We start from the raw sequence: 72,089 nt of genomic DNA on the forward strand, positions 1-72,089 counted from the left end.
CTCAGGATTGAACCCAGGTCTCTGGCATTGCAAGTGGATTCTTCACCAGCTGAGCCACCAGGGAAGCCCACTCATGGATAATTTTCCATAACTGAAGTGAGATGCTAGCCCACAAACTAAAGACTCATGCTGAGTCACAAGCAAGCTAAGTAAATAAATCCCAGCCTAGTCACTTAAGAAGGAAACAGCAAAATGCTGAAGACAGAGAAAAATCTCAATGCAAATGAGATTTTAAAAAATAATTACCACAATGGGACAGAGAATGACAGAACTTCACAGCAACATTAGAGGCCAAAAGATAATGTAATAGTATCTTCAAAATGCTGAGGGACAAGCTGTCAGAGTGAGACATAACACCCAATACCCACCCCTACTAACAACAGAAGAATATTAAAGGTATTTTAATATACGTTTTTTAAATATCTGAAGTGCTTTACAAAGAAGACAAATTTTCTCAAAAAGAAATGGGGCCCAAGTAATGAGTAGTACTATTAATAAGACTGGTAAATAAGTATATATGAGTACAAACTAAAACAACACAACGATTCATCTGGATGCGAGGGAGGTTAAACCAAGGTGGACAATTATCTTAGATTTGTAACAACCTAGAAGATATGAGATGGCTGGATGGCGTCACCAACTCAATGGACAGGAGTTTGAGCAAACTTGAGGAGATGGTGAAGGACACAGCAGGCTGATGTGATGAAGTCCATGGGTTCACAAAGAGTCGGACACAACTTAGCAACTGAACAAACAAACAGAAGACAAGAGCGGCTTTTCAGGTGGTTCAGCACTGAAGAATCTGCCTGCCTATGCAGGAGGTGTGGGTTCCATTCCAGGTCAGTAAGATCCCCTGGAGAAGGCAACAGCAATCCACTCTAGTACTCTTGCCTGGAAAATCCCATGGACGGAGCAGCTGGGTGGGCTACAATCCATGGGGTCACAGAGAGTCGGACATGACTTAGAAACTAAACAACAAGATGAGAAAGGTGACGAGTTAAAACACCCCAAGGTCCTTAACAGTACACATAGCTCAGGACTCATGCTGGACTAGTTTTCTAGGACTGCCATAACAACTTACCACAAATGTAATGAAAACAACAGTAATATATTCTCTCACAGCTGTGGAAGCCAAAGTGCTAAATCAAAGTGTCGAGAGGGCTGGCTCCTTCTGGGGTCTCTGAGAACCTGGCCCCAGCCTGCGAGGGCTGCCAACAACCCTTTGTGTTCCTTAACCTGGTGCCGCACCACACCCTTCCCTGCCCCAGCCTCACACAGCCTTCCATTCTGTGCCCCTCTGACACTGCCTTCTCCACTCTTCCCTGGATTTAGAGCCCAGTCTAATCCAGGATGATCTCATCTCAAGATCCTTAGTTGTATCTGCAACCCTTAAGCCAAATAAGGTCACATTCTCAGGTACTGGGCGGACATATCTTTAGAGACCACAATTTAACCCAGTGCACATGTTAAAAACAAAAAGGTAGCCACTAGAAATCTGTTTTTTCTAATGGGATGCAAAACTTCCAAACAGATAGTGGGAAAAATAAACATAGGAAATAAGAAATAAAAGCTAAAAAAAATCATGGTAAAATAAGATGCTAGAAATTAAGTCCGAAGGAATTAGAAATTAAGTGTAAATAAGTTAAATAAAAGACAACTTCAGATTAAATTAAAAATGAAATAAAACCCACATGTACTATTGTTGATCAGAATATTCACACTTGGGTCCCATCCTCTTTAATATCTTCCTCAGCAACTTAGTTTACCAAGGCAGACATTCTGATTTGATTAATATCCTGAAATCATTTTCACCTGCGATAACACTAAGACCAGACTATAAACAAAGGTTACAAATAGAAAAAAGGAAAAAAATTGTTTTCAAACCAAATTTCCCCCATTCTAATGGTAGTTAAGGAGTTAAATTTTCTGGATCAGTTTTAAAATTAAAACACAGTTTTAGATGGCTTAAAAGATTAAAACTGTGAGATTTATTTTTGACCCCTCACTAAGCTTTTTTCTTCTGCCAATTCCTTGTCTTAATAAAATAAAATTTCTTTGAAATTCCAGACTTCAGAGAACAGATCTTGTTAATGAACCTGCTAGGCTCTGACTGATTTTCAATCCTGGTGAGCACAAATTCTGAATGCACAGCACGGGCCAGATTTAACAAGTTCAGAATACAAAAGACGTTGCTTGGAAACATACACACACACATTCTCTCACTCACTCAAAGGACAGCTCCTATAATGTTATGTAAGGAAAAGGACAAACTGCAAAATAAAATACAAAGTACAAATTTTAACACAACAGTGATGTCAAAATGATGAGGAACATTCAGTCAGTGGACTATGCGCTTTTCCTCTAAACCTCATTTTGATAAAAAGATGAAATAGCCAGTCTTAAAAATATAAACGACGTTTTTTTTAAGTGTACAAGGTAACGTATAAGCAATTTTAATTCAAGATCTTTCTCTTTTCTCACCTAAAGTCAGAAAAACCCTCCGCCCTTCAGAATACAGCTGAAAGAGCTTCATTTGCTTCCTTAAAAATATTGCTCTTTTAAATGGCAGACTTGTATCATTTGTCTTTATACCCTCACTCACTGCATGGCCAACACATTTACTGAATGTGTGAATTTACATGATAAATTCCTCCCAAATTTATTTCCCTTCGGTCATAAGGACTCTTTTTGCTAAACTTTCAGTACATTGGTAGGCTGCTGCTGCTGCTGCTAAGTCACTTCAGTCGTGTTCGACTCTGTGCGACCCCCTAGACGGCAGCCCACCAGGCTCCCCCGTCCCTGGGATTCTCCAGGCAAGAACACTGGAGTGGGGTGCCATTGCCTTCTGCGACATTGGTAAGCTAGGGAAGTTTAAACTTGACGTCATGTTGCTGCATGCAGATGAGGTAGATGGGGTCTAAAGAAAAGCCCGTGCCTTCACCACAGATCTATAAACTGTTATGGTGGTTACCAGCAACTCCCTTATTTTGGCTTTTAGCACAAATAATTAAAGTGTTTCAGTATTTAAACACAGAGAATAATTTCCTTTAATCTTGCTTAAAAAGATAAACGACTTTTCTCTAACCTTGCTCCCATCTACTTCTAACAATGCTCAAACATCACCTCATTTTTTAAGGCCTACTCAAAATATCAGACAATGAATTTCACCAACTGACATTTTGATTCTATTTCAGTAATCACAATTTCTAAATTTAACATTAAAAAAAAAACTAGTGAAATCAGAAAAAGTAGTGAAAAGATACTGTAGTGAGCTTGGTTGAACAATCAGCTGAGACAGGAAAAAGGGGGCAATTTTAGTTAGAGGTTGAATGTATATATTTTTACTTTAACATTTTATACATTATGTCTTTTATACACTTCTTTGTTTTAGAGAGGTATAACTTCTAGTTAGAACATTAAAGTTACTCTCTTTGATGTCTGTTACTAAATAGGCATTAAAAAGTTGTGGGGATAAAAGGTGCTGCCTTAAGGTACCTTGGGATATGGAGTTTTGACTAAATACTATAAAGCTAACAAAAGTAGAAAACAAAATGTGAATGAGCACTGTACTCTAACAGGTAAATTTCTCACAAGGATACTGCGTTAGCCACTTTAAAAGTAATTCATGTGCGTACTGGAGCTGAAAAAATAAGTAAACAAACTGTAGATAATGGGACTTAGGTTTGTCATTGAGAGAAAGAAGTTCAAAGAAGCAAAGGGAGGAAGCTGTAACAAATTCTGTGCTGTCACAGATGTACAGAACAGTCTTTTGGACTCTGTGGGAGAGGGAGAGGGTGGGATGATTTGGGAGAATGGCATTGAAACATGTATAACATCATATAAGAAACAAATTGCCAGTCCAGGTTCGATGCATGATGTAGGATGCTCAGGGCTGGTGCACTGGGATGACCCGGAGGGATGGTACAGGGAGGGAGGTGGGAGGGGGGTTCAGGATGGGGAACACGTGTACACCCGTGGCGGATTCATGTTGATGTATGGCAAAACCAATACAATATTGTAAAGTAATTAGCCTCCAATTAAAATAAATAAATTTAAGTTTAAAAAAAAATTCTGTGTGGTCAGACTGGGTGTAGGAGATGTCAGTCTGAACTCAGGTTTATTTTAAATACAAACAGATACAGAAATAATTAAAGATATGTGTGTTTACATGTGTAAATATACATTCAACAAGGGGGGAGGCGGGAGGGGGGTTCAGGATGGGGAACACGTGTACACCCGTGGCAGATTCATGTTGATGTATGGCAAAACCAATACAATATTGTAAAGTAATTAGCTTCCAATTAAAATAAATAAATTTAAATTAAAAAAAAAATTCTGTGCTGTCAGACCGGGTGTAGGAGATGTCAGTCTGAACTCATGTTTATTTTAAATACATACAGATACAGAAATAATTAAAGATATGTGTGTTTACATGTGTAAATATACATTCAACAAGTACACCCAACAATCAAATCTTGGATTGTAAATTCCATTCTCCAATTAAGACAACAGGGCTCTAGAGAAATGGATTCTAGGGCTGGGGCAGAAAAAATACAACATGAGTCTGGGGCATGCTTACAGAAAGGAAGGGAGGCTAAGGAGGAAAAAGGGGGTCATGTCCAAATGGCATGGCTCCCAGTGGCCAAAGCTGAAACAATCTGAGCAACAAAATAATCACAGCATTTAATTATAACACAAAAAAATAAAATATAGACCCATGACCTAGAACTGAAAAATGACTGAATGAGGGAAAAGAGACAAACTTCCTTTCCATTAGAAATAATATACATAGACACCTCTGTCAAGAAAGAGGAGCTTAATTCCTCTCCTCCTCAAACAAGGGATGGATTTAGCAACTCAGTTTTAAAGAATAGCCTGTGGAATAGAAACATAACTCTCACATAAAGGCACCCACCAGACCCGATCCTAACCAAGTGACAGGGTTAGTACCATCAGTGCTGTCCTGTTGGCGCCACGCACTCCTGCTGTGATATAAGGGTGAGGGCAGCTCATCTCTGGCCGTACTCCTCCCCAGAAAATCACAGTCCCACTAACATCATGAGAAAACGTCAGGCAGATCCAATTCAAGGGACATTCTACAACATATCTGACCAGCAGTCCTCAAAAACGTCAAGGTCTAAACTGTTAACAGGCTAAGGAAACACAATGACTAAATCCAATTGTGGTGGCTCAAATCTCATCCAGAACAGAAAAAGGCCACTAGTGGAAAGCTGTGAACTCAAAGTAAAGTCTATAGTTCGGGATAACATCTAGTATACCACTATACCAATGTTAATTTCCTGGTTTTCACAAACAAAATCTTGACAAATAGGTACCATGTATGTAATGTGTTAATATTAGGCAAAGCTGCTGCTGCTGCTGCTAAGTCAAAAAGGGTATATAGGAACTCTCTGTACTATCTTTGCAACTTTTCTGTAAATCTAAAATTACTCCAAAACTTTTAAGTTTTGGTATATTGATAGAAATAAAAATATTCTACAACTCTTACTAATTCATCTGTAAAAAATCGGAAAGAATTAAATGTATTTTATAAGCTGTTTATGTAACTAAAGTTTCCATATTTTCTTTAATAAGTTATATTTAGGTGACTAGAAGCTGTCCTAACATCAGTTATTTCAGAGATAAACAGGAATGAATTGTTACCGACTGACAAAGAACGTGGACTCATTTTGCTAACTGATTTTTTTGTGAAGATTAGCCTGAAAGGGCATGGAGAATACGCCTACTTTTCCCTTAACACTCCAGTATAAACAGGTCACACTCATCTAAATTCATTGTGACCCAACTCTATTTTCAGAATTGTCCGAGTTTTAGAAACAATCTATTACTTTAAGAATGTGTCTTGAAAGAACTTAAGATTGAAAACAGAAAAATAAAAAATACTTAAGCATTAACTGTGTATAACTGGGAGGTATGGGATAATTGGTTTCTTTTTGATCATCTTTGAAAATCTTCCAGTGAGTAAAACAATCGTTTGACAATGTCTGTTACTGCAGGAATTCAATATTATTGACTGAATACTGAACTGGTATTACTTTTGCCATTAAAGAATCAAGGTGACCGATTGGATCCAAGACCCCGCAGCCACTCCTTTAAAGGAATGGGACGTCCCCCAGCGGAGGGGCCGACAGCCCGTGGACAAGACGCTCCAGTAGGAGCTGGTGACCCCCGGGAAGTCTGGAGACAAGGAAATTCTTGCCTACCCTGCATCAGAGCTTTCCAAATGAGTGGGGGATCATCCACGGTGCAGCGGGAACGGTCCGTGAAGACCCCAGGTCCGTCCCCGGGGTTCCCGGGCAGCTTCCATCGCAGCGCGTGCGCAGTGAAGCTCCTCAGCCCTGCACCGGCACCACGGGGACGCCAGGCTCACGTCGGGCTGGACTGCTTGGAGGGCAAGTGGGTCCACCTGCGTGACGTCAGGACCACCTGCTCTCCACGTAGAGCCTGGTAGAACCCAACATCGAACCCAACATCGACAGGCCTCAGAACACACACGCTTCTAAATTCTAGAAACACCCACAACCTTTAAGTGCCTGCCGAGAAATTGCGGTTACAGCAGGTCTTCCTCCACCCAAGAACCCGGGTTCCAGCTGTCCAGCCTCTTTCACTGTGTTGCCTTGGTTATTCCTTAGATGGTCTGTCCTTTCTTTGATTTCTGTTAAGCTGTGTGTCATTTTAGTTTTTTCAGTTGTCTTCAGCTGAATCCTTGTAATGAGCATGTTAAATATTGTGTTTTTTAAAAGAAATATAGAAAAGAGGTATCTTCTAACTTTTAGAACCAAGTATCAGAAGTATCCTTATAAAGCTTTATAATCTACAAACCCATTCATTTATATGGATAAAAGTATTTTAGAAGTATCAATCCTAGGATCAATTAATATGGCTATTATGTAAACAAAAAGGGAGACTGCTATTAACAAAATCTTCTTCTGGAAAAGGAAAAAAATAAATAATAAGGCTCAAATGTCTAAAATAAATCAAGTAAACCTCACTTTAGAAAAGACATTACTGGTAAGTTTTGTTAAGTAATTTTTCAGTGATAGACCATAATACCTTTTATTCATATTTTTGGCAATTCAAATATCTCAAACCATTCTATTCATTGACTTACAAAATATATTCTAATTGTTTTACTGGGGCTTTAAGTCCCTCAGTCATATCTGACTCTTTGCAACCCTGTGGACTGTAGCCCACCAGGCTACTCTGTCCATAGGATTCTCCAGGCAAGAAGACTGGAGTGAGTCATTCCATTCTCCAGAGGATCTTCCTGACCCAGGGATTGAACCCAGGTCTGCATTGCAGGCAGATTCTTTACCATCTGAGCCGCCAAAAAAATTATCTTATTCCTATTTTTGGCGATGTCAAGTACTTTATACCACTCCACTCCTTGACTTACACCAAAATATAATGATTGATAAGCACCCAAATTGTTTTAGTGGGACTAAATTAAATCCTTTAATATGAACATATGTCTGAAGTGTATTTCTTTTTAAAGTTTAAATTTTCAATTTTTTAAAGGCATGGAACCGTATTTTTATTTTTTAAATCAGACATATTAAGAAACTAAATTGAGATAATTATTTAAAAACTGAATTAATTTTAGGAAAAAATATTAAGAGCCTTATAATAGAATGTAAGATAACACGCACACAAAAACCAGCAACTTTACAGTTCTCCCACAATCCCAATATTACTCAACAAAGAATTTTCTGACAAAGTACAGAGACGGAGGGGAAAAAGGATATAACAACTTTTTTTGGTTCAAATCCTTAAAAATATGCTTATCCTTATAAGTTTGCTAAGATTTCCTTTTAAGTATCTCTAGTTGTAGTTGAGAACGACCATAGGACCAAGGGTAAAGAATACTAACACTGAAGAGAGTCCTGTCAAAATGATGACAAAGACATACCCATATCTGTTGTGGATAATAAATTCAAATTTTCAATAATATATTCAAAATATAACAAATTCAAAATTTCAAAAGAGGAAAGTCCATATAACTGAAGATTATAATTTATGCCTGGAGTTGAGAAAGTATGCATTTTCTGGATCTATGAAAACTTCTTATATGAGGGAACTTACACATATGGAAAAGATAATGACTACTTAAGATTTTTATAGAAGTAATGGAAGTTTATAAAACTTAACTTTATAGTAATATATTTATGACATACTTCTGATACTTAATCTTAAACTCAGTTAAAAAACGGAGTTGAGGTAAAAGCAGTCCCTCTCCCATTCATCTCACAACAAAAATCTTACTGTATCTTTAGTTTCTGTGGTTACAACTTGAAAAAAAAAATTAGAATGAACTACATAAATCAACCCTGGTTTTCACACAAGTATAATAATAAATGCTATCTCCTGAGTTCTAACTACACATTACCAGTGGCTGTTTTGAGACAGGAGTTCACTAAGATAATATCAATCAAGTATTGAGTTAATAATAATACACTAGTATTTGGTGCAAATTTAATTTTATTAAACCTTACAATGAATATCATTTTCCATTGTGTGACAATTTATTGGCTGGCACCAGAATACAGTACTTCTTGGAAAAACACACAATGGGCATTGACAAAAGGGTAGGGGAACTAGTTGTTTAGTGATATGGGGGCGGGGGAGACCCTGACAACCAATTGTTTTTACTTCCCTAAGAATCTAACTCAAATGGTTAAAGGTCCAAGCAGTAAAACTGCTGTTACAATGCACAAGAATATGGTTATTATTTTATCCAGCCCCCACAATTCTGGGAAAATTACAAGGATTATTATACCTGTAAAATTCAACCTAGGGTTTCTGCTGGGCTTATATGATTTTAAAAAGCTACCTTTTCAAATATAACCTAAACAGTTTTCCCAAGTCACAGTAGATAGGGGTCTTTAAAACTTAAGCTAGTCACTTTACAAATGAGCAATCACTTAACTGCAAAATGATCCTGGGCACCAAATTACCTTTTGCTGATGTAGGCTTATGTCCCTGTCCAATTAACAGGAAGAAAAGGACTATTTTTAAAATCTATAATCCATTTGTCTTTATAAACTAGACTGGTATTTAATCTGAGTAAAATTACCATTTCTTTTCTTTTACAGAAACGATCAAGAGTGGAACATCTAAATTCATCAGGCCCTAACTGAGAACTTTAATGGAAATATAATCATATACATTAGCTCCAGTCAACATTACCATGCTACAGTGTACAGCAGAAAGTACAATTAGTCATTAAGTATTAAATTACTCATCTGTTGGTTTAAAAAACAACACAAATATAAGTTTTTAAAAAATTCAGCCTCGTAATTTTGAGAATACTTTCTGACAAAGGCCTTAAACAGTGCCTGAGGTCACATTTATGAAACAACTTCCTTTAAAATAAAATGGATAATTTTGAGCTTTTAAACTAACTGATTTTTCAAGAGGTCCTAAGAGCATTTGGGGAGATGGCAAACAAAACTGTATCCTAATTGAAATAATGCATTTCCATTATCAAGACTGAGGAACAGTTCTAAGTTACCTATAGTCAGAGGTGGGAAAATGCAATGTAAAGAAATCCTTGTTTTATACTCAAGTTGCACAATTCAAATTCACCTATAAAGTAGTGTGAGATGTGCCTTACTATAAGAGCATGTAAAGTCCTCCTACCCCATCTGCAAAAAAGAACTACTAAGTCACTTAAAATCCAATTGCTCACCTTTCATCTGTAAATTATTGAGATTAACTAATGCAAATTTACTATACTTACAAAGTTTTCATTTTTTTAAAAAAAGTTTATGCATATATAATTCTTATACCACAGAGTTAGAGGCAAATGACTTCAAAAACTGATGTCTGATATTTCCAGAATATTTCTCTAAATCACAAATGGTGGCAGTTCAAATATTTCATCAAATTTGCCCACAGTAAACAAGATATGCAAATCTCTTCATCAAAAGTTTGGAGAGTAACCATTTATACCCAAACCACTTTTTTCAATGGTGAAATTAAATGTACAACCTAGTAAAATGAGTAAGGGTATCTTTTAAAAAATTAAACTTCAATTTTTTAACCAGAAAGTGAGTCTAAAGCTTTTTTATTTATTTACAATTCTTCATTACAAGTTTTTTACTGAGTAAAGATGAAATAAACCTAACATGACTGTCTGCAATGACAACTCTTAATACCACTACATCCACCCTCAGAATAAAATGCCAACACAAAAATCCAAGTGATCCAGCTCATTAAACTCACAGGTAAACTGAGTTTTTCTCAAACCAATAAGGAGCTTTTTATTCAGAACAACTTTATTAAGACATTGGCAAGGCAAATATGCCATCATAAATTTTATTCTGAGTAACAATAAAGTGCTGAATGATAATTACCTGAACTTTTTTTTAGTACTTTTCACTTATTTTTTCTTAAAAGAGCCCTTTCTGTGGCATTAGCAAAGCTGTTAAAAAAAAGAAAGAAAGAAAGAAGGGAGGAAGCAAGGGGAAGGAAGGAAGAAATAAAAAAAGAGAAAAAAGTTAATTTTCAGTGAAGGAACAGGAAGCACTGCAACCTTTTGTGTTTAATTCTGGTGACAAATAATTGAGACCAAAGTAATCCATGCAAGTTATCTTCAAAGGTATACTTAAGCTTGAAGAAAGAAAGAACACTGTTACTGACCTTTGATACTATGGCAGTAAATTGCATACTAAAATACCTTAATTATCCTAGATGCCTAGGTCTGGCTTGGCAAGCATCATGCCACTGACATGCTTCAGCTCTTTTAGTAACTAAAAGTGATTTGCAGTTCAATTATTGAATATTTCAATGAGACCCATTAAGCTGTGTGATAAACTCTGAGGTTAAATTTAAGCAAATTCTCTACATTTAATCACATCATCGGCACAAGCAGGACAATGCTGGCGTAGCATGAAAGGTGTGTTTCTTTGTGAAGAGTCTTCCTTTTACTGCATGATATATTAAGATGACAGACCTAAATCTCAACTGGGCTAATGAGTTAGAATAGATTTTCTTCCCAAATTTAGTACACAATAATTTCAGTGGATTAGAAAAAGAAATCTCAGATGTAAAGAATAAAACAACAAAAAAGCTCAAGCTCTGGTAGCTAACCTGTAGCTCTACAAATTGTCATGCTACAAGAGTACTTTCATACAATGAACTTTGTAACATACTTAACAGTGTTTCAGAGTTGAAGCTGACCAACTGCTGCATAGAAATATGCTCACATACAACAGTCAAGTTGAAGCCCGTGCATAGAGAAGATAAAGCACTTATGGTAAACTGCAAATGCTAACAAGTCCATAAAGTTGTACAACTTAACACGTGCCCTTGAGGGGAGAAAAACTGCTAAGTAGAAATGGTTAAGTTAAAAATAAAGTGGAAACAGGAGAGAAGTTTGGAGAAAAGAGGGAAGAAGCAGAAAAAAGGACCTTCAATTGTATAAAATTCACAAATCAGAAAAGTATAAAGACACCACTGAAAAATGGTTCTGTCCCAAACACCAAACACAAACAAAACCAGAATGGATAAGCCTTTGGCAGACAATTTTAGAAACTGAATATGACATTTCATTTCTCAGTAATTCACAAACAATATATTATATGGTATATTTATATTAAATACTGGGAAACCAATCCTGTAAATTTGATGCTTACAATGCTTTAGCCAATGAGAGCACAATGGAATCAAGCTAAATGAATGCTGGTGTTATCACAACAGTGCTCATTTATGAAACAACTGTTACCAATTCGTGCTTTAACAGTCAAAATATCATCTGTGAAGAGAAACAAAGGTCTCTAGCTTTTCTGGGATGTGCCCTTTATAGTATATTCTATGATTCACTATGACACGGGCAGCAAGACACTGCAACGTGGTATGGTTTATAGGCTGGATCAAGTTCTTAGCTATTTCCTTCTCATCCAGCAGATCACTAGCAGTTTGTTTGTGCAAGTTTGTGGCATCAAAATGTGCACCTGATTTAATAAGGAGATTCATGATGTCTGGATGGTTGTTCAGAGCAGCGATATGGAGGGGACTGTTGTCATCAGAGTCTCTGACGTTCACATCAGCACCACATTCTATCAGTATTGCAGTAACTTGCAGAGATGGAAATTTACAAACAGGGTACCGCCCTACACAGGTAGTATTCTTGTCCACAGCCAGATGAAGAGGGCTGAAGTTATTCTTTCCCCTTGGATGCAGCTTAAGAAACCTGTATATAGTCTGCTTTTTGAAATGGTCCTGTTCTAGAGTACAAGGAACTTTTTCTAATAAGCAAATCAAGTGCAAAATGATGGAAAGAGCCTTATTTAACTGTAATGGGTCAGCTGGACACTGAGTTTGTTTGATAGCTCGCTCTATTTCAAGGACACTTTTGCACAGGATGCCCATAAGATCATCAAAGGTAACAGTGGTGCCCAGCAGGCCTTTAGCCCTATCCTGCAGCATGAAAGAGAACAGTTCTGCAAAAGATAATAGGCTGCTGGCGGTCATTGGGCTGAGAGGGTCCAAATTGTTCTGCTGCATATCCAAAGCATACTTCCATAGGTTGATGCATCGTTTGAAATTTCCAGAGTCTGCATACACAGCACCTCTATATCTAATATAGTAAGAGGTGTCAGGATGAGAAGGACCGAGAATGCGTTCTCTAATTAACAGTGCCTGCATTCTCATCTCATCAGGATCAGCAATAAGACCTTCTAGCTCTTCTGCACTGTTTACCTCTTTGGCGTAATCATAAGCCATTATTAGTGTCTGCGGTACTGGTTTGCTAATGATATTAGTCCTATCACTGTACCTCATGTTCATTGCCTTTTTCCAGTATTTCAAAGCCCCAAGGAGGTCTCTTTTTTTGTCTACAAATGTAGCTCCCAGGAGCTCTAGTGCATTGATCCTTTCTGTCTTGCTGGTCTGTGCATGGTGAGTCAGAAAATCCACAATATTTGTGTGACCAGTCACACTTGCAGAGAGAAGGGGAGTCATTCCATAACCATCCTTTTCCATCTTGGCACAATACATAAGAAGCATCTTCATAATGTCCAAACTTCCAGACTCTGCACAATCATGCAATGCAGTATTACCTTAGAGAAGGAAAAAAGAAATAACATATTTTGAGGAACCAGGATACAATGTAATACATAAGTGTACTTTAAAATCTAAAGAAAAGTAGGCAACTCCAAGCCACCCTCAATGAGACATACTTTAATTTGATTCCAAATAAGAAAAAAAGATCCCCAGCACCTAAAATTAATGTCTGACACACAGCAAGGGAAAAACAATATTGGTTAAGTTCTCTGAATAAATGAAATGACCAAATTAGGCATGAAAAGATATTCAAAGTTACTAAATGAATTCAAAATTAGTCCATGGACCTTTTGGTATTTTTTGATGTTTTCAAGTGTATATTCTACAACTAAAAACTGATGAAATTAACCAGCTGTGCAGTTTTGCTGACAGTCACGTAACTTTGAGTCAGATTCCACATTTATAAACAAGAAATCTAGTCTATAAGTATCTAGGATTCTTCAATTTGATTCCAAGAGTGAGAAGTTATTTTTTCAGTATTTCCAGATTGCCAAGTGAACTTCAGCTTTAGTAAAAAATACTGGTAACAAAGAACTTTCTTCAAAAAACTCCCATAAGAAAAACAAATCCAGTGAAATCAAAAACATATGGGTGGTTGAATATGATCTTTAAAAGGAGACATCTGAAGTATCCTTTCATAATGCATTACTTCCCACTGTAATTTAAGTTTCTTAAACATTCTTTTTAGATGTACTAAATGTTCTAATACTGTCCGCTTCTTCCCACACATGGATTAAAACTGACAACAGGCACTGGCACATTAATAAAAAGCCCTGTATGGATGGAACATACTAAGACATAATAACCACTCAAGTTACTTTAGCTACCTAAATTTAATGATAAACATTCTACTTATGATCAAAACAGAAATTATCATGGAGACCTTTGGTATTCACATAGTGTTTACAGAAAATTTCAATAGTGAGTCACTTTAGGCATTTGTGTGGAAAAGGCTAACCTAGCTGGCTGAGACAGCTATTCTTAGAAAGACCTGCTTGCAAGGATGGTTCTTGGCTGGCATCTGGAATGCTGCTTGGTAAACAGTTCCAAGATCTAAGTTTCCCTAAATGATAAGGGTAAATTCATGCAGACTACCTGCTTTCCTTCCGGGAGGCTGGAATTCTGAATATGTGCTCAGCAGAGGATGCCTACGTAACCAGCACCCAATCAAAACTCAGGCATGGAGCCTCTAATCAACCCAATGGGATTCCCTGGGCAGGAACATCACACACATACATTTACGTTGCTAGGAGAAGACTGTGCTCTCAGTGACCTCTCACAAGAAGGACAGAGCATAAACAAGCCTGCCAAGAGTCCCCTGGACCCACCTGTACCCTTCCTCTCATGATCCAGATTTATGTCCTTACTACATCACTGGAAGAAATCTCAGCCATGAGTACGACTGTATGTTAACTCCAAACGTGGGGGTGGCCATGGGAACCCCAGGGGCAGGATGTGTTCTAGAAAGAGGTTTAAATCTGAATCCTTCACATTACAAATCTACAACTAAAATTCAAAAAAGCACAAGTTATAATAGAACTTTAATCTCTTCACAAATGCATCCTGCTTATTTGTCTTCTGTATCTACAGGGATTACATTGACATCTGTATATTTATTCTGACTCCGCATTTCACAGCGTCTGATAGAAGGTTTCAGCAATGTGTACAGTAACCAAGCACTCAAGAGCCCAGAACTTCTGACTACTCCTGTTTATTTGCTCAAAATAGTTTCAATTAAACATGACTACTACTAAGTATATTTTTAAAACGCTCTTGAATTAAGGATCCACAATACTTCCTTCTTCTCTAAGAAATAGACAGTGTAATAAAGAGAAGGCTTAGATGGCATTCTTCTCCATTCACAGTAATAAAATCAAGAATAAAAATGCAGCAAAAGCCAGTCTTTTAATTAACTGAATTGCTGTATTGGAAAAATGCAGAATATGCATATATTTTGAATACACCATATGCTGAAAAAAATGGTTTTTGTTTTATTTTTTTAAAGGACTAAGAGACTCACATCTAGTAAGGGCAGCAGTAATAGGATCCCCTCCCGCTAAGAACTAGAAAAGCTGAGAAGTGCATTTAAAAAAATGACAGTATGACAGTAGGTAAGAGCTCACATGGAGACAACATCCAGGAGAATAAAAAAAATAGTTAAGTCCAGAATTTGGGGAAATTTCCCCCAATGACCTACTGATTGTGGAAGAGGCAGCTGAAAAACTGAGCAGAGCCTCTGATCTTGGAGGGTTAGAGGAGAATGCTGAAGTCCAGAGCCCATTAAGAAATCCCTCTACACTTCAGGGTACAGCTCTGTGGGGCTGCTCTCTAGGAGTTAAGATGAAGCACAAAGAAACCCGTCATCACAGGAACGGAAATGGAAATTAAAATCATCTTGATATGGAATTAAAGTAATCCAGGACTGCTGGCATATGTAATCAAAAGCCAGAAGCAAATACAAATACTATTTAGATGAAACAATTACCACATTAAGGTTCAAATTATTTATATACATATTCTTCATCTATAATGTCTGGTATCTAATCAAACATAATGAACAGAAGAGAAAATCAGGAGCCACAACACAAAAACCAAGAGAAATAAGAGCTAAGAGAAAAGCCCAACAGAGGACCTAGATAATACAAACACAAGACTTTGATGTAATAATTATGCTTAGAATATTCAGAAGGATTTAAAGTTTTCAGAATTAGAAAACTGGAAACTAAAAAAAAAGAACCAAATGAACATTCTAGAACTGAAAAACTTAATGGGTGGCTTTAAAAGCAGACTACACACAGTTGAATAGAGAATCAGTGAACTAGAGAATAAGTCAGATGAAAATCCACAGAAAAATGCATGAATGTAAAAGGATGAGAAAGCAGGAGACTACAGCAGACAGAGGAAAGGATGTCAGAAGGATTAGTATACTTAAAACCAGAATTCCAGAGCAAGAAAATGGGCCCAAGGCAAGGCAAGATTTATAGAGATAAAGTCTTGAGAATTTCCTGAAGCTGATTAACAATTAAGCCACAAATTTAAAAAGTTTTACAAACAAGAAGGCTAGATAAAAAACAAACTTAACACCGAGGCACACTACAGCAAAACTGCTGAATACTAAGGACAAAGAGAAAAATCTTAAAAGAATAGGTAGAAATGACCAGCAAAGTTCTCATCAGAAACAAAAGCCTTAAAGCAGTAAAGAAAAGAAATGCCAACTTATTTGTGAGATATCTAAATAAATATTGACTTTAAACATTATAGCAGGGTTTGAGATGTGTATACAAGAAAAATGCTTGATAGTAATAGCATACAAGTAATAAAGGCAATGCCAAAGAACGCTCAAACTACCGCACAATTGCACTCATCTCACACGCTAGTAAAGTAATGCTCAAAATTCTCCAAGCCAGGCTTCAGCAATACGTGAACCGTGAACTTCCTGATGTTCAAGCTGCTTTTAGAAAAGGCAGAGGAACCAGAGACCAAATTGCCAACATCCGCTGGATCATGGAAAAAGCAAGAGAGTTCCAGAAAAACATCTATTTCTGCTTTATTGCCTATGCCAAAGCCTTTGACTGTGTGGATCACAATAAACTGTGGAAAATTCTGAAAGAGATGGGAATACCAGACTCCCTGACCTGCCTCTTGAGAAATCTGTATGCAGGTCAGGAAGCAAGAGTTAGAACTGGACATGGAACAACAGACTGGTTCCAAATAGGAAAAGGAGTACGTCAAGGCTGTATATTGTCACCCTGCTTATTTAACTTATATGCAGAGTACATCATGAGAAATGCTGGACTGGAAGAAACACAAGCTGGAATCAAGATTGCCAGGAGAAATATCAATAACCTCAGATATGCAGATGACACCACCCTTATGGCAGAAAGTGAAGAGGAACTAAAAAGCCTCTTGATGAAGGTGAAAGTGGAGAGTGAAAAAGTTGGCTTAAAGCTCAACATTCAGAAAATGAAAAGATCATGGCATCCGGTCCCATCACTTCATGGGAAATAGATGGGGAGACAGTGGAAACAGTGTCAGACTTTATTTTTTTGGGCTCCAAAATCACTGCAGATGGTGACTGCAGCCATGAAATTAAAAGACGCTTATTCCTTGGCAGAAAAGTTATGACCAACCTAGATAGCATATTCAAAAGCAGAGACATTACTTTGCCAACAAAGGTCCGTCTAGTCAAGGCTATGGTTTTTCCTGTGGTCTCGTATGGATGTGAGAGTTGGACTGTGAAAAAAGCTGAGTGCCGAAGAATTGATGCTTTTGAACTGTGGTGTTGGAGAAGACTCTTGAGAGTCCCTTGGACTACGAGGACATCCAACCAGTCCATTCTGAAGGAGATCAGCCCTGGGATTTCTTTGGAGGGAATGATGCTGAAGCTGAAACTCCAGTACTTTGGCCACCTCATGCGAAGAGTTGACTCACCGGAAAAGACTCTGATGCTGGGAGGGATTGGGGGCAGGAGGAGAAGGGGACGACAGAGGATGAGATGGCTGGATGGCATCACTGACTCCATGGATGTGAGTCTGAGTGAACTCTGGGAGTTGGTGATGGACAGGGAGGCCTGGCGTGCTGCGATTCATGGGGTTGCAAAGAGTCGGACACGACTGAGCAACTGAACTGAACTGAACTGAATGATGGTAATGAGTTAAAGTATTCTAAGATTTCTGCATTGCTTAAAAAAAAAAAAAAAGGTAAAATTAGTAATTTATGTTAGCCTTTAATAAGTCAAAGTAGTACTATCTAGAAGAACCACTAAAATAATAGAGGGTATACATGCAGATAATTACTACATATCCTATAATACAGAAAAAAATTGAAAAAATGAAAACTAATCCAAATGATGACAGAAACAAAGACTACAAAATAGCTGGAAAAATAAAAATTATTAAGTAGCTAGGAGATTAAAACCCAAATACATTAAGTAGTTATAGTAAATACAACAAATTAAATGTGCCATTAAAATACAAAAACTATCAGATTAAAAATACAAACATATAAAACTCAACTACATGCTGCTTACATGAGAAATACCTTAAATGTAAGAACAGAAAAAGGCTGATGTAAAATGATGAAAAAATATATCTTATGCAAAAACTAACCATAACAAAGCTATCTGATAGTAAAATATCACATTAAGTAGACTTTAAAACAAAATGTATGTTTAGAGATAAAGAAACATTTTATAATAATATAAAATTCAAAACAACATAAAGATGTAATTCTAAGTTTAATGATGAAAAAATATATATATCTTATGCAAAAACTAACCATAACAAAGCTATCTGATAGTAAAATATCAGATTAAGTAGACTTTAAAACAAAATGCATGTTTAGAGATAAAGAAACATTTTATAATAATATAAAATTCAAAACAACATAAAGATGTAATTCTAAGTTTGTTTTCAAATAAAAACACAACAAAATAAAGCAAAAATCAACAGAACTACAAAGAAAATCAGATAAATCCACTCATAATACATTTCAACACACCTTTCTCAATATAGAAGACCAAAATCAGTAACAATACAGAAAATTAAATGAACACAATCAGTTCAGTTCAGTCACTCAGTCGTGTCCAACTCTTTAAGACCCCATGAACTGCAGCACGCCAGGCCTCCCTTGTCCATCACCAATTCCCGGAGTTTACTCAGGCTCGTGTCCATTGTGATGCCATCTGTCATCCCCTTCTCCTCCTGCCTTCAATCTTTCTGAGCATCAGGGTCTTTTCAAATAAGTCAGTTCTTTGCATCAGGTGGCCAAAGTATTGGAGTTTCAGCTTCAGCATCAGTCCTTCCAATGAATATTCAGAACCGATTTCCTTTAGGATGGACTGGTTGGATCTCCTTACAGTCCAAGGGACTCTCAGGACTCTTCTCCAACACCACAGTTCAAAAGCATCAATTCTTCGGCATTCAGCTTTCTTTATATAGTCCAACTCTCACATCCATACATGACTACTGGAAAAACTATAGCTATGCCTAGGTGGGCTTTTGTTGGCCAAGTAATGTCTCTGCTTTTTAATATGCTGTCTAGGTTGGTCATAACTTTTCTTCCAAGGAGCAAGCATCTTTTAATTTCATGGCTGCAGTCACCATCTGCAGAATTTCATGGCTGCAGTCACCATCTGCAGTGATTTCGGAGCCCAGAAAAATAAAGTCTGACACTGTTTCCATTGTTTCTCCATCTATTTGCCATGAAATGATGGGGCTGGATGCCATGATCTTAAGTTTTCTGAATGTTGAGCTTTAAGCCAACTTTTTCACTCTCCACTTTCACTTTCATCAAGAGGTTCTTTAGTTCTTCTTCACCTTCTGCCATAAGGGTGGTGTCATCTGCATATCTGAGGTTATTGATATTTCTCCCAGCAATCTTGGTGCCAGCTTGTGCTTCATCCAGTCCAGCACTTCTCATGAGGTATCTTCATATAAGTTAAATAAGCAGGGTGACAATATACAGCTGTTATGTACTCCTTTCCTGATTTGAAACCAGTCTGTTGTTCCATTTCCAATTCTAACTGTTGCTTCCTGACCTGCATACAGATTTCTCAGGAGACAGGTATTCCCATCTCTTTAAGAATTTTCCACAATTTGTTGTGATCCACACAGTCAAAGGCTTTGGCATAGTCAATAAAGCAGAAGTACATGTTTTTCTGGAACTCTCTTGCTTTTTCGATGATTCAGCAGATGTTGGCAATTTGATCTCTGCTTCCTCTGCCTTTTCTAAATCCAGCTTGAACATCAGGAAGTTCATAGTTCACATACTGTTGAAGCCTGGCTTGGAGAATTTTGAGCATTACTTTGCTACTGTGTGAGATGAGTGCAATTGTGCGGTAGTTTGAGCATTCTTTGGCATTGCCTTTCTTTGGGACTGGAACGAAAACTGACCTTTTCCAGTCCTGTGGCCACTGCTGAGTTTTCCACATTTGCTGGCATATTGAGGGCAGCACTTTCACAGCATCATCTTTTAGGATTTGAAATAGCTCAACTGGAATTCCATCACCTCCACTAGCTTTGTTTGTAGTGATACTTCCTAAGGCACATTTGACTTTGCATAATGAACACTATAGAGTTTCATTTTTTTTGCAAAGGATGCTTGGAGCATATATAAATACTGACAGCATTCTAGGCCCTAAAATGAGACTCACATAAATGTCCAGGGACTGAAACCACTGAACATGTTCTAAGTTCACAATACAAGTTAGATTAAAAACAAACGGGAGTTCCCTGGTGGTCCAGTGGTTAAGAATCCACCTGCCGAATGCAGGGGGACACAGGTTCAACCCCTGGTCCAGGCAGATCCCACATGCCACAAGGCAACTAAGCCTGTGCACCGCAGCTACTGAGCCTTCGCTTTAGAGCCTGGGAGCCGCAACAGAAGAAAGTGATGCAGTGAGAAGCCCCTGCCCTAGACTGCCTCAACTAGAGAAAGCCTGTATGCAGCAACTAAGACCCAGCACAGCCGAAAAAAAAAAAAACACCCTAGAAAAATCTCCACATACTTGAAATTTAAAAATATACTTCTAAATAGCACATGGGTCAAAGGAGGAATCCCAAAGGATAGCAGAAAATATTTTTAGCTGGATGATATAAAAACATTAAATAAAAAATCTTATGGGATATGTCTAAAAGTATGCTTAAATGTACATTAGAAAAGAAAGGCTGTTTGAAAAAACAGCTAAGTTTCCATCTCATGAAGTTATATGGAAAAAAGTAAAGTAAGCCTAGAGAAACTAGAAGTGAATAATAGAAAGCAGATATAAATGAAGAAAAAAGGTACCAGTAATTGTATTAACTACTGCCCTCTTGTACAGAGAAGGTGATGGCACCCCACTCCAGTACTCTTGCCTGGAAAATCCCATGGACGGAGGAGCCTGGTGGGCTGCAGTCCATGGGGTCGCGAAGAGTTGGACACAACCGAGTGACTTCACTTTCACTTTTCACTTTCATGCATTGGAGAAGGAAATGGCAACCCACTCCAGTGTTCTTGCCTGGAGAATCTCAGGAACAGGGGAGCCTGGTGGGCTGCCATCTATGGGGTCGCACAGAGTTGGACACGAATGAAGTGACTTAGCAGCAGCAGCAGCCCTCTTGTAATCTTATATTAGTAACTATGCAAAGTAGAGAAGATAAACTTGTTCTACAAATAGAAACCAGAGGAATTAGTATGAAAATCAAAATCCATGCCTCCCATTTGCCATTTCAATGTACTGCACATATCTAAGGTGGTATTTTAAATGCTAGTCATACTATACTCCTGTGAATAAGTTATTTCTAATAAAAACAAACCTCATAACAAAACTTCTACCAATCACGTTACTTTCCAACTCAAAAGCTTTTATGCTTCCTCTGAGGAAACAGCTGAAAATCTTTAAGATTTCAAAATTCTACAGCATTGATTCTCAAATCATTATCTGTGAGAGGGTGAGAAAGCACTAAAGCAGAAATCTACAGTTTCAGAAGGCATGTTACGTGAAGTAAAGTTTAATCTTGGTAGTCGAAACACACATAAGAAGAAACACTACAGGAAACAGATTTTTGAAAAGAGAAATATTTCCCTACCCTACTTCTCCAGCTTCACTTCTCGTCACCTCCAGTATGAATGCTGCTCTGCGTATCTAGCCCAGGAGCCACAGACTTGATCTGTAAAGGCCTAGATAGTATTCAAGGTTTTGCAGGCCATACGGTCTTTGTTGTAATCACTCCACTCTACCAAATAACGAGAAGTATCCACAGGCAATTGGTTAAATTAACAGAATGGCTGTTATCCAACAAAACTTTATTTATGGACGGTAAAATACGGCTTTGTGTCCTGAAATATTCATTTTTTTCAACCACTAAAAAATACAAAAACCATATCTTAGCTTTCAGGCAATACAAAAGCAGGGGGTGGGCAGAATTTAACCTCTGGGGCACAGTTTGCCAACACCCACTCTGACCCAAAAGACATTATCAATACCTGCTATACCCAAGGCAGAGAAGCTGCTTAGCCTTCCTATCACACTCTATCCTATGTTACCTCTTCCAGCCCCACAAACAGCCCTGCTTACTTCCACCTCCATGCCTCTTAATTTTCCTGTAATATACTCCTCCTCCTTTACTTTTTTAACTTTCCTGCCATGTTTCAACAGATTTTAGCTGCTCAAAGAGGTTTTCTTGGTTATACTAATTTATCATTTTGAGAATGTCTGGTGAATGAAGGTTTCACTCATCCTGATAAGTACTCATGTAATACCTTGTGTAATACATTACATAGTATGCTGCTGTTGTTGTTTAGGCGCTAAGTTGTGTTCAACTCTTTGTGACCCCATGGACTGTAGCCCCCCAGGCTCCTCTGTCCATGGGATTTCCCAGGCCAAGAATACTGGTGTGGGCTGACATTTCCTTCTCCCGAGGACCTTCCCAATCCAAGGATCAAACCCACATCTCCTGCGTTGGCAGGTAGATTCTTTACCACTGAGCCACTGGAGAAGCCCGTATAATATGTTGTTGTTGTATTAGTTGTTCAGTTGCGTTTGACTTTGCAACGATATAGGTTTGTAGCCTGCCAGGCTCCTCTGTCCATTGAATTCTCCAGGCAAGAATATTGGAATGGGTAGGCATTCCCTTCTCCAGGGGATCTTCCTGACCCGGGGATGGAACCCAAGTCTCCCATATTGAAAGCAGATTGTTTATTTTCTGGGCCACAAGGGAAGTAACATAATATGTTCTGGCCTCACAGACAGGTTTTCTGACCTAAATGGCCTATTCCTAAAATACACAGAGCCCATATTTCCTTTACATCCCAGATAGCAGTTAGCACAGTATCAAAGCTAAGGTAGATTCTTAAATTTTTAACACTAGATATCACAAAACATTATTTCAAATAAGGACAAAATAACTTTAAAAAGTAAAATCTTAGCAGAAGGATATAGTCTTTATTCTAACAAGTATATAACCACCATACTTTCATGCCCCTGCCCTAGGAGCCCTAAAAAAATCTTCAAATTATAGCCTAGTTCATTACTTAAAAGTTTAGACAACAGGTAAAAAAAAAAAATCCCACCAAAATCCAAAACAAAAGCCTAGTTTTATTTATTCATTTCTGGCTTCACTGGGTCTTCGTTGCTTTGCATGGGCTTTTGCTAGTTGCCACAAACAGGGGCCGCTGTTCGCTGCTGCGTGCGGGCTTCCCCCCCGCCGCTGCTTCTCATTGCGGAGGACCGGCTCTGGCTATGTGGACTTCGGGAGCTGCAGAACGCAGGCGGGGCAGCTGCAGCGCGCGGGCTCTGGAGCAGATTCAGAAGTTGTGGTCCACAGGGTTAACTGCTCTGCCTGTGAAACCTTCCTGGACCAGGGACTGAACCCATGTCCCCTGCACTGGCAGGCAGATTCTTATCCAACGTGCCACCAGTGAAGTCCGAAAAGCATAATGTTAAAGCAACTATGTCATGTCTCCAAGTCTTTTTACATAGTATATTTTTATAAAGTTGTAATCAGAAAATATACAACTGTTTCCTGCTTTTCACCTACATCTGAGTCATTCTGTCATGTTCCATGTACATGGTCTACATGAACTACACAGATACTATCAATTTACATAAACACTTTGCTGATGGACATTTGCACTGCTTCAGAATTTTCACTATAAGACTAATGCCTAAAAAAATGTAACGACAGATAACGGACCAGTGATTGCCAGAGGGTGGGCGCTGAGAGAATGCAAAGGGGCAATACAGGAGTTTTTCATTCCATCTATATTGCAGTGGTGGTTAAATTACTGCTTATGTTCATCGAAACTTAGAGAACTATATACTAAAAAGGATGGATTTTATTGTACATGAAGTGTACTTCAATAAACAAATGACATAAAAATTAATCCCTACCTTAGAACCAGAAATATGTGACAGATTAACAGACATCTTTAATTCACTTCCAAAGGCGTCATAAAATCTTTCAAAAGATTCTTTTGAATCTTTATAATTCAAAAGAATTATAAATTCCTTTAAAAGAATGCTTCTATGGTATTCCTTCTAGCACTGGAATTAACTGTAATTATATTACCTCTAAACCTGGGTATCATGGCATCTGGTCTCATCACTTCATGGGAAATATATGGGGAAACAGTGGAAACAGTGTCAGACTTTATTTTGGGGGGCTCCAAAATCACTGCAGATGGTGACTGAAGCCATGAAATTAAAAGACGCTTACTCCTTGGAAGGAAAGTTATGACCAACCTAGACAGCATATTAAAAAGCAGAGACATTACTTTGTCAACAAAGGTCTGTCTAGTCAAGGCTATGGTTTTTCCAGTGGTCACGTATGGATGTGAGAGTTGGACTATAAAGAAAGCTGAGCATAGAAGAATTGATGCTTTTGAACTGTAGTGTTGGAAAAGACTCTTGAGAGTCCCTTGGACTGCAAGGAGATCCAACCAGTCCATCCTAAAGGAGATCAGTCCTGGGTGTTCATTGGAAGGACTGATGCTGAAGCTGAAACTCCAATACTTTGGCCACCTCATGCAAAGAGTTGACTCATTGGAAAAGACCCTGATGCTGGGGCAGGAGAAGAAGGGGATGACAGAGGATGAGATGGCTGGATGGCATGACTGACTCGATGGACATGAGTCTGGGTAAAGTCCGGGAGTTGGTGATGGACAGGGAGGCCTGGCATGCTGAGATTCATGGGGTTGCAAAGAGTTGGACACTGAGTGATTGAACTGAATTGATACCTGGGTATCCAGAACATTTTCCCATGTCTGTTCACAAACTTTATTTTCTTTCAGGACATGTATATTTATGTTCCCATTTCTGGGGTAAGTCTAATTTTCAACATATAAGTACTTTATAAAATGATATATGTATATAATAGTCCATTATATTTACTGCATATATTTTCCTTTTTTCTTTCATTCAAGAATTAGATAACACTATAAATGCAAGGTCCCATGGAAAAATATAACAAGCTGATTTAAAAATCAAGTTACCATGGCCTTGTGAGTAGTTTGTGCTAAACTATATATGTCAAAGATCAGTAAGATCACATCTAACTCTTGCTAGGTAACTTCACTGATTTAAACTTTTGTTGCATAATATTATTTGCCAGGTACTACTGAAGATTCAACTCAGGCATTTTCCGTGGGTTACGTGCCTCTTAGAATCCACCTATCAATGAAGGGGACATGGGTTGGATCCCTGGTCTGCAAACTAAGATCCCTCATGACACGCTGCGGGGTAACCAAGCCCATGAGCCACAACTACCGGGCCCGTGCGCCACGACTTGGGAGGAGCCTCCACCTGCCACAGCCAGAGCAAGTCCGTGGGCAGCAAGGAGACCCAGCACAGCCGAAAGTTAATTAGTTAAAAATACCTATCTTCTCTAAAAAGTGAAATAAAGGGTATTTAGCATTAAAATTTAATGAATTTACCTTCAGCTAAAGAAAAAAGATTATGAGCAGCTGACCCTTGAATAACTCGGGGATTAGGGACACAGACACTCCATGCACTGGAAAATTCAAGTGTAGACAACTTACAGTCAGCCCTTGGTATCCATGGTTCCTCATCCTCAATGTGTATTATAGTTATTATTGAAAATAATTAATATATGGATGGGCCCCTGCAGCTCGAACCCATGTTGTTCAAGGGTCACCAGTACCTTATTATACAATTCTCAATGCCTGATTAAGAAAAAATAAATTTCTGGAGAAAAAAATAAAATTTCTGGTACTGAATTCATAATGGCAAATTTTTTATGATTTCTCAAAAGATGTGTCTATTATATGGACATTTCTATAAAATCAAACTGATGGTACATTAAGTGTTAAAAGTTATTTCCAAAGAAAGTTAAAAGAGTAACCATCCAAATACACTAGCTTTCAACTATATAATAACACAGAGACAGTGCTTTAAAACCATGAAGGAAGAAAACACAGCCATGTTCACTGGGCTATTTTGGAGATGGCTACTATGGGAAAGAGACTGTGGGAAGTGCTCACACATTAAAGTATGATGGTATTCCTCAAAAAGACGTGTGAAGTGCCAATCCTAAACGCTGGTAACTTTAAAGAGACTTAGAAATTTTTGATAGCAGGCTCAAAAGAGATAGGAATTTATGCTCAATTGTGAAAGGTACCTAACGGTGGCATCAAGATTTTTCTAAAATTAATAATCCAAAAACATATTAGTATTCTGAGTAAGGATTAGTCTGAGCCTGAAGAGTTCCCCTGATCCAAACCAGATGTTCAGGGAATGACTAAACAATAAATAAGTGGTGTCACCAACCACCAACCATAATTAAATTATACAAGAACTTCAATACAGCATTATAAATATCTCAATTTGGGTAAAACTACTTAAGATTCACTAGGATCAGAACTGCCAGTTTTCAAAGTACTCCCAAGTAGCAAACAGAATTTATCTTTTTAATGAAATGAAAAGTCTTCATAAAAGCTGTAAAATATTTAACAAATGCAAAATGTCCACTATAATTTAAACTGCTTTTTCTAACAATATCCATTCAACAGATTCTGCTTTTCTTAAAAGTCTTCACAGAGTTCAAACTTTGCGTATGTTTTTTGTATAAGTCAAATAATGTTGTGCTTCTCAAACTTTAAAGTAAAAAACACCAGAGATCACACCAAAATACAGATTCTGATTCAGGTGAGCCAAGATGGGCCCAAGTGATGACTACACTCCTGGTCTTCGCTACTTCGCGCAGAAAGGAGACAGAAAAAGAACCTTTATTTTCTTGTTTGCTGCACAGGTATTTGCCATATAGCTAACATGTCCAGTAACTATATCAAGTGTTAAGAAGAGAAGTTTAAAACAGACCTGTTTTATATTATACAGAAATGAAAATTCTCCATTCCTCTTTATTCTAAATTTAAACATTATAAGCCATAGCAGGAATAGGGTGGGTCTGCTAGATTATGGACCTAACAGAAGCAGAAGATATTAAGAAGAAATGGCAAGAATACACAGAAGAACTGTACAAAAAAAGATCTTCACGACCCAGATAATCACGATGATGTGATCACTGACCTAGAGCCAGACATCCTGGAATGTGAAGTCAAGTGGGCCTTAGAAAGCATCACTACGAACAAAGCTAGTGGAGGTGATGGAATTCCAGTTGAGCTATTCCAAATCCTGAAAGATGATGCTGTGAAAGTGCTGCACTCAATATGCCAGCAAATTTGGAAAACTCAGCAGTGGCTACAGGACTGGAAAAGGTCAGCTTTCATTCCAATCCCAAAGAAAGGCAATGCCAAAGAATGCTCAAACTACCGCACAATTGCACTCATCTCACATGCTAGTAAAGTAATGCTCAAAATTCTCCAAGCCAGGCTTCAGCAATACGTGAACTGTGAACTTCCTGATGTTCAAGCTGGTTTTAGAAAAGGCAGAGGAACCAGAGACCAAATTGCCAACATCCGCTGGATCATGGAAAAAGCAAGAGAGTTCCAGAAAAACATCTATTTCTGCTTTATTGCCTATGCCAAAGCCTTTGACTGTGTGGATCACAATAAACTGTGGAAAATTCTGAAAGAGATGGGAATACCAGACTCCCTGACCTGCCTCTTCAGAAATTTGTATGCAGGTCAGGAAGCAACAGTTAGAACTGAACATGGAACAACAGACTGGTTCCAAATAGGAAAAGGAGTACGTCAAGGCTGTATATTGTCACCCTGCTTATTTAACTTATATGCAGAGTACATCATGAGAAACGCTGGACTGGAAGAAACACAAGCTGGAATCAAGATTCCCAGGAGAAATATCAACAACCTCAGATATGCAGATGACACCACCCTTATGGCACAAAGTGAAGAGGAACTCAAAAGCCTCTTGATGAAAGTGAAAGTGGAGAGTGAAAAAGTTGGCTTAAAGCTCAACATTCAGAAAACAAAGATCATGGCATCCGATCCCATCACTTCATGGGAAATAGATGGGGAGACAGTGGAAACAGTGTCAGACTTTATTTTTCTGGGCTCCAAAATCACTGTAGATGGTGACTGCAGCCTTGAAATTAAAAGACGCTTGCTCCTTGGAAGGAAAGTTATGACCAAGCTAGATAGCATACGCAAAAGCAGAGACATTACTTTGCCAACAAAGGTCCATCTAGTCAAGGCTATGGTTTTTCCTGTGGTCATGTATGGATGTGAGAGTTGGACTGTGAAGAAGGCTGAGCGCCGAAGAATTGATGCTTTTGAACTGTGGTGTTGGAGAAGACTCTTGAGAGTCCCTTGGACTGCAAGGAGATCCAACCAGTCCATTCTGAAGGAGATCAGTCCTGGGATTTCTTTGGAAGGAATGATGCTGAAGCTGAAACTCCAGTACTTTGGCCACCTCATGCGAAGAGTTGACTCACTGGAAAAGACTCTGATGTTGGAAGGGATTGGGGGCAGGAGGAGAAGGGGACGACAGAGGATGAGATGGCTGGATGGCATCACTGACTCAATGGACGTGAGTCTGGGTGAACTGCGGGAGTTGGTGATGGACAGGGAGGCCTGGCGTGCTGCGATTCATGGGGTCACAAAGAGTCGGACACGACTAAGAGACTGAACTGAACTGAACTAGATTATAGTTTGATCCACAGAAAGCTTTTATCCATGTAGTAAAAGGTATCAGTAAACCCTGCAGACTATTTTTAACAATTTTCTTAAGTCAAATTGAAGTGATCCAAAGTCAGATTTTTTAAAAAATTAATTTGTAAAAGAAAATACAAATTGTTCTAGACAATACCATCAAAAGAGTGAAAATCCACAGGATAGGAGAAGGTATTTGTAAATCATATATCTGGTAAAGACTTGTACTCAGAATATATAAATTGCTCTTCAGTTGCTCAGTTGTATTCGACTCTTTGCAACCACATGGACTGCAGCATGCCAGGTTTCCCTGTCCATCACCAACTCCCCGAGCTTACTCAAACTCATGTCCATCAAGTTGGTGATGCCAACTCCAGTTGATGATGCCAATTCACGTCCATCGAGTCGGTGATGTAACAACTCCAACAAGAGTTGTAAATTACTCTTACAACTCAGTAATAAAAAGATAAATTACCCAATTTTAAAACATGCAAAGGATAAGAAGACATTTCTCTAAAGAAGATATACAAATGACCAATAAGCACATGAGAAGATGCCCAACATCATTAACCACTGGAGAAAAAGAAATAAAAACCGCAATGAGACACCATTTCACAGCCACTAAGAAAACTATGTTAAAAAAGAAAGGGGACTTCCCTGGTGGTCCAGTGGTTAAGAATCTGCCTGCCAACGCAGGGGACATGGGTTCAATCCCTGCTTCAGAAGACTCCACATGCAGCAGAGCAACTAATCTCATGAGCTGCAACTGCTGAAGCCCGTGCACCCCAAAGCCCGAGCTCCGCAGTGAGAGAAGCTGCTGCAATGAAAAGGCCTCGCGCTGCAACTACAGAGCAGCTCCTACTCGCCAAGACTAAGCAAGCTCGTGAGCGACAACAAAGGCCCAGTGCAACCGAAAATAAATAGAAACTTAGTTTTTAAAAAAGAGTAATAGCATGTTTGTAAAGGTGTGGAAAAATTAGAACCCTTCTTCAATGTTGATAGGAATGCAGCGACTTTGAAAGACCCAGTTTGGCAGTTCCTTAAAAAAATAGTTACCATATGACCCCAAAATTCTATTCCAACATATATGCCTGAGGGAAATGAAAAATATATACCCACAGAAGAATTCGTGCACAAATATTCATAGCAGCATTATTGATAACAGCCAACAAGTAGGAACAACCCCAATGCCCATTAAGTGATGAAAGGATAAATGCAGTGTATGTACAGACTGGATTATTCAGCAATAAAAAGCACTGATGCTGCAAAATGGATGTCTTTTAAACACTATGCTAAGTGAAAATTGCAAAAGACTACATAGTATGATTTCACTCATCAGAAATGTGAGGAGGAGGCAAATTTACAAAGACAGAAATATGAGTGGTCGCCTAAGACGAGTGCACCTGGGGGTGAAGACAGAGTGAAGGGGAGAATGGGAGTGATTATTAATGGGAAAGGGGTCTTGGGGGGAGGGGGGACGAGAGACTAATTTTGGTGACGGCTGCACAAATCTATGACCATACTAAAAATCAGTGAGCCCTTTAAATGGGTGAACAGTATGTGAGTTATGTGTCAAAGCTGTTTTAAAACCAAAGTGTGTGGCGGATTAATTTTGATATTTGGCAAATCTAATACAGTTATGTAAAGTTTAAAAATAAAATAAAAATTAAAAAAAAAAAAAACCAAAGTGTGTTTTTAGTAAAGTGTAAGTTTTGACTGATAAAAGCAGCAATTAAAAGGTCTTTCATTGTAATAGATTCATCTGGAAATGCACAAAAACAGTTCTCATCCCTCCTCTTTAGCCTACTGTGCTTGGCATCCATTTTTCAACCCTGCAGCTGGGGCTAAGCTGAGTTTTAAGAGAGGTCTACCTATGAAGACTAGGAGGGAGGTGTGTAGTTCAACTGCATAAAAATACTGATTTCAAGCATTTTATTCCTGTATTTATTCCTGGTATTAGCTATTTATGCCAATAGCTAATTGGTAAGGAGACATGAATTTGACCCCTGGTTTGGGAAGATCCCCTGGAGAGGAAAATGGCAACCCACTTCAGTATTCTTGCCTGGCAAATTCCATGGACAGAGGAGCCTGGCGGGCTACATTTCATGGGGTCACAAAAGAGTCAGATATGACTTAGCAACTAATCAACAGCAGCACCATGTGTTAAGGGAGCAGGTGGGGAGGGTAGAGAGGAACCCTTTAGGATATTAAAGGAACGCAGCGCCCAGCCTAATCTCCAGGGACAGAGGAACGCAATGGATAGTTTCCTACGGCACCGAGTCAACTGACACGCCATCTACAGCTCAGCTCCCCAACCAGGATGCCACGTCTCCCTGAGGACACAGAGAAAGTGTGCCAGGGGATTCAGGAAGGAAAGGAATGAACAAGAAACAGCTTGCAGGAGTAACCTGATCTGTGATTAAAACATTAATGAATCTGGGACTTCCCTGGTGGTCCGGTGGTTAAGACTACTTGGGTGCAATCCTTGGTCGGGGAACTAAGATCTCACATGCCGTGTGATGTGGCCAAAAAAAAAAAAAAACAAATTCAACTAGTAAATATTATCATTAAATCAAAATAAACACAGAATGTTACAAGTAGAAAATTTTAAATTCCTCTCTTTTACTCTTCTCTGCTAGTAGGTGTATCCTGAGGTAACCAAGAGCTAAGCTAGAGTTCTCAAAGAGAAAGAGAATTTCGGCTTCCAACACTCTTAAGTCCTGAGTGGAGTAGAGTGAAAGTCGCTTAGTCATGTCCGACTCCTTGGGATGGACTATCCAGTCCATGGAATTCTCCAGGCCCGAATAGTGGCCTGGGTAGCCTATCCCTTCTCCAGGGGATCTTCCCAACCCAGGAATCGAACTGGGGTCTCCAGCACTGCAGGCAGATTCTTACCAACTGATCTATCAGGGTGTAAGTCCTAAAGTATACAAATAACCTATTTACATGGCAAGTCATTATCTTTGTCCATTACCTTATTTCCAACCATTCTTAATTTACAGTGGAGATTTTCTTTTATGTATTCTTTTTGGATTTACAGTGGGTAACAAAAAAAAGAAAGGATCTTTAAACAAAAAATCACCTTGATTGAAATACATCTATACCTAAAACTGCCTATATGGTGGGAGAGAATGCCTGGGGTTTGCTTTAAACTACTGTAGATAACAAAATAAGTGAATGAAGGAAATGTATTTTTTAACATACACTGGCAAATGTGGATAATTGTTGAAGCAAGATGGTAAGTACATAGTAGTTTAAAGTATTCTTCTCTCTACTTTTTCCACTTGCACCTAAGTTAGAAAATGTCCATAATAAACAGGCAAATAAACTGTCTGAACTAACTCTCTCTCAAATCCTTTTAAAGGTATTAAGGTTGGTGCAAAAATAACTGCAGTTGAACTCTGCCATTTGATACTGGAATACATTCTTAAATAAATGTGGTTATGTTATACATCATTTTAATATGCATTTCTCACTTTATGTTTTTTGCTAATGACTTATTGTGAAGTTGCTCAGTCGTGTCCAACTCTTTGCAACCCCACGGCCTGCCAGGCTCCTCCATCCATGGGATTTTCCAGGCAAGAATACTGGAGTGGGTTGCCATTTCCTTCTCCAGAGGACCTTCCCAACCCAGGGATTGAACCTGGGTCTTTCAGTTTGTAGGCAGACGCTTTTACCGTCTGAGCCACCAGGGAAGTATTTTAGAGTTAGGGAAGTGATGTTAGAGAAAAAGCAATTTCAAGCAATCTTCTCATTTGAGTTCAATATGGGTCATAAAGCCATGGAGACAACTCGCAACATCCAACAATGTATTTGGCCCAGGAACTGCTACTGAACATATACTGCAGTGGTGGTTCAAGAAATTCTGCAAAGGAGACGAGAGCCTTGAGGACGAGGAGCGTGGTGACTGGCCACTGGAAGCTGACAATGACCAGCTGAGAGGGTCATCAAAGCTGATCCTCTCAAAACTACAGAGAAGTTACCGAAGAACTCAACGTTGGCACTTCTATGGTCTATTCAGCATTAGAAGTAATTGGAAAGGTGAAAAAGCTCGATAAGTAGATACCTTATGAGCTGACCAAAAATCACAAATGCTGTATTTTCAAGGGTTGTCTTCTCTTAATCTATGCAACAACAATGAGCCATTTCTCGACTGGACTGTGACATGCAGTGAAAAGTGGACTAGTGACGGCCAGACTCGTGGCTGGACCAAGAAGCTCCAAAGCACTTCCCAAATCCAAACTTGCAACCAAAAAAGTTGTGGTCACTGTTTGCTGGCTTGCTGCCTGTCTGATCCGTATAGCTTTCTGAATCCTGGCGACACTGTTACATCTGAGAGGTATGCTCAGCAAATGGAGGAGATGCACAGAAAACTGTGATGCCTGCAGCTGGCACTGGTCAACAGAATGGGCCCAATTCTTCTCCACAGCAACGCCCAACAGCACGTCACACAACCACGCTTCAAAAGTTGAACAAACTGGGCTACGAAGTTTTGCCTCATCTGTCAAATTCACCTGACCTCTCACCAACTGACTACCATGCCTTCAAGCATCTTCACAACTTTTTGCAGAAAAAATGCTTCCACAACAACGAGGAGGCAGAAAGTGCTTTCCAAGAGTTCACTGAATCCTGAAGCACAGATTTTTATGCTATAGGAATAAACAAACTCGTTGGCAAAAATGTGTGGACTGTAATGGTTCCTATTTTGATTAACAAGGATGTGTTTGAGCCTAGTTATAATGATTTAAAATTCATGGTCTGAAGCCAAAGTTACTTTTTCACCAACCTACTGTCTATACTTATGAGCCTACATGAGTTTCTGTTTTCTGAACCGCTCTAGAGCTCCACCTGTACCACTTATTTTTCACACTCACTGTCCCAATGTCTTCATGTATGTATTTCTGTACTAAAATGACTTGAAAACACAGTCCTTACCATCAAAGAGCTCATATTCTTTCCTCTCTTAAATGCAACACATTCATTCAACAAGCTTATTGACCAAATGTCCATTGTGGTCGGGATTTCTCTTTCTAACACATGGATACAAACACCAGGTCTCTAACCTCAAAGAGCTCACAATGTAATAGAATTAGAATGTTGTAAGACAGGGTTCTCTTAAAAAAAAAAAAAAAAAAAAAAACAACTCAGTCATTCCTTACTAAAAACATTTACCGGCTTACCACTGCATAAAGAATAAAATCAAAGTCCTTTATCTGGAAATCAATGTCCTGTAAAGTTTAGCCCTGAGTGCCCACTGGTCTAAATACGCCTACTTTCCAATTTCTGTACCCTCCAAGCATATTTCTCAATGTGCCTTTCTTACGTCATTCCTTAAGTCTTAAAAACTGTATCAGATTCCTTCTGCAGATCTGAACTCCAGCAATTCTTTTAAAGCCCAGTTAACTTCTCCATGAAGCCTTTCCAGTTACTCTTCCAAAACTCTATAGAATGAATTTATACTATTCCTTTAACAGCGAACACATGTGATGTGCTCTATCTTTTCAAAGCCTCCACAATGTCTTGACACAATACCTTGCCGACAGAAAATGCACAGGAATTATCTGATTACCAATTTATTTAATTATCCTGGATAATTAAAAGTGATCGACCCATGCCTAAAGATAGTGTGTCCTCTGGGGCCAGTCTCCCCAGCTCCAACTCAGAGCCATTTTATAGGTCTCTAGCACTCAATCACTTTCAGCTGCTCAATTTCCAGCTGAATTAAGGACTGAAGTTTTTCATAGATCTGCAAAGTCCTACTCAGAGCCTTTTGTTTGTTTTTGGCGTTTGAAAACAAACAAACAAACAAAAAAACCTCAAATAAAAACAGAACAAAAAAACAAAAACAAAAAACTCAAATAAAAAAGGACCAATTAAAGTCAAAAAGTCAAAAATGACTATAACTATGAAGTACTGAGATAAATGTGGATGGCTCTAAGATGGGCTTGTCTGATCACTTCTCGTTTAGGGACTCTGTTTAAATAGCAACCAACTTTCCTGTCTCAAAAATCAACTGCTGTGCTAAACTGGAGAAGCACATAAAATATCTCAGTTTTTCTCCTCTTTCTAAATGCCATGGGAACCCACTGCCCCTTCAGATAATGGGTTAGTTGGGGATAAAGTATTTCCAAAAATCTAAGACAAGAAAACACCACTGCTGCACTTAGCATATTGTGGTTGAAGTGTCTGCTTATGAGCCTGTCTCTCCAATCCAACCATGAGCTCCTCAGGAGCAGGGAATCAAGGACTGAATCTTGTCTTACTCATCTTTGTAAGCTGGTGGTTTCACTAAGTCATGTCCGACTCTTGTGACCCCACGGACTGTAGCCCACCAGGCTCCTCTGTCCATGGGATTTTCCAGGTAAGAATACTGGAGTGTGTTGCCATTTTCTTCCTAACAGCCTGGTACACTCAAGGAACTCAATAAATACTCTCAATTAATGAATGAATTCCACCTTAGGTTAAAACATGTTCAAAATGCCAACAGCCTGTTAAAAAGTAATGGAAAGAGGTTAACTAATATATTCAAATACCAACTGCCTGTTAAAAAGTAATGGAAGGTAGAAGTCACATGAATTTTACATTTTAGCAGACCAAGCATAATCTACTGGCAACTTCTTTCTTCAGAACCATTTCCAACAGCTGACATATAAAATAAAATTTCCTAAGAAATTATTCCATTTTACCCCTAGTCTTACCAGTTTTTCCCATTTTTTGGATGAGGATAAAAAATGTGGGGGGAAAAAATCCTTTCTTGATGCTCTACCAGATCCTTCTACAGTGCTCCTGCCTCAGTTTCAACTGGTTCCTGTTTTTCTATTACCCCAAACCCATAAAACTAAAAAATGAAAAAGTCTGAATAGTAGATGAGAGAGTCATTATCAAAGAATGGAAGCTTCAGGATCAGAGTGGGGGAGGTACAAATGTACTTTAATCTGCTCCCAACGTTCATTAATTACGACTAACTGTCAAATTTAAGGGCACCATACAAAAATTCAAATACTGCACACAAAGTGATATATTATATATACATATAATAATACATGTGTTTGTTTGTATATATATGTATATAAAATTGAAGCTATATAAAACAATTTTTGGTATTAAAAAATTACATGTACCTTAAAAAAAAGTATATTAAAAAAAAAAAACTCTAGAATTAGCCGAGAGAGCATATACATCCTCAAGTACAAAACTGTATGATGACTGTATTTAAAGGGAACAGTCTTCTTAAATACCAAAGGTAATCAAGTTAAATATTGTTCAGTTTACTGAGGAAAAACGCTCACTAAAATATGGGCTATTTACAGTACAGTTCTCCCAAATATTATATCTTTAGAAGCATAAAAAATTTCGAAAAACAGAAGGGAGATAGCACCAGTACTCATCCCTCCACTGACATGAGTTTAAAACATGCTCCAAACTGATTTAAATACATGAGTTTACCAACAATCTGTACATCATTAGGTTGATGAATAAAAAGCCGAAACAAACTAAAAATTCAACAAGCCTATCATGCAGCCATATCTTTTAACCCTTTCTCTTCTAGGTATGATTTCAAAGCATTCCTAATACTAACATGGCCAATTAAGCAGTAATTTGTTCTTTCAAAACAATCATTCTTTAAAAGAATGGTGACTGTTTCAGAAAAAAAGTCATGCTGTCCTTTGTCTCAATAGCTACCTCAAAGATAATCAGGAACGATGAATCTACAAGAATGTTTACAGAAACATTTCTTATAGTGAGAAGCCAGAAGCAAAGCAATGTAAAACTCCATTAGAAGAAGAGTAAGCAGCTATTGAAATTAAAGAGCTATAATTAATGCCATTAAGGATAACATTTATTAAGCTAAAAAATAGGTACACAAGAGCATATAAAATAAAATTGCATACATATATCTAAATGCAAAATTCAGTATCTTTGGGAGGATTATCTCTAAGTGCTGGAATTTTGTGAGATTTTTATACTTGGTTGGGAAAAAAAAATTATTAAAATCACAATGAGATTGTATCATTTTTATGACAAATCTTTTTTTAAAAGATTATACTAACTTCAGTAAATATGTCCAGTAACTTTGTAGAGACCTGTAATTTTGAGGTTTAGCTGCTCTGAGAGGCAGTCACTAACACAGTGACAAATAAGCATTCACTTTAATTCAGCAAATCCACTTATTTACAATAGAGCTGTTTTCACAGAAGTGTGCAAAGACACACATTTGTTCAAGAATATTCATAGCAGCACTGTTTATTCTGGATGTGACCTAACTGCCCATCAACCGGGACTAGATACATTATGCACTCTCATACAATGAAATACTGTGTAGCCATGAAACAGAATGAGATGGTTGTGTGTGTTGGAGTTGAATGATATCCAAGATAAATTAAAAAAAGAAAAGAAAGAACAGTATATAGCAAGTAACAAAGAAGGAAGAGGGAGAGATATACAAATATACTTTCATTTGCATAGACTATCTTGAGGACACACAAAGCACTCTAAATAGTGGTTGGAGGTCTAGAAATGAAAGGTAGTAAGACTTATTTTTCATAGCAAACACTACAAATCAATTTGTATTGTATGATTCTTTTTTATCATGTATGTATGCTCTTTTAAATTTTATAGTTTTTCAACATTAGACAGTGAATTACTTTCCTTTGCATAAACAAACATGTGTAAGGAAAATAACATTAAGCATCAGTATTATATTATCATAGCAGTTGTTTTTAACAGTTAAAAAAATATCCTAAAAAAGGATATACAACCATAAACCTGAGCTCCTCTTCTGGACAAAGATATTTACACTGTTGCTAGTCAACAAATCCACAGCTGCTTAACCTAGTCCTTGTTTTGCTCTCAGCACTGTAGCAGTTTTAAAAAACCTGCCTTCCCTCTTGCTATATTTAATGAAAGGATTTTCTACTGGCCACAAAATAAGTAGGGAATAAGGAAACAGATTTTCTTCTTTTCAATGATATTAATCCTTCCAAGTCAGTATGGCCTGGTCTTCCCTGATGGAATAACAAATGAAATGCCTACCTAAGATAAACAAAATGATGACTCACTAAATATAGTAGTTTCTACTTCAAGGGTGCTCTAAAAAAATAAAACCTAAAATAATGTATCACATCAAAGTATATTCTTAAGTAAACACAAGTATAATCGCTCAGATCAACTGCCACTAACATGCTCTAAACTTTGGGGAACCCACTTTCCAAGAATTGGAAGTCACTCCAAATAAAAAGAGAAAATGCTGCTTAACCCAGTGATAGAGGTCTTTTTTAGGAAGGGACACCTAATCAAAACAGGCCTGTCGATGCTGGCTTACTCAACACCACTGCTTAAAATTATGTGTCACACTTCCTGAAAATAAGTGCCAAACACTTTAAAAAATTAAAATGAAGACGATGAACTCACCTTTAACACTTTTCCTATTGACATCTGCCCCCTTTTCAAGTAAATACTGAGCAATCTCTTTGTGTCCTTTATAACATGAGATCATCAAGCACGTATGCCCATGGCGGTTTGACACTTCCAAATCAGCTTTGTGTTCTACCAGGTACTTGACTATTTCCAAATGGCCATCAAAACAGGCAGCTCGAAGGGGCGTGGAATTGGTTAAAGTCGTGTTGTTGACAGACGCTCCGTGATTTAACAAAGACTGAACCACCTTCAGATGTCCTGCTGCGGAAGCGGCCCACAAAGGCGGAGCCCCCTCAATGGTTTCCCCATCAAAACTGACGGAGCCCCCTACTTCTATGGAGGCACTGCACCGCTCTAGGAGGAATTCCACCATGTCAAGATGCCCATACCTGGCGGCCATCAAGAGTGGCGTGGCCCCATTTGTTTTTTCAGAGATCAAGGAGGAAACCTCCTCTTTGGATTTGCTTGCCAACAATTTGGTGAGAAGCCGGAGTTTGCCATCTCGAGCTGCGTTAAATACTGCTGTCTTTAGATCCATTTATGTCCAGTTGAGAGGCTGTGCTTTATTTATCCTTCGAAGCAAAGCTCCAGCTTAACTCTATCGACCCAGGCAAGAGTTAGAGGAACCAAAGTTCAGTGTTAATCACTGCACCCCAGAACGGATATAAAACCACGGAGAGTGTGTTCTGTCCACTGCCTTCCAACATCTGACAACCAGAGCACCAAACTAGAAAAAGAAGAAGAAAAAAAAAAGTAGCAGTTTTGATTTTCCACAGGTAAAGGCGGAAACACTAGGTTTTCTTAATTTCTACTTCTGGGGAAGAGAGCCATACTTTAGGGAGTACTCCGCGCCCCCCCGCCCCCGGCCCCGAAAAAGGTGGGAAAGGAGAATACAAAAAGATACACACAGAGACCCAAATGTTTTCGTGGAAGGCAGTCTCTTCTCTATATACGGTAAATTTAAACACGCAACCGGTTTTCTCGCCTCCTAAGCAGCCAAGCTTTGTTCTAGTTTCTGCTCTGCACACGCCCAGGGAGAGTACAACCGACAGAGGCAGAAGGCGCGGGTGCAGAAATGTTTCCCTTTCTCACATCTGCAGAGGAGAGCGGGCCAAGGGCGCGAGGCTGGAAGGCCCTGTTGTCGCCTGGATGGCTTTCCAGAAGGAACAGAAAAAAAGGTCGGACTCGACAAACTGCGGCCAGCTAACGCCAAAACCCTCACCCGAAAGGTTCTCTTCCCTTTAAAACTACTCGAGACTCAGGAAATCCGGCTGCCTTTTAGCTAACTTCATCCGCCCCGTTTTGATCCTCCCCGCCAAGGGATCCGTAAGTTCCCCAAACCACGATCGCCCCTACATAACCTTCACCTGTACCATTTCCAGATACAGGCAGTCTCCCCACACCCCCAAGCTCCTCGACCGGCCGCGACCCGCTCCCGGCGCCCGCCCAGCCCGTGGCCTCCAGCCCGCCTCCCGCATTCCGCGGCTGGGGGCGCCCTCCTTCCCCTTCCCGCCCAGGCCTCCCCTCAGGCCCCTCAGGCCTCAGCCTGGGCTCCGCGGGGCCGCCGCCGCCGCCACTACCTGCCCGGGGGCTAATCCTCCCCGCCGCCGCCGGCCGTCCCTTCAAAGTGAAACCGTTGTCCGGGCCGCCCCGCTCCGCCTGCGGCCGCCCCGCTCCGCCATGCCCCGCGCCCCACAGGAATGAATCCGGCCGCGCCGCTCGCCCCGCCCCGCCACGCCGAGCCGCCTCCCGCCCTCCCAGGCTGCGCGGGTGGCAGCGGCTGCAGCGGCTGCCGCGGCGGATGGTGTAATGGGGCTGAGGGCCGGGGGCCGGACAAGCCAGAGCACGGCTTCACATCACTGACGCGGCAGCCTAGCCATTGGGCCGGGGGAAGGCGGCGGCCGCCGCGAGCAACTGCCTAGGGGCGGGGCGGGGCGGGGCGGGGCGGTCCGGTCCGGAAGGGGGCGTGGCCACGTAGGCGGCGGCGGTCGGGGGTTGGCTGACCAGCCGCTGAGATCTCGCGGGCATCTCCGCGCTCCGCCTTTCTGGGTGCTAGTTTCGGGGGCCTTTGAGTCCCAAGGCCACAACCTCCGGAGGGGTGGTAGCCGTTATACTCTTTTTTCACAGACATGAACTGTCTCAAACTAGCCTCTTCTACGGCTTATTCCTTTGGTGGGCCCTGGAATATACCGAGCTCGTTGGGAGGGTTCGAAAAGCCAAACAAGAACAACGCAGGATACAAACTTGAGGAAAAGATTCCTTTTAGCTGGTGTCAAACTTATTTTTTTTTAAATACAAACTCTTAAAAACTATAAAGATTCAAAGAGTGATAAAACTTGAGACCAGTGTAAGTCAACATGGTCGAGTTCTTGACTTTAAGCAATCAAACCAGGAAATGAGGCTAAAAAGTTAATGTGAAAGAAAAGAATTACTACTTCGTACAGCAGGAAGTAAACTTGTGGAATTCGTGACGTTAACACGTGGGATTATTAAACTCGGTTGAGAAGTTTAAATATGTTTGGAGAATAACATCCATAATGAATCATGATGAGAAAATAGTTTTGGGGAAAAAAAAAACAAGTTTTCAATCCCCTGGGGAACTTAAACTCACAGTTTCTTGGTACCACTGAGAAAAAGAGAGTATTAAATTATCTGACCCCTCAGTATCACAAATGTTATCAGCATTATCACTTTAAAAGTAATGCAACATTAAAGACATTTTATTTTAAAAAATCACAACTTCATTTTTGCACATTGACTTATTATTCAGAAGTTTATGTAGCTTCGTAGAACTGAAATAATTTCATGCAACTACAAACTTTGCTTTTTCCCTTTTAATACACTCTAAAGATTTATAGTTTTTATGATCTTAATAATCATTTTTAAGTGGGGCATTACATTTGCTTCAGGCAGTCAGTATGTAAACTCAACATCACTACCCCACAATTGAAGTTAAAAGTTATTACCACTGAGAAAAAAATACAGAAGGACAGAGTAGAAAGGATGAGAGCAGCTATCAATAAAAAATTGAAACAACCAAGAGGGATTGACTGTTTTATCCCTAGTGTTACAGGCCACAGTTCTATACTCCCAAAGAGTAAACAGCAGAGTACAGGTTTTCAGTCAAGGCCTAACCTGAGCTGACCTATCTCTCTTATCAAATTCAATAAGGTGATGTAAAAATTGACATCAGTGGTCTTCAATCTCACATGTGCATCCCCCAGGAGATGTTCAAGGGATAGGTGTACACTTAGTTTTAAGGCCACCAGATTCTGAAATCTTCGACTTGCATCTATAGGATTTCCTAAAACGGATCTGCTGGTAAAGGAATGTAGTAAGGTGTCCCCCTGTTTCATTTCCAAACTCTTTCACAATAGCCCTATATTTCCCAAATGTCAAAAAGAAAAGACATAACTTTCACTCACTTAGAATCTTAAAATAGTGCATTGTTCCAAAATGTAAAAACCTCAGGCAACCTCTGTCAGTTCTTAATCAATTTAAAATATTGGATTGTACTAAGAGTATGCTTCACTAACTGGATAACAAATTCTTCTGCAAGCCAGGTGATTGATTTGCACAGCAAGTAATTGCTTGCAGCAAAGTATGACCTTAAGATCACTGAGTTTATAAATTAAAAGTAGTTCAAAGAATTAAGTGACATTGATATGACAACATATCAACACTTCTCACAACTGTTTATATTTATTAATGTAAAAACATTTTCTTAGGATTTGTAAAAATTAAAAATTGAGAAAAACATTTGATGCTAAATTCTATCTCATTCTTGTAAGATGCAGTATTTAACAACAGTTGTGTGTACTAATTGTAAAAAGTTACATGTTTAGTAATCATAAACATTTATAATATATTTTGTATTATTGGAATACCTCATCATTACTAGTAAATATAATAATTCTCAATCTAGAAGAAAATGGAAATTTAAAATTAAAATATATTTTCAATGCAGAGAAATATAATAGGATGATCAATAAAGTACAAACAAAAATATGCATTAAATTAGGATAAACTCTTGAGGGATGGGGATGTGGAATGGAGTTATAAGTGTGAAAAGAAAAATAAATTACATAAAATGTACTGAAGGTAAAGAAGAGTTTGTTCATACATTTTGTAAATGGCTGATAACAGGCATGATTGCTATGATACTAGATTTCACTGGATTCATTTGAAAGAGTTACTTGCTGTGTTGTTTAGTCACTAAGTTGTGTCTACCTGTTTTCAACCCTGTGGACTGTAGCCTGCCAGGGTCCTGTGTCCATGGGATTTTCCAGGCAAGAATACAGGATAGGTTGCCAAAATCCAGGGGATCTTACTGACACAGGGATCGAACCATGAGGCCGGCATCAGTGGGCAGATTCTTTGCCAGTGAGCCACCAGGGAAGCCCACAATTTCCTCCATATTGGAAAAATGACATTTTAAAGTACAAAAGACTGACTTTAAAATGTCATTTTTACAAAACGCAGGAAATTTCATCCTTTGGAACTGCTTAAACATAAGATGAAAAAATTTAAATGTTAGCCTAGGAATATGCAAGAGGGTAAATAATATTTCATATATGTGAACAAAAACATTTGATTTACTCATCAACCTCCTATTGGAGATTGTCTCCCTTTCTAAAGATTTTGGCTGTATTGGTTCTTCCAAACTTTGTTTTTAGTTTTTTGTTTTCTTAAATAGAGATAACTGAAATTCCTTTTTCTTTTTTGTGGAAAGACCTTACGTTGTGTCCTAAGCACCTATCTCCTAGGGCATCTTCTATGACTGGAAAGAAAAACTGCTTTGTTTGGTTTGCTTGGTTTGATTTGGACTGCTTTGGTCTCTAAGGTTTTGGACTCTGGTTTAATCAGCAATTACTGTCTTCCTGAAAACTGCAGAATGCTTTTAGGGATTTAACAAGGAGAACCATGGACTCATGGTCAAGGAGCCTGCAGGTGGTACAGGTGAGAACTAGAGAGGTAGAAGGAGGGAAAGGACCAGATGCAGCCTCTGAGTAAACCCATTCTGGTAAGCGCCCAGGAGATGACAGTCAAAAGAGGAAGCACTTGGAGGAGCAAACACCCAGTTTGTCTCTGAGGCGAAGCCGTGTGTCCTTGCATCCACAGCTCTGACTCACTGGTCTTGCCTGAGACCCAAGACATTACAGGTGCCTCTGAAGGCAACTCCTTGCAAAGCCCCCAAGACACTGTAAGCCCAGAGGGGACACCACCCCATCCTGAAAGGGTGATGGAAAGGAACTGGACTAAAAGAGAAGGGGTGTTCTTACTACTAGAACAACAGACATGCTCAAGTTGTCTAAGCTGTGTTCTTCTTTTCATATATTGCTTTGGGATAAATTTCCAGGAGTTGGATTATGGAACATCTTTCTGGCTTCTCATACATATTGTATCATTTTCCCAAAGAGTCAGGCCAATCTGCTATGTTAGTGGCAGGAGAGTGTGCTAAATTCTTAAAGTTCTTGCTAGCTTGGTATGTGTAAAATAGTACATTAAAATTTCCCAAATTTGCCTGGACACCTTGTGATTTTGCGGGAGGGGGTCCATGTAATCTCCTATAATTAGTGAAGTATTCCTTCCAAAGTTTTCCTTTGAAGATTTTTCAAATATTTAATTCTTGCTGCTCTCTGCTTAAACCAGAAGCATCAATGAAAGAGTCAGCTTGCACGGTTTTGGTAAACTTTGTTAACTTGGTCTAATTTAGGGAAAAGATAGAATGAATGACAAAATACTTCTTATTTTTAGTAACTAACTGAACATCAGTTTAATTTAGAAAAGTATGAAAGGAACCTACTTAAGTGACTATAAAAGTTATACAAGAATAGTATAGTAATGTATATGCTCCCCAAACTATTTAGAAATGCCTGTCTTATAAAAGAAATCTGTTAACACTAATAATTTGTTTTACCAGAGTATTTTGTGGTAAGTTCATTCATGTCACTTGTTGCTGCTGCTGCTAAGTCACTTCAGTCGTGTCCAACTCTGTGCGACCCCATAGATGGTAGCCCACCAGGCTCCTCCGTCCCTGGGATTCTCCAGGCAAGAACACTGGAGTGGGTTGCCATTTCCTTCTCCAATGCATGAAAGTGAGAAGTGAAAGTGAAGTCACTCAGTCGTGTCCAACTCTTAGCGACCCCATGGACTGCAGCCCACTAGGCTCCTCCATCCATGGGATTCTCCAGGCAAGAGTACTAGAGTGGGGTGCCTTATTGTATAGTGTGTTAGATGCTAATGAGTATGATCCCTGTTTTCAAGGAATTCATGGTGGGAGAAATGTGGCAATAAACAGACCAGAGTGAAAGATATGTATACAACTGTGAGAGCTCAAAGGACAGAGCTTCTAATTCTCCTTGGCCAAATATGAAAGGAGGTGATGGTTAAACAGGATCTTCAAGGATTAGTGGGAGGAAGCCCAGTCACAAGGCAATGGGAGAGACCAGAAACCCCACTGAGAAACAAGGAGCTGAAAAAACACCAGAGATGGCCCTTTCTTTCTTTTCTTTCTTTCTTCCCACTTCCTGCCCAGGTAGAGAGTGGAAAACTAGGCGACCTTCTGAATGTACAAAGTCTCCACTCCCCACCTTGAAGTGCATTATAATCCACAATTTCCTGTTTCTGCAGCTCAACTAGAATTTACTTTCAGTGCAGTTGTCCTCCTAGAGGTTTTAGGAGATGTGCAGCCTGGTGAAAGTAACCTGCTTCAAGCAAGAAGACATCCATGGGGTACTAGCATTTTAAAAAGGAAACTTGTAAGCTCAAATGAATCTTAAAATTGTGGAAGTGTGCAGTGCAGAATTCTTTTAGCTGAGAAATTTCCAGACCCCCCATAGTGTGTTTCAGTCGAGCCTCTCTTTACTTCCTTGAACAATGTGAGAAGAGGAGGCAGCAACTAGGTCACCATAGTCTGACAGTTTTCTCTGGGTCGCATTATCACAAGCTAGAAATCTTGCGTTGTTGTAAAAGTGTCTGTTTCTTTGTCATTTCGCTTCCTGAAGTTGTCAGAGCTCTAGCTTTCCAGGAGCAATGGATGAGAAAGATTCCAACCATTCTTAAGATTCAGCTTCCAGCCCCTGGTAGCCTCCCCACTCACATCCCAACCCATCCCACCTGAGTATTGTTTAGCAGTTCTGGCATAGAAGCTCAAGTTTCTTGAAGAGATGAGGATGCAGTTGATAACTCAGAGCTGGGAATCTGTTCTGAGGATTTGGGTTTTTTGTTTTTTGTTTTTTTTTTTTTAATAGCTTAAAAGAGACTCCCAGGTGTCAGACAGATGAAGGAAGCCAGAGTCATCCCAGATACGAGGCCCATGTCAGCTGCACACTCCTGTCAGCACATTAAGGGCAGCTGGGAAAGAGCCCATGTGTTGATGGCCTTGGCTGCAGCTTCAGTCTGAGTCCTTCCTGAGTCCATTCCCCTGACTGGCTGCCCATGCCTGTGTGGATGTCTGTTCATTTAACCAGAAGTAGCTCCACCTCGCCAGTAATCCTTGGCCTCATCCCCAGTTGGCCTGATGAGTCTACAAATTTTACCATCAACATCTATCCATTTTATCTCATCTTTATCACTTATGGCAGAGTCCGATGACCACACCTCCTCCAAACTCCTTACAACCACATCTAAGCCATTATAGATGAACAGAATCGGGCCAGATTTCATCCAGCCTTCATAAAATGGAAAATCCATCTCCACTTGCTGTAGCAGAATGAGCCTCTACATCCTTGTTTCTTAGACCCATAAACCTCAGGAATAAGAATCACCAAGGAAAGTTGTTTAAAATGAGCCTTCCTGGGCCACAGTCTCAGAAATTCAGATTCACTAAGAGTTAAAGTGAAGCACAAGAGTCTGCATTGTAAACCCATCTTAGAAACCATTCTTATGCTCACAAAGCTTGAGAACTATGGTCATGTAAGTCCTTGTCTTCCAGCTTTCTAAAGAGATGACATCACACATGTGGGTCCCAGCCATGCTTCCTCTAATCACATCAGTGTCTTCTCAGTAGGACTCACTGGGCAGAAAACCTAAAACCACTATAGAAAACCACTATAGAATTCTTTAGCTCAGGCCCAAGCATACATCTTTATGGCTGATGGATTACCCCAGCAATGTCTCAAGGTTGGCTTACTGAAGAATTAGCCTGATGAGTCCCACCCTAAGTGAAGAACCCTGGTGTTGATTCTCTGTCACCACCCATACTGATATCAGACAGGCCAGGTTCTTATCAGGTACAAGCATATGGCACCCTACCCAAGTCTTAGGAGCCACACTTCATTGAAGAGGGAGGAATCCGATGGCTTCTAAGCAGCAGTCCATCTAGGTCCCCTACCACCCCACAACCTGGGTTGGGGGCTCCTGGCCTCTGTCCCAGCCCTGGGGACAGAGTACCAGATGCACTCCTAGGTTCCTGTCTGCCACACCCTGAACACCCATATGATCTCACAGGGCCCAGGAGATGAATTTTACTTTCACAGCCTTCACTTCTTTGGTGTTTTCACATCCTGCATCAGTTCCAGACTATTACTTCAAACCTGCCTTCTCTCAAGCCCACCAGCACGACTCAGGAGCCTCTGACCTGGGGTAGGCACCCAGGGCATTGAATGCAAAGCATGGCCAATGAGAGAGCACTGAGGGCTCCAGGGCTGACCATGGGTTTCTAATTTGTTCCTAAGTTTCTTCTAATTTGTTCGTAAGTTTCCTTTGTTGCTAATTGTGCGTGTGTGTGTGTGTGTGTGTGTGTGTGTGTGCGCTGTGTGCTTAGTTGCTCATTCGTGTCCAACTCTGCAACCCTATGGGCTGTAGCCCACTAAGATCCTCTGTCCACGGGATATTTTTTGTTGCTAATTAGTACTGAAATTTGCTGCTACTGACAATACACTATAAAAACGTCCCTGATAGCTATACATGTAGTGTAGACAATACACTAAGCGTGTATTTAGTACTTGAGTGTGCAAGGGGTTGTGCAAAAAAGCTTTAGGATTGCTGCTTTATTTTTTTAATAATGAACGCTGTGCGTACTATTACACAGGTGGAGAAACAGAGGGATTGAGAGATTGAATAACTCAAGAAAAATCACATGATCAGTTGTGGCAGGTGGATTTGGTATCCAGATAATCTGAATCCAGAACTCAAGTTCTGAATCATGATGCTACTGGGTTAGCCAAAATGTTTGTTTGTTAAGATATTATGGAAACACCCAGAACTTCCCTGGTGGTCCAGTGGTTAAGACTTTGCCTTCCAATGCAAGGAGTGTGTGTTCCATCCCTGGTCAAGGAAATAAGATCCCACATGTCTCGAGGCCAAAAAAACCAAAACGTAAAAAATAGAAAGCAGTCACTTCCAGTGAGGTGGATGAAACTAGAGCCTGTTATACAGAGTTAAGTAAGTCAGAAAGAGAAAAACATATCATACATTAATATTGGACATTAACACATATACAGAGAATCCAGAAAAATGGTACTGATGAACCTATTTGCAGAACAGAGATGCAGACAAAGAGGACACAACCTCTTTGTGGACACAACCAGGGGAGGAGAGGCTGCAGAAGAATGCAGAGAGTAGCACTGAAACGCATACGTTACCGTGAGCAAACCAGCTAGTGGGAGCTGCTGTATAACAGGGAGTTCAACCCATGCTCTGTGACCTCTGAGAGGGGTGTGATGGGAAGGAGGGTGGCAGGGAGGTTCCAGAGGGAGGGGACGTATGTAGACCTATGGCTAATTCATGTTGTATGGCAGAAACCAACACAGCATTGTAAAGCAATTATCCCCCAATTAAAAGAAAACAGAAGCAATGTTGTAACAAATTCAATAAAGACTTTAAAAAGATCAATCTTCTGGGAAAACTCCAGTGAACTTTTTGGCCAGCTCAATACATGCCTCCCCCAGGTACTTTCTCAGTAATGCATGACTCCTTTTCAAGTTCCCACTTGCCCAGCCCCTTGGGTCTCTGGGTCCTGGGGCTGAGTCTCTAAACAGAGCTGGTTCCTTCAAGGACTCTGCCTCTCTGGGCCTGCCCCACAGCCTTGAGCTAGCAGGCCTGTCCCTCTACCACTGCAGAAACACCCATGAGAACAGACCTCCACCTGGGTCCTGCTCATGGTTTGTATCCCTTGATTGCTTCCCACCTGCCTTTTCAGGCCTGGCCCCAGAACTGGATTTGCTGTCCACTTGCAGATAGATTAACCTTTAGACCTGACATGTGACCGTGTCTCACTGGAACACAAGTGGATGGCTCATATGAATTATGGTTTGCACTAACCCCTTTCATTTTGCTGTTTCTGGCTTCTTTGAGTAAATATGACACCCAGGAAAATCCACTCTCTGAAACATACCCGCTGTTATAAGCTTCCACGGGCGTCCATACTAGCTTATGGCCTGGACGTCAAGCCTCAGACAGTGGTCAGTGTATATCAGAACATTTTTGTGCCCAGGTCACTTCAGTCTCAAGGTAAAAAGGCCTAGGGGTGGCTATAGCCCCAGGGTCCAGGTGGCAGACACGTGGTAGAGATACTTGACCTATTCTGTGCCTTGTTACCCATTTACCAAAGCTCTCTTGAGCAGCATTGACAGGAACATAGGAAAAATGTAAAAAATAGCTTGTCCAATTTCTATTGCTTTCCGTGTGCTCTGGGTGGGGGAAGAAATTAGAGGAAGAGAGAATTTCTACAACAGTTCTCTATGTATTGTTCATGGAGATAGTTTTTCATCAGCAAGAATTTGCATGAATGAAGACTTCCAAGAATGAATTCTTCTGAAGAGACAGATGTGGGTCATTTCTAGAAGGTCTTCTAACCCCAGAACTCTGCACCCTCCGTGTCTCCAAGCCCTGGTTATCTCTCTGCCACATTTTTATCATGTTAGGAAGTTAGCACATCCTGACATGATAAGAGCATGGGCTTTAGGGGCTGACAGTTCAGTTCAACACACACATGTTGCCTGCACTAGGTTCCAAATAAGACAGAATCCCTCTTGTTGTGACCTTATAGTCTGGTGTGGGCAACACTCGAACAGGTAATTTCAACATGATGGGCAAGCTACGAGGAAACTATGCCGAGTGATCCAGAGGCAGCCATCGCCTACCAACTGCGTGTCCTTGGGCAAATGGCAACCTCTCTCAGAGCCCCAGTGTCTACAAATATGAAACTGAATCAAAGTTTCTGCTGCCTAAGGATTGCTCTGAGAACTAAATGTGATAACATTTGTAAAACACATAACAGCGTTTTACACACAGAGGGCACGCCATAAATGGTGGCCATTAGGCTATCGAACAAGGCCAGAACCCAGAGTTCTCGTTCTATCTGTGCTTGGCTGAGTGGGTCTCATTCTCCCACTACAAACTGAATTTTCACACGACCCTATCACTGCAATAATTTTAACAATAACCCACTGTAATACTTGCCCTTGTTCACAGGAGAGACTGGACAAGAAATGATGACTATATTAGCACAAATCCACAATTGCAACTTGAAAAACATCTCAAAGAACATTTTGTGCTCACAGTGGGCCTGGGCCACTGTTTAATATGTGAAGTGTGAAATGTTTACATTATCACTGTAACTTTTCCCTCAACTTCCCCCTATCTGCTGCAAATCATTAGACTAAAGGTCTTCTCTCTTTGTCTGTAGCAGCCTTCTTGTGGCTTTGTCTAAGGGTCACATTCAGGGCAGCCTCGTGTAGAAGAGGTCTCCAAGGTTGTATGCTTTAGAGGCCACTGCCAAAATAACTTCAAAGAGTCGTCCATGTACTGGACACTGGTCCTTAATTAGGTCTTAGGTATCTCTTTTTTGATGTTAACAAGTACCCAAATACATGACCTTTGGTTGTTTTTTTCTTCCTGACGACATTCGACTATGTTAGAGAAAAGCCGGCTTAAGGACATACTAGTAGGCTTTATTTAAAGCCTTACTGTAAACTTGTTTTCTCAGTTCTTTGATTTCCTCCTGTTTCTTCACTGAGATAGTCATCTAACAGATGACCATTCCTAATGGATGCTCTTTACTCCTAGAAGTCATCATCTTCTGAGCTCATGGCTTGGGGAATGACTGACATAGGTGGTTAATATCATTGTGCTTAAAAATTGGGGTGCCATTTTGTTAACTTTATAAATGTTTGAATTATGCTTACTAATATAAATGTCATGCATTCCCATGTATCTGCCATGAATTCCTCAAGATATCTGAAATGCAGTCTACACCAAAAATCAAATCATGACTACAGTAACATTAGTCTAAGAATGACCCCTAGTAACCCTTACTCAGAGGGCAGAACCAAGAGCCAAGAGAGTAAAACAAAAAGTCAAGGAGAATTATTCTCCGGCTTTCTAGCCTAATGAGTTAGCCGAGCTGGATGTCATAACTGCTTTGGACTGATAACTCCTCTGTGTTTTCCGTTTTCACCCCATTTGAGCTGGAATGCCTGAACTGTTATCTCGTGCCTGCCCACCATTGTATCTTGAGAGTGTGGGGGCAAACTACTTGTCTCTATAGTTCCACAGGACCACAGTTAGAGAGGGAGTGTGCCCTAGGAGCCTCATCAGAAGCTGATTTAGATGAATTTTTTTTTTTTTTTGGACTTCTGAGTTGATATTGAAAAGGGATAGGTTGCAGCAGGTACAGGTATTTTGCGTGTGAAACAGATGTGGGCTGTTGTGGGGGAGAGGGTGGACTGCAGTAGTCAGAATTCTACCCCAGTGTCTTTCAATCTTGTATAATCAAATCATTTGCCCCTTTAAGTGCTGGTGGAAAGTAAGAATGTGATGACATCCCTATGATTATGTTAAATGTCAAAACGGAGATTGTTCAGCTGGGCCTAAGCAACGAATTACATGAGCTGTGTACAAGCAGAGAGTGGTACCTGGCTGACAGTCAGCAAGAAAAGGAAGACCTCTGTCCGACCTCTGTCCTATAACCAGAAGGAACTGCCTTCTGCTAATAACACAAATGAGCTTGGAAGCAAGTTCTTCCTTGTTCAGGCCTCCATAAGAGCATGCCGCCGGTCGACATTTTGATTTCACCTCTGTGTGGATCCCAGGAGTGGACCAGCTCTGCTTTCTAGACTTCTGACGGACAAAACTGTGAGCTAATAAATGGGTGTTACTTGAAGACACCAAGTTTATGGTGATTTATCACAGAGCAGTTGGAGAAGACCCTTGAGAGTCCCTTGGATTGCAAGGAGATCCAACCAGTCCATCCTAAAGGAAATCAGTCCGGAATATTCATTGGAAGGACTGATGCTGAAGCTGAAGCTCCAATACTTTGGCCACCTGATGTGAAGAGCTGACTCATTAGAAAAGACCCTGATGCTGGGAAAGATTGAAGGCAGGAGGAGAAGGGGACAACAGAGGATGAGACGGTTGGATGGCATCATTGACTCGATGGACATGACTTTGAGTAGGCTCCAGGAGTTGGTGATGGACAGGGAAGCCTGGCTGCTGCAGTCCATGGGGTCACAAAGAGTCAGAGACGGCTGAACTGAACTGAACTGATCACAGAGCATAAGAAAACTAATACAGTTTCTAAGTATGTGTTCACCATGTACAATGTTAAGTATGCCTTTCTGTAACTGAAGTCAATTATTTCTCATTCAGAAAACTAAGATCATGGCATCTGCTCCCATCACTTCATGGCAGATAGATGGGGAAACAGTGGAAACAGTGGCTGACTTTATTTTTCTGGACTCCAAAATCACTGCAGATGGTGATTGCAGCCATGAAATTAAAAGACGCTTACTCTTTGGAAGGAAAGTTATGACCAACCTAGAGAGCATATTGAAAAGCAGAGACATTACTTTGCCAACAAAGGTCCATCTAGTCAAGGCTATCATTTTTCCAGTGGTCATATATGGATGTGAGAGTTGGACAATGTGAAATTGATGCTTTTGAACTGTGGTGTTGGAGAAGACTCTTGAGAGTCCCTTGGACTTCAAGGAGATCCAACCAGTCCTTCCTAAAGGAGATCAGTCCTGGGTGTTCATCGGAAGGACTGATGTTGAAACTCCAATACTTTGGCCATCTGATGCAAAGAGCTGACCTATTGGAAAAGACCCTGATGCTGGGAAAGATTGAGGGCAGGAGGAGAAGGGGACGACAGAGGATGAGATGGTTGGATGGCATCATCGACTCGATGGACATGAGTTTGGGTGAACTCTGGAAGTTGGTGATGGACAGGGAGGCCTGGTGTGCTGTGGTTCATGGGGTCGCAAAGAGTAGGCTACGACTGAGTGACTGAACTGAACTAAACTGAATTTTTCTTTGTCTTATTAGCTCTGATGATAACTAACAACCACATATTGCTTCTTTCAGACTCAATCAGATCACATGTTTCTGTGTCCTTTGAGTTCCCAAGGAACTCTAATTCATTATATTTATCATAGTAATGGAACTGAATGAAATCAGAATTCTGTAGGTGGTAAGTTTCACAAGCGACTTAGATGATAACAGAACATGTGCGCACATGCTCAGCTGTGTCTGACTCTTTGCCACCCATGGACTGTAGCCAGCCAGGCTTCCCTGTCCATGGAATTTTCCAGGCAAGAATACTGGAGTGGGTTGCCATTTACATGGCAGGCCAAGAATGATTGATGCAGACAGACAGAAGGGTTGACAGGCACTATAAGTCACATGGGTATAGGAGACAGGCTAGAGGTTAAGGCCAAGAGAAGATGTTTCAGTGATTCAGTGTCCAGTCTAAGCTATGAGAGAAATGAAGGCTCAGGGACATGAGCAAAGAGCCTGAAAAACTAGCACCCAGCCTAAGAAGACACTAAGCTTCAGGCTCTAGACCAGAGGTCCAGATAACAAGCTAGCAGAGAAGACATGAGATTAGGCCACCGCCAACTTATCTCAGCATGGTAAGAAGTTATACGGGAAAGGAGGAACCTGTAACCCACATAGCTGGGGGATCAACAGACATTTATCAACAAGGGTAAAGGTTTTTAAAATGTGGTTCTTCCCTCCTACAGTATTGGTGGGAAAGTAAATTGGTGCAGCCACCATGGAAAACAGTATGGAGGCTCCTCAAAAAACTAAAAATAGAATTGCCACATGATCCAGCAGTCCCACTCCTGGGCATATATCCAGACAAAACTGCAATTTAAAAACATACATGCACCCCGTGTTCATAGAAGCACTATTTACAATAACCAAGCCATGGAAACAAACAACCATCAACAGATGAATAAAGAAGATGTGGTGTATATATATATACACACACACGTATATATACACAATGGAATACTACTCAGTCATAAAAAAGAATGAAATAATGCCATTTGCAGCAACATGGATGGACCTAGAGATGACTGTACTAAATGAAGTCAGAAAGAGGACAAGTACTATATGATATCACTTACATGTGGAATTCAAAGTATGACACAAATTAACTTATCTATGAAACAGAAAAAGACTCACAGACATATTGAATAAATTTGGGGTTGCCAAAGGATAAGGGAATTTGGGATTAGCAGATACAAACTATTATATATAGGATGGATTAAACAATAAGGTCCTACCATATAGCATAGGGAACTATATTCAGTATTCTGTAATGACTTCTGTGGGACAAGAATTTGAAAAGGAATGAATATATGTATATCTGAATTTCTTTGCTGTGCAAGAGAAACTAATACAATATTGCAAATCAACTATACGTTGATAAAATAAAATTTAAATATAAAATGTGGTCCCTGAGTTAGTAGTAACAGCACCACCTGGGAATTCATCGGAATTACAAATTCTCCAACCCTGAGACCTAAGGAAGCAGAAACTCTTGGCGGTAAGGCTCAGCATCTGATGTTTTAACACAGCCTCTGGTCATTTCAATGCGCAATAAAGTGTGAGAACCAGCAGTAGGGCCCTCCCCCTTACCTTCCACCAACAAGCTCAGAACCAAGCCCGTAGCCTCGCTTCCTCTTTCCTCACGAACCAGCTTCCTCTATTCTCGCACAAGATCCTCTCTGTCAGGACATGTGGAAAGGCAGCAACAGTCAAATGCTGTTCCTTTTGCTTTGCAACTTGGATATATCATAAAGCAGATTATTGTTGAGCTGCATATATACCTATGAATTCAAGACAAGTTTGTAATAGATTATAAATTATTATTGCAGGAATAAATCTAAGTTAAATATGTTACAGAAGAGAAGGGGAAAACAATTAGTAACTTAATATAGCCAGGCACAAAAAACGGAAAACAAAGCAATGAGAATGACTTTGGGTAATCCTCACCCTTGAGGATGGATATCTCACATGAAAAAGATTTTAAAATATAAGTGTTTCAAAAAAAATAAAATAAAATATAAGTGTTGCAATAGTTCTTCTGAATGAAGAAAATTGTTTTTGAAACATAGATGAAGTAAGAAAACCTTGAGTTAAAAATCACATATTAGGAGTGAGAGGGAGTGTGACAGAGTTTTGTGCTTATTTAGGGGCAGTAACTGACTATCTCCTTTATCATCCAAGCACTATTTATTTTTATTTCTTTAAGAAATGACAGTTACTAACATGCTCTCATTAAGTGTCTCCTCGACGCTTCCCTGTGAAAATGCATTTTCCAACTTGTAATCCAGAAGCTTTTGTCATTATTCCTACCCCTAAGTCTCCATGGTTTATTTTCAGTTTGCAACTGGCCACATGTTATGAAAATTTTTCTAGAACTGAAACATATCAACTGCAGCTCATCTTAACTTATAATACCATCGCATGAGCAATGCTTAAGTTATTCTCATTATCATGGTCTTTTGTAATCACTTGTTAAATATATGAACAAGAACAGATAGAAAGGGAGACACCAAGGACAGTTGAAGATCTTTTTAAAAATAAACACCAGATTAAAAAAAACCCAACAACTTAGAATGATAGCTGGGATTTGATTGTCAAAAAATAATTGTGAATGAATAAAACATAAAGTAGAATATTCCTCCTTTATCTTTTGTCCAGGGATGAAGGAGGATGTGGCTAGCTGGAGACTACACCCTTTCTGGGGAAGTATTTTCCTGCTATTGTTGGGGTACTCCTACTCTAACTTCCTTACATCAGCCACAAAGAATTACAGAATCTTTCCAACATGGACCATTAATAGAAACAGCAGGATTTTGCTCTTGTTCCCTTTACAGTAAAGTACCATCCCAGGTAGAAGCTTCCCAGGTGGCTCAGTGGTAAAGAATTCTCCAGTGCAGGAGAAGCAAGAGACGTGGGTTTGATCCCTGGGTCAGGACGATCCCCTGGAGAAGGAAATGGTAACCCACTCCAGTATTCTTGCCTGGAAAACTCCATAGGCAGAGGAGCCTGGCGGGCTACAGTCCATGGGGGCTGCAAAGAGTCGAACACAATTGAGCACACACACACACCATCCCCATACTGATTTTAATTCTGGATTTCAAAATCAGCATTACATATAGAGAAGCACATGTGCATCTAATATCACTGCATTTTGCATCGAGATAAAAACAAAAATGACAGTCCCTGAAATTCAAAAGTTTGCCTTATACTTACAGAGAGGCCATCTCATTCTATTAGATGTTAATCTCTCTCACAGAACATCAACCTCAGGCAAGGTTATGCCAAGATCATAATAAAATGAGGCCAAATAAGGTCCCTACATAATTTTGTCTAAGCACAAGCAGAAATAAAGGCACTGTATTACCTGAAAATGCCAAACATCTCCTTGCTTGGCCAAGATGATTGATTGCTACTTATTAGCCAGTGACAACTCTATCCTCAGTCTAATCTCTCCTCTCTGTAGATAAGATTTGTTGATGCCCAGTCATAGAATTGCTCTTGCTTTCTTACATCATGTGATCTGGAACAAACCCCCATCTCCTTAGAGTCTCCAGATTACCCAACCCAAGTCCCAATCCTGTAGTACTATCCTAACATCCATTCACTGAGGTGCTCCATCATTCCCCATGATGTGTGTTCCCCTCTCTGCACCGAGTAATAATCCCACCTTGTCTAACTATAGGTGCATCCTTATTTTTTTCACAAACAACAGACAGGAATGTATTTCTCACCATTTTGGAGGCTGGAAGTCTGAGACCTCGGTGCCAACATGGCAAGTTCAGATGAGGGCCCTCTTCCAGGTTGCAGACTGATGACTTCTACAGTGCTCACCTGGCGGAAAGTGGAGTTCCAGGTGTGTTCTTGATGGTCAGTTGTATGATTTTAATTTAAAAAGACAAAAGCCTCTTTATGAGTAGCCTGGGCTTCCCAGGTGGCACTAGTGGTAAAGAACACACTTGCCAATGCAGGAAACATTAGAGACTCAGGTTCGATCCCTGGGTCGGGAAGATCCCCTGGAGGAGGTCATGGCAGCCCACTCCAGTATTCTTGCCTGGAGAATCCCCATGGACAGGGGAGCCTGGCAGGCTACAGTCCATAGTGTCACACAGAGTCAGACGTGACTGAAGTGACTTAGCACGCATGCATGAGGATGCCTATAATCCTTTCATACACGTTCTGGAATGGATCTGGATTTAATGATTGATCCAGCAGCGTATCTGAGAGCTCAATGCTCTGGGCCAACTCAGTTGTTAATTTCTGCCTGTGTGCTCAGTTGTGTCTGAGTCTTTGTGACCCCACGGACTATAGCCCAGCAGGTTCCTCTGTCCATGGGATTTTCCAGGCAAGAACACCAGAAGGGGTTGCCATTTCCTACTCCAGAGGGACTGCCCAACCCAGGGATTGAACACAAGTCTCCTGAGTCTCCTGTATTGGCAGGTGGATTCTTTACCACTGCACCACCTGTGAAGCCCCCAGCTGTTACTTTGCACTATGCTTAATCCCTTGAGGAGTCAAAGAGTATCAGTGATTTGGTTTACATATTATTTATAAGTCTAGACTTGGTCAATTTAGAAATGGTTATTTAAAAAGAGAAAAGAAAACTCTGTATCTTACTAATGATCAAAAGCTACAAAACAAAAATCATACTTAGATAACTTTGACCAAGCAGATAAGACCCTCTATTCTTGAGCACTTACTCTCTGCAAGTATTATACTAAATGCTTTGTACACTATTTAGCTCATCTAAAACTCAATAAATTTGGAATACCTTTGAGTCACAGAATATCCAATTAAAAGTGGTTTAAATAAGGAAGAAAATGTACTGTCCACATCGCTCCATGATGTTAACACGGACTCCTCTGCTCACCGCTTTCTGGGAGCTCTCCTCAGCGTGTCCATGGCAGCTCTTTAGGATTGCAGGTTGGCTACAGTAGTATTGGGCTTCACTGCAGGAAGTGAAAGTAGATTCCTAGCATTAATTCTTATTAGAGATGAACTATTTCTCCCCTTGATTTCCCTCTCAGGGTCCATGGGCCAGGACTTGGTCATGTGTCCAGGCTCTGGCTATAAGGGCAGCTGAGAACATGAGCATCTGGAATGTTCAGCTTTAGTGATTGGAGGTGAGCTCTATTGGCATGGAAGAAGGAAGGAGAGGTAGCTATCAGATAGGAGGCAGACAGCGTTCTCGGGTGTTATTAATTATCATCATTTTACAAAGCAGGAAATCAAAGCTTAAAGAGGTGATGTAACTTACCAGTAGGTATTCAGCAAGAGTTAGTGTGTGGAACTTCAAAGCACGAACTTTTTAAGGGTTTGGACTCGGAATAAAATGGACCTAGGTTTGCATCTTAGCTGTGCCTCTTGTTTCATCATTTGTAAAAAGAAATTACTGTACCACCCACTTCACTGAACTATGGCAAAGCCTAAACAGGTAATGTATTAATATGTGTAAAGTATTGAGCACAATGTCTGGCCCTGTTATCACTGTTGTCTTCGCAGTCAATCATTATTAGCATTATTATTCCATTCCACTGAGGATACCACCCACTGGATTAAATTTCTATACAGGGTCAGAGTCCAAGTGCTCCTCTTTCATCTTTCACAATACCAGGTAAGTGGAGTTTATACTACAACTATATTCTTACCTAGTTTGTGCCTTTTACTCATCTTAACCCTTCTTGGGAGCATCAATCATGTCTTATTTATCTTTACATCTTCAGGCTCTTGCACATAGTATATGTTCAATGACAGATTTTGAATGAAGCTGTAGGTGAAGGTAGAACTAATTCTATACTGCAACAGTTTGAGAACTCTGAGTCCTATTTCTCAACCTGAAAAAAATCACCATTTCCTAGAAAAACATTTGATTATAAATATCTCATGTTGGAAGGTCAAGGGTCAGCAGTAGATAAAAAACCACACATTTTTAAGGAAAAATTTTACTCTCCCCATCTGTCCCCCCACCCCTGCACACAAAGGGTTGCCATTGTAAATTTTCTTTCATTTTAAACCCTGATGCTCTTTCATTAACTGAAAGTTACACTCATGTGTCAACAAAATTTCAGCCCACAGTAGTTATTGAAGTCTCCAGAAAAAATCCATGTGTCTTATAAATTTAATTTCTTATAAAATTCAAAAAAAAACATGTAAAAACTCAGCAATAAAAGAATTTGGGGATAAAAGGAAAATGCATTTCCATAAATATTTCGAATAGAACCTAACAAAAGAGAAATCGTCACTTCTTAAGATTGAGTTCAAGTAAGTTTTCAATTGTTCCCTCGTGTCTGAGGCCAGTAAACACAGCACAGGAGTAGCAACAGATAGTTGACAACATTCATCCTGAGAGTATATAAACACACAATGGGAAGCAGGTATTTCAGCGGCAGTAAAAACAGAGCACACACTGGCACCCTCATCGGCTCTTGATCCATATCACAATCATGTAATTAGCCCCTTTCTTTTTGCTAATTTATAGATGGTTAAGACCATTTTTTTTGGACAGTAAAACTATAACAATGGTTGATTTCTCTATCACTGTTGTTATGTTTTACAAAATGTATGCAGTCAAGCCACTGGCAAACAATAAAGTTATCCAGTAATTCATTTTTTTCTAATTTTGCACATCCAATTTTACTATTGTGTTTCATGTTTTTTCCTACGAGCCACCATTTTTGAAGCTATGTTTTTATATATGAGCTATTCAATAATGGAACCATGATTCCAGGACTTTGCAAACTTGCAGTGCCCTTCAGAAAGACAAATATGACATAAAGTGGAGGATCACTCAACATTTACGCTGTTCTGATTTCAGAAAATATTTTTCAACTACTGATACACCTCCTATGCCTGCTCTTCACCACAACCTTGTTATGAAAGCTCATTGTTAAGGATTTCATTAAGAATTAATTATTATAAAATAATCCTGCTTCTTATAGAAAAGGGGGAAATACAACAAAACACAAAGCAAAAATACAGTTAAGCACGATCCAACTCTGTAAATGGCTAATGCTAACATTTTGGTTTACTGACTTCTTGTCTTTTTTCAAAAAATACATAATATATACACATTCAACTTATAAAAACAAATTAGAAACATACTAATTAAACTTTTGCTTTTACATTTAAAATTGTAACTAAAATATTTATGGCAATAAATGTTTATGAAAAGTAAATTTTGACTCACTGAAAGGTATTTTAAGATAAAGATTACCATAATTTAATCAAGCCTCCACTGGTATGCATTTATATTATTTCCAATTTTTGTTGTTATGAAAAATATTATACTAAGCATTCTTATACATATCTTCATATCTCTAATTATATTCTTGTTTTCAAACATTACTAGAATATGAATTTTTAAGGTTCTTTATATGTATTTCAATTTAAAATCCTTACTATTAATTTTACAGACATAACCATAACATAAAGTATCAAGATGTCTGTCCAAGTCCTAAAATAGAAATTTTTGGTGTGCTTATACAAGGCCCACTTTAAATCCTTGGCACATAATGCATTCAAAAGCTTGACATTTTTTGTTAAAAGCTCCCAGAATGGTACCCATGTTACTCTTTGGCATGAGATAGTGCTAGACAGGAAGACACACATCAGAGATCTTTATCATCAAGATACCATATCTTTTTATCATACTACGTGAAATAAATTAGAGAAAGACAGGTATCATGTGATATCACTTGTATGTGGAATCTAAAAAAATGATACAAATAAACTTATTTATAAAATAGAAACATATGCACAAAGAAAACAAACTTATGGTTGCCAAAGGAGGGGGAATGGAGGCACAAATTGAGGGTTTGGGATTAATAGGTATACACTGCTGTATATAAAAGAGATAAGCCACAAGGACTACTGTATAGCATGGGAAATTATATTTAATATCTTGTAATAACCTATAAGATAATATATTTAATATCTCAATATATTATATAAGCACTAGATAATTGTTATATATAATTATATGCAATTATTAAAAATTATTAATTATATATCAGCTCAGTTCAGTTCAGTCGCTCAGTCATGTCTGACTCTTTGCCATCCCATGAATCGATGCACAATAAGCCTCCCTGTCCATCACCAACTCCCCAAGTTAACTCAAACTCACGTCCATCGAGTTGGTAATGCCATCCAGCCATCTCATCCTCTGTCGTCCCCTTCTCCTCCTGCCCCCAATCCCTCCCAGCATCAGAGTCTTTTCCAATGAGTCAACTCTTCGCATCAGGTGGCCAAAGTACTGGAGTTTCAGCTTTAGCATCATTCCTTCCAAAGAAATCCCAGGGCTGATCTCCTTCAGAATGGACTGGTTGGATCTCCTTGCAGTCCAAGGGACTCTCAAGAGTCTTCTCCAACACCACAGTTCAAAAGCATCAATTCTTCGGCACTCAGCTTTTCTTCACAGTCCAACTCTCACATCCATTCATGAGCACTGGAAAAACCATAGCCTTGAATAGACGGACCTTTGTTGGCAAAGTAATGTCTCTGCTTTTGAATATGCTATCTAGGTTGGTCATAACTTTCCTTCCAAGGAGTAAACGTCTTTTAACTTCATGGCTACAGTCACCATCTGCAGTGATTTTGGAGCCCAAAAAAATAAAGTCTAACACTGTTTCCCCATCTATTTGCCATGAAGTGATGGGACCATATGCCATGATCTTCGTTTTCTGAATGTTGAGCTTTAAGCCAACTTTTTCACTCTCCACTTTCACTTTCATAAAGAGGCTTTGTAGTTCCTCTTCACTTTCTGCCATAAGGGTGGTGTCATCTGCATATCTGAGGTTATTGATATTTCTCCCGGCAATCTTGATTCCAGCTTGTGCTTCTTCCAGCCCAGTGTTTCTCATGATGTACTCTGCATATAAGTTAAATAAGCAGGGTGACAGTATACAGCCTTGATGTACTCCTTTTCCTATTTGGAACCAGTCTGTTGTTCCATGTCCAGTTCTAACTGTTGCTTATAGTATAATTATGTTATAATATAGTATATATAGTATAAATAGTAGTATATGAGTATATATACCATATATAATTATGTAAGAATTACATAAGTACTATATAATTATAATTAAAAATGTATTATTAAATTATGACATAAATGAATTATAGTAAATAAAATTATTTTCATTTATATTTACTATAATTCATTTGTCATATATAATTTAATAATATATTTTAAGTATAATTATTATATAGTAATTATGTACTTCTTACATTATATTATATATAGTATAGATATTATATATACTAATATACTATATATACTACTATTTATACTATATGTACTATATTATAACATAATTATACTATAATTAATTAGTAATTATAGTAATTATGTTTATCATATAATTATAATTATATATTAAGATATTAAATATACTATCTCATAGGTTATTAAGATATTATTATTAAGATATTAAATATAATATCCCATGCTATACAGTAGTCCTTGTTGCTTATCCATTTTATATATAGTAGTAGTGTGTACCTGTTAACCGGAAACTCTCAATGGAAAAGAATCTGAAAAGGAATATATGTATGTATCTGAATACATATATATTGTCTATATATATGTAAGAAACTAAGTGGCACCCCACTCCAGTACTCTTGCCTGGAAAATCCCATGGACGGAGGAGCCTGGTAGGCTGCAGTCCATGGGGTCGCGAAGAGTCGGACCCGACTGAGCGACTTCACTCTCACTTTTCACTTTCATGCTTTGGAGAAGGCAATGGCACCCCGCCCCAGTGCTCTTGCCTGGAGACTCCCAGGGGCAGCGGAGCCTGGTGGGCTGCCGTCTATGGGGTCGCACAGAGTCGGACACGACTGACGCGACTCAGCAGCAGCAGCAGCAGCAGCCATTGTAAACCAGCAATAGTGCAAAAAAAGATATCAAATCTTTGTAAACTAAGCCATACTGTAAGGCAGTCCTAATAAAAGTAACAAAAGGATTTTTGAAGTAATATACACATATTTTAATAATTATGTTAATTAGTATTTCATACTCATATGAAATATGATAGTATAGGAAAAGAAAATTCTTAAAACAAAGAGAAAAGGATGACTAGCCTGTTTAGATATTAAAGCATATTATAAGGTGGCAATAATTAAAACCGCATGAAAGTCGTCCTGCAGGCGGCCGGAGGCTGAGGAGCCTCTGGAGCCTGGAGGGAGAGAGGAGACTGAGGGAGTGAAAGCCGAGGGGAGCAGGAGGGGACGCGCTGCGGGGCTCGCCCAGTCTGTGTAGCGGGGTAAGGTGGCGGAGCTCAAACGGGTTCTTCAAGAGATCCAGAGCAGGCTCCTGCCTTCGGCCTCTGTCCCCCGCCCCCTTCCCCGGTCCCGGTCTCTCCTTCGGAAAGATGTCAGACACGGCAGTAGCTGACGCTCCGGGCCTTGACTCAAAGCCGCAGGACCTGCCTGACGCTTACGGGCCTCCGAGTAACTTCCTGGAGGCCGCCGTGTTTAGTCCACAGACGGTGGGCCTGGGCCGCGCGCGCCTCACCGCCTGTGAGGTTCGCATGCGGACGAACTGAAGCATTCCTTCAAACTGAAGCAGTCCCCTGTACGACGACGCTACAGTGACTTTGAGTGGCTAAAAAATGAGCTGCAGCGAGATAGCAAGATTGTAGTACCACCACTCCCCGGGAAAGCCTTGAAGCGGCAGCACCCTATCCGAGGAGACGAAGGGATCTTTGAGGAGACCTTTATTGAAGAAAGGAGGCAGGGCCTGCAATAGTTTATTAACAAAACTGCTGGGCACCCACTGGCTCAGAACGAACGCTGCCTACACATGTTCCTGCAGGAGGAGGCAACTGACAGGAACTACGTCCCCGGGAAGGTGCGCCAATAGGAGCCCCTCTCACCACTTGCCCTCTACTTTCCTGCTGAACTGACATTGGTTTTTGCACGAAGCCTCTCTCTCTCTGATCTGAAGTTGTCTGCCCATCCCCTGGCCTAATAGACTGTCTGGCGTTGTGTCCCTTGGTACCTGACTATACCGTGGGCACTCTACTAGGATCCTCTTCTCTGAGGGGACGTGGGAAACCACAGGCAGATGCCCTCTGCTTGGGGTTGGGGAGTGGATGGGGTTACTGGACTGGAAGGCAATTTCTTGGGCATTTACCCATACCAGAAGGCTAACCTGGGGGTGGGGGGGTCTTGTGCTGGTGGGCACTTGGATACATACTGATGCTGCAAGTCCAGGAGTGTTTTCTTCCTCAGGTTTAACCAGGAATGCTGAGCAGGGAAAGACCCTGCCTTTCCTACTTGCATGAACTTTTTCTTTTGGGGAAGGTGGAAGATACCTCTGAAGCTCTCATTTTCTCTAGGCCTTTTCCCAGTTTTCTCAAGAGATTCTTTTGCTATACTTTCTCCCTTGTTGCTTTTCATGGCAGTAATTCTAGAATCTAAGCAGTCTGTTGGGAGAAGGCAATGGCACCCCACTCCAGTACTGTTGCCTGGAAAATCCCATGGATGGAGGAGCCTGGTAGGCTGCAGTCCATGGGGTTGCTAAGAGTCGGACACGACTGAGTGACTTCACTTTCACTTTCCACTTGCATGCATTGGATAAGGAAATGGCAACCCTCTCCAGTGTTCTTGCCTGGAGAATCCCATGGATGGAGAAGCCTGATAGGCTACAGTCCATGGGGTCGCAGAGAGTTGGACAAGACTAAAGCGACGCAGCAGCAGCAGCAGCAAGCAGTCTGTTGTATGGAGCAAGGTGTGTGGGTTTTTTGAGCCCATCATCATGGCTGCTTCAGAATCAGAAGAAAGCCACAGGAAAGTCAGGGAGATCCTGTTGCCTAGCCCCTCCTTTGTGGCTCCCCACTCTGGCTGCCTGTTTCTTGTTCACCAGCAGGTGAGTCAGTATGGGCTGCACCAGCAGCTCTCACTCCCCAAGCCCTTGCTACTTTTACGGGTTAGCTTTGCAGGTTTGGTGGCTTGAGGGCTGGGGGAAACTCACTACTGCCAGATTAACTCCTTGAAGTGTGGGAGTGGATCATTTTCTAGGTACCTCCCAGTGGTAGGGAAGAACATCACCACTCTCTTCCTTCCATTCTCCCTCCCCTCCCCCATACTATTTAGTGCTGCCACAAGGTAGAAACACATGAACAAACCACAGTCTGACTTCTCCTAAGCACTTTGAGCTGTTGAAGGGCTTAGGGGCAAGATGTGTCGCTGCCCTCCCCAGTTTGGTCACAGGGTTATTGAACTGCCTGTACTTGTTTCCCATGGAACCCCAGCATTCTCCCCAGAGGCTGAGCTAGGGTTAGCAGCTGGGTATAGATTTGCTAAATCTTAGAGTCTGAAGCAGCTTCTTGAGGCTGGCAGCTTTCCTGGGCTTCTCTCTGGGAGGTGGTCATTGGATTGCTGGGGCCCGAAGTCTATCCCAAGTTGTGGGATGGGAGCAGGTTAACTCTGGTGTCAGGTCAAAAGTGGGGGCTCTTTGCTTATTAGACTTCCTATCATGGAAGGACTGGAGTTCTTTATATAGTCTTGGAGAAAAGGATTACTGATTCTGACAAGACCCTGAACAGAGAGATTAAGGATTGAATTTTAATATGGGGTTTATGTTCATCTAAATGTTGAACTTCCCTGAGACAAACCAGCTCTCTGGCTTCTGGGCCTAAGCAGCCCCTAGAGAGAAGCTCTGCTCCCTTTCCCACCTTTCCATTGTTGGTGGTGTTGCTGCCTTTTTCATCTGTATCTGTTATTGATTTTTCTTTTTTTTTTTCCTGGATGACTATTTGTTTCTAAAGATTCCTTCTTTCATTGTGCACAAGTGCTGAGAGCCTTGAGGCCCCATTTTTGCTGTGTATATATCCTGACTCAGGGCTTTTATTCAGCAAAATGTTCATTCTTCTGTCAGACAATGTCATATTCAACTCTGTTCATGTTAAACCACTGTGAGGCCAAAAAAAAAAAGAGAGAGAGAGAGATCCGGAGCACCTGCATGGCCCACATCCAGCCCACACTCAGGTCTGTTGATGATGGTAAAGAATATGGACCATTCATGGAGAAGCTTGAAACTCACATCTGCAATCATGACCGAGAAATTGTGCAACTTTCATTTATTAGGGCTTTGTGGACTCTATAGTAGAACTGCTGAAAGTGAGAGGAGAAGCCCAGGAACTCAAACATCAAGTGTCGGATACGAATAGAAAACTACAACATGAGGGAAAGGAACTGGTAATAGCGATGGAAGAGCTGAAGCAGTTTCAACTACAACACAGAAATATTTCTGCCACTGTTGATAAATTAATTTTGTGTCTTGTAGTCCTAGAGATGTATAGCAAACTGAGGGACCAGATGAAAACTAAAAGACATTATCCTGAACTGAAAACTCTGGAATATAGGTAGAACATACCTGTCTGCCTCAAGTAGCCACTATCGATTCTGCAAGGTGAGGGTAGACAATATCCCCAAGCTTCGAGAAGAAACTTAAGAATGTGTCTATGTTTGATTTCAAAGACTTTCTGGAAAGTATTCACAACATTCAGACAAAATTGGAGAGACTGCCATGAAGCAAGCTCAACAAAAAAGAAACCTGGATAATATCTTGAAACAACCCAGAATAGAAAAATCTAAGAAAGAAGCATATACAATTTTTGGATACAGAGATAGAAAGCACTAGCCCCAAGTCTGAACAGGATTCAGGAATTCTGGATGTTGAAGATGAGGAAGATGATGAAGGGACCCAAGATTTGGTTGATTTCTCTCCTGTTTATCAATGTCTACACATATTCTGTCCTGGGCTTGGGAAACACTTGAGAACTACTATGGAAAACAGAGGTGAAAACAGGCTTGTGTGGTGCTCCAGCCTCTGTCTAACATGCATAAAACTTTAGATGGCTACAGGAAATATTTTAATCAAATTTTCAGCTTTTTTTTTCTTTTGTAAAGATCACATTTTACATACAATGCAAGACTTAGTAAATAGAGCCCACATTGGTGAACTGTGGGAAATGGCACTTTCAAAAACCATCGCAGCACTCCGTACTCACTCGTCTTACTGCTCTGATCCAAACCTCGTGTTAGATTTTAAGAACCTCACGATGCTTTTTGTTGACACTTCAGGTGTATGGTTTTCCTGTAAATCAGTTTTTTGACATGCTGCCAGAAATCAGAGACTAGTTAAACTTTGCTAAAGAAGTGGTCAAGTATTTTCAGAAACATACTTGATTCTGACAACTACAGTCCTGAGATGTATAAAAAGATGGTAGGACAATTCCCATGCCAAGATACAGAGCTGGAAAAGCAACCATTTCCAAAAGTCTCCATTTTTTGAATTTGTGCCAAAAGCGTACAGCCAAATTAAAGAATTTATCTACGTTTGTCTGAAGTTTTCAGATCTTCATTTGAGCTCAGCTGAAGTTGATGACATGATTCGTAAATCTATAGACCTGTTGCTGACTAGGACTCCAACTCTCTGCCGAATGTCATTAAAAGGAAGAATATTGGACTTACTGAGCTTGTCTAGATTATTATCAATACAAAACACCTGGAGAAATCCTGTAAGTACTTGCAAGAATTTATAACCAATATCACTAATGTGCTTCCAGGGATAGTTCACGCTACCAAGCTGTATGGCACCGTGACTTGTAAGGTTGCCAGACATGCAGCTGAAGAAGAGATTTATACTAACTTAAACCAGGAAATTGACCAGTTTCTACAGCTGGCTGGCTATGACTGGATGACAGGAGATTTGGGCAGCAAAGCAAGTGATTACCTAGTAGACCTCACTGCCTTTCTACATAGCACCTTTGCTATATTCACACACCTTCCCAGAAGGGTGGTCCAGACCACATGTATGTCAGCTTGCAAGCATTTAGCCACTTCTTTGATGCAACTTTTGCTGGAAGCTGAAGTACGGCAGCTCACCTTGGAAACATTACAGCAGTTCAACTTGGATGTCAGAGAATGTGGACAGTTGGCCAGATCCGGCCCAGTGTCTGGGTTCCAGGAGGACACACTGCAGCTGGCCTTCATCGACTTGAGACAAGATCTTGGAGAATGACACCCAGTTCTCCCACTAGGAGGCTTCTTTCTTCTCTTTCTGATTTCTCCTTCCCACCAAGTTAAGACACTAGCTAATGAGCATTTAGGTGCTTCAAGTTCAAGGAGGCAGAGGATAATGGCTACAGAAGCAGACTTTGCTATCTTCTTCCATCCCAGGTCAATTTCAAATATCTTTTAAAATACTGTAGAAACTTCCTGATCCTTTTCTAGAAGCTCAGAAATGAGAATGCAACTTCCTGACATTACTATTCAGAGAAGAATTATTTTGTGTTAAATCTTCATTCTAGTCAGAGTGGGCGTGCTTCTTTCTTTATTCCTCTGTGTGTTCTTTCTCAAGGAGAGATGGCGATCCTTTCAGTTACCTCTTTAGGAGTCTTAGCCTAGACCAAGTTTTCTCTATGCCATTTACTGTGATGTCAGATTCAGGAGGTATTTAACTTGACCCATTAAGTGACTGGACACTTTGCTATCATGTCAGATATGGATGGTGGTAAGGACGAACTGACAATTCTTTCTCATTATACTCACCTAGAATGCTCTCTATTCCCTGAGTACAGGCAAGCACTACAGAGATTCCCTATCAGCCAGAAACTCAACTGTGCAAATTTGCATCAACTAATGCATTTGATAAATACAGTATTGTACATTTAAGTATGCTTATATGGTGAAGAATACTGTTTACCAGTCAAAAATCAATGAACTAGGTTTACATGGATCAACGTGAATAGATCTTGAAACCATGTATTTTTTCTCATTGGGGTATAGTTGCTTTACAATTGTGTGTTAATTTCTGCTGTACAGCAAAGTGAATCAGCTATATGTATGCATATGTCCCCTCCCTCTTGGACTTCCCTCCTGCCACCACCCCTATCTAGGTCACCACAGAACTCTAAGCTGAGCTCCCTGTGCTATACAGCAGGTTCCCACTAGCTATCTGTGAAAACAAAATATTGAATGAAAAAAGTAAGTTACAGAATGTTGTATACCATGTCATATATGTAAAATAAAACACAAAATATTACCATAAAAAAGTATGATAAGTATGCATGAACAGAGTCATAGCTTAATAGGAAATAATATGAAGTCCAGGAATAGACCCAAAATACATACATGAACACTTAATATACGATAAAGGTGAATTTAAAACTATTGGGGAAAGATAGATTATCACAAAATGGTGCTAGAGCAGCTAGAAAAAAAGGTAATTACACCAACATCTTATACTTTACACCAAAATAAATTCTGTAGTGGTCAAAGATTATAATGTAAACAACAAAACCACAGAAGTATTAGAAGAAACCAGAGTATAATCTTTAATAATCTTCACATCTAAGGAATCCGTCCTAAGCATAAAAAAAGAAAAAAAAAGACCAGATAAAAGATAATGATAAATTCTATTATTTTCAAATAAAAAATATATCCATGGAAAAAAGCAAAGTAAAAACCAACATTCGGAAAAATATTTGCAGCTTAAGTCACAGACAATGGCTAATTTATCCCACACATGAAGATCTCCTATTAAATCCATGTGAAAAGACCAATAACTCAATAGAAATTTGAGCAAAAGATGTACACAGATAGTCCACAGAAAAGGGAATACCACCAGCTCTTCAATTCAGTTCAGTTCAGTCACTTGGTCATGTCAGACTCTTTGTGACCCCAAGGACTGCAGCACGCCAGGCCTCGCTATCCATCACCAACTCCCAAAGTTTACCCAAATTCATGTCATTTGAGTCGGTGATGTGATCCAACCATCTCATCCTCTGTCTTAGACCTATGAAAAGATGTTCATCCTCACTTTTTGAAAAATGGTAATTTATACCTGGATATTATTTTTTTTGAGATGTTATTTTTTACTTATTAGATTGGCAAAGATGAATGCATTTAGTGACATTTTCTTAGCAGAGTCTGGGAAAACAGTGGTAGTATAAATTGATGCTACCTTTGTGAAGAGCACTTTGACAGTACAAAATCTACCAAAGTCCATATGCGTATGTTTATTAACCCAGCAAATCTACTACTCTTTTACCTTACTGATATAGTCTTTCACACTTGTACAAAATTTCATATACATAGAAGGTTGTTTATTATAGGAGCATTGTAATGCAAAGATTGAAAACAACCTAAAAGTCCATCAACAGGGCCTGGTTAAAATAAATGATACACTGAAGCAATGAAATATTAAGACAGTCAAAAAGAAGAACAAAAGGAGAAAGCTCCCCATGTATTGAGATGGGATGACTGCTGAGATAGATTGATTACTGGGTATGGATAGATAGACATAAAATCATTTACATATGCACATGTGTTATTGATTGCATATGTATCAAGTATCTCTGGAAGAGAACACAAATGAGCTGGTAATATTGACTTTGAAAATGGAAACTGGACTGCTTCATGGAAACTTCTGAATTTTTAAGCATTTGAACATACTATCCTAAAAATTAAATAGAACTACATTAAATTTCTAAAGTTGAGTAGGTTGTTATAATCACAGAAAACAGCTTGGGTCCTAATGAGTTAGTCCCAAGAAAAATAAAGGAAATATCTTAGCAAAAGGTCAGTAATCAGGACCTATTTTTCCCCAAAGCCCTCAACTGTCAGGCAGTCTGAATTATCTACTCCCCATACCAACCATAGGGCTTCATATATAACATAAAGCAGTGTTAATTATGTTTATATTATACATTAGGGCTTCCCTGATAGCTCAGACAGTAAAGAATCCACCTGCAAAGCAGGAGACCTGAGTTGACCCCTGGATTGGGAAGATCTCCTGGAGAAGGGCAAGGCAGCCCGCTCCAGTATTCTTGCCTAAAGAATCCCATGGGCAGAGGAGCCTGGTGGGCTATAGTCATGGGGTCTCAAAGAGTCAGACATGACTGAGCGACTGTCACACTAACTATGTTGCAGAACACTAACCAATCCCAGAACTTCCCCAATGGCTCAAATTGCCACAGTCAGGCCTCAAACTGCCCTCACTTTCATCTCCTTGCTCGAAGAGAGAAATGAAAAAGCTACTGCAATGCACACCGAGACTGACGAATAAACGAATGGCTGGGAAGCTTCCTGTTCTCTAGCTACGTAAGACACAGTGAAAGAAAGTAATGGAGTTCCCAAGGTCATTAACTACTGGTTCTTATGTCACCTCCCCTTTAGAGCACAGCCACTGAGTTCTCTCCCTTGGCTCCACTCTAGTGACTGGATGTCTGACAGCCATCAAGGCAGGGCTGGAGGAGGCAAGGAGATGAGGCCCATAAAGATGGAGTTCCTCTTTACAGATGTCTTTTTTTAAGTTGAAACCAATACATCTGTTCTTGTTTAAGTAGCAGATGGATTGTGCCTTACAAAGGAAAGTGAACCCATATGGTCTGGAAGGGAAAAAACAGCAACAGTCAAGATCTGGATCTATGTGCTTACTGAATAGCTTATCCATCAGCCATGAATAGTGGGCTAAGTCAGGATGAAAGTGTTATCCTCCTCTCTGAAGCACTTTACCTATATTTAACCCATTCGTTACAACAAATCTAAGATGTAGTCTTTTAATTTCATGGCTGCAGTCATCATCTACAGTGATTTTGGAGCCCCCAAAAATAAAGTCTGTCACTGTTTCCCCATCTATTTGCCATGAAGTGATAGGAATAGATCTTACTTTTCTCAATGTTGAGCTCTAAGCCGTTTTCACTCTCCTCTTTCACTTTCATCAAGAGGCTCTTTAGTTCTTTAATTTCTGCCATAAAGTAAAAAAGTGAAAGTGAAGTCGCTCAGACGTGTCCGACTCTTTGCAACTCCATGGACATCGTGCTCCTCTGTCTATGGGATTTTCTAGGCAAGAGTACTAGAGTGGGTTGCCATTTTCTGCCATAAGGGTGGTGTCATCTGCATATCTGAGGTGATTGATATTTCTCCTGGGAATCTTGATTCCAGCTTGTGCTTCTTCCAGCCCAGCGTTTCTCATGATGTACTCTGCATATAAGTTAAATAAGCAGGGTGACAATATACAGCCTTGATGTACTCCTTTTCCTATTTGGAACCAGTCTGTTGTTCCATGTCCAGTTCTAACTGTTGCTTCCTGACCTGCATACAGGCTTTTCAAGAGGCAGGTCAGGTGGTCTGGTATTCCCATCTCTTTCAGAATTTTCCACAGTTTATTGTGATCCACACAGTCAAAGGCTTTGGCGTAGTCAATAAAGAAGAAATAGATGTTTTTCTAGAACTCTCTTGCTTTTTCGATGATCCAGCAGATGTTGGCAATTTGATCTCTGGTTCCCCTGCCTTTTCTAAAACCAGCTTGAACATCTGGAAGTTCACAGTTCACATATTGCTGAAGCCTGGCTTGGAGAATTTGGAGCATTACTTTACTAGCTTGTGAGATGAGTGCAATTGTGCGGTAGTTTGAGCATTCTTTGGCATTGCCTTTCTTTGGGATTGGAATGAAAACTGACCTTTTCCAGTCCTGTGGCCACTGCTGAGTTTTCCAAATTTGCTGACATATAGAGTACAGCACTTTCACAGAAACATCTTTCAGGACTTGAAATATCTCAACTGGAATTCCATCACCTCCACTAGCTTTGTTTGTAGTGATGCTTCCTAAGGCCCACTTGACTTCACATTCCAGGATGTCTGGCTCTAGGTGAGTGATCACACCATCATGATTATCTGGATCATGAAGATCTTTTTTGTACAGTTCTTCTGTGTATTCTTGCCACCTCTTCTTAATA

The 72,089-nt window shown here is 39.9% G+C and overlaps 1 protein-coding gene and 2 pseudogenes across 3 annotated transcripts; 2 read left to right on the forward strand and 1 right to left on the reverse strand.

Moving 5' to 3' along the window:
* Positions 1-8,481: 8,481 nt before the first annotated feature.
* FEM1C (fem-1 homolog C) lies at positions 8,482-56,096 on the reverse strand. 3 transcript variants are annotated; one of them, XM_055536532.1, is made up of 4 exons: positions 56,079-56,096; positions 53,938-54,128; positions 38,062-38,794; positions 8,482-13,082 (listed from the first exon to the last, which is right to left on the reverse strand). In XM_055536532.1, the coding sequence occupies exons 3-4, from the start codon at positions 38,603-38,605 to the stop codon at positions 11,773-11,775; spliced, it is 1,854 nt and encodes a 617-aa protein (XP_055392507.1). In that variant the 5' UTR covers positions 38,606-38,794; positions 53,938-54,128; positions 56,079-56,096; the 3' UTR covers positions 8,482-11,772. The 3 variants fall into 3 exon arrangements, with proteins under 3 accessions (XP_055392507.1, XP_055392508.1, XP_055392509.1); XM_055536533.1 differs by lacking the exons at positions 53,938-54,128; positions 56,079-56,096 and adding an exon at positions 39,648-39,829; XM_055536534.1 differs by lacking the exons at positions 53,938-54,128; positions 56,079-56,096 and adding an exon at positions 38,976-38,992.
* Positions 56,097-62,711: 6,615 nt separating this feature from the next.
* LOC129620811 (sorting nexin-12-like) lies at positions 62,712-63,233 on the forward strand (annotated as a pseudogene).
* A 2,072-nt stretch (positions 63,234-65,305) lies between these two features.
* On the forward strand, positions 65,306-67,369 carry LOC129620728 (exocyst complex component 6B-like; annotated as a pseudogene).
* The last annotated feature ends 4,720 nt before the right edge of the window (positions 67,370-72,089 follow it).

Source organism: Bubalus kerabau, chromosome 10 (genome assembly GCF_029407905.1).
Source record: "Bubalus kerabau isolate K-KA32 ecotype Philippines breed swamp buffalo chromosome 10, PCC_UOA_SB_1v2, whole genome shotgun sequence".
Taxonomy (NCBI): domain Eukaryota; kingdom Metazoa; phylum Chordata; class Mammalia; order Artiodactyla; family Bovidae; genus Bubalus; species Bubalus kerabau.

Coding starts and splice junctions, on each gene's coding strand:
- FEM1C (XM_055536532.1), bottom strand. CDS start 38,605: ATGGATCTAAAGACAGCAGTATTTAACGCAGCTCGAGATGGCAAACTC. Junction 13,083..38,061: donor CAATAGGAAAAGTGTTAAAG/GTGAGTTCATCG, acceptor TCCTTCTCTAAG/GTAATACTGCATTGCATGAT.